This window comes from Gossypium hirsutum, chromosome A02, assembly GCF_007990345.1.
Source record: "Gossypium hirsutum isolate 1008001.06 chromosome A02, Gossypium_hirsutum_v2.1, whole genome shotgun sequence".
Classification (NCBI taxonomy): Eukaryota; Viridiplantae; Streptophyta; class Magnoliopsida; order Malvales; family Malvaceae; genus Gossypium; species Gossypium hirsutum.
Window position 1 is genome coordinate 16549472 of NC_053425.1, and position 72089 is coordinate 16621560.

The 72089-nt window shown below is 31.3% G+C and overlaps 4 protein-coding genes and 1 pseudogene across 8 annotated transcripts; 2 read left to right on the top strand and 3 right to left on the bottom strand.

Moving 5' to 3' along the window:
* Positions 1-13768: 13768 nt before the first annotated feature.
* LOC107910238 (protein PHOSPHATE-INDUCED 1) lies at positions 13769-14917 on the top strand. The gene has a single exon (XM_016838021.2). The coding sequence runs from the start codon at positions 13780-13782 to the stop codon at positions 14830-14832; it is 1053 nt and encodes a 350-aa protein (XP_016693510.2). The 5' UTR covers positions 13769-13779; the 3' UTR covers positions 14833-14917.
* Positions 14918-16964: 2047 nt separating this feature from the next.
* Positions 16965-18399, top strand: LOC121212540 (protein PHOSPHATE-INDUCED 1-like; annotated as a pseudogene).
* An 11-nt stretch (positions 18400-18410) lies between these two features.
* On the bottom strand, positions 18411-20994 carry LOC121203086 (serine/threonine-protein kinase SAPK1). 5 transcript variants are annotated; one of them, XM_041085519.1, is made up of 9 exons: positions 20274-20911; positions 20045-20139; positions 19789-19890; positions 19617-19670; positions 19442-19534; positions 19252-19344; positions 19063-19167; positions 18831-18929; positions 18411-18739 (listed from the first exon to the last, which is right to left on the bottom strand). In XM_041085519.1, exons 1-9 carry the CDS (start codon positions 20383-20385, stop codon positions 18467-18469), a joined length of 1026 nt encoding a protein of 341 aa, XP_040941453.1. In that variant the 5' UTR covers positions 20386-20911; the 3' UTR covers positions 18411-18466. The 5 variants fall into 5 exon arrangements, with proteins under 5 accessions (XP_040941453.1, XP_040941451.1, XP_040941444.1 ...); XM_041085517.1 differs by having other exon boundaries at positions 20045-20099; positions 20266-20906; XM_041085510.1 differs by having other exon boundaries at positions 20045-20453; positions 20556-20905.
* A 6825-nt stretch (positions 20995-27819) lies between these two features.
* Positions 27820-28643, bottom strand: LOC121212543 (uncharacterized). Its single transcript, XM_041085521.1, has one exon. It carries the CDS (start codon positions 28602-28604, stop codon positions 28056-28058), a length of 549 nt encoding a protein of 182 aa, XP_040941455.1. The 5' UTR covers positions 28605-28643; the 3' UTR covers positions 27820-28055.
* Positions 28644-44627: 15984 nt separating this feature from the next.
* LOC107951389 (uncharacterized) lies at positions 44628-47783 on the bottom strand. The gene is made up of 4 exons (XM_016886437.2): positions 47367-47783; positions 47180-47262; positions 46901-47100; positions 44628-44860 (listed from the first exon to the last, which is right to left on the bottom strand). Exons 1-4 carry the CDS (start codon positions 47621-47623, stop codon positions 44747-44749), a joined length of 654 nt encoding a protein of 217 aa, XP_016741926.1. The 5' UTR covers positions 47624-47783; the 3' UTR covers positions 44628-44746.
* Positions 47784-72089: the final 24306 nt, after the last annotated feature.

Consider the following 72089-nt stretch of genomic DNA (forward strand, 5'->3'; position numbering starts at 1 on the left):
TCAAGGGTTCAAAGCTCAATTGCTAACTACCGGAAACTTTGACTAAGAAGGAAAAATATAAAGTCGACGAGGAATAGCTCGGAAGTTCTGGTTTGTATTTCTCTAATTCAAATTTAATTATTAATTTGTTGTATTTTGATCTAAATGCTTATAGTAAGTAATTAAGGTGAGTGTTACCATATTGATATTGAATTGAAATTTATATGAATATGTGATTAATGTGAAAATTGAATATTGGATGTTTGTTGCACTTGAAAAGTGAATTGAAACCCTATTAACTGTATCAGGTTGAGTTGGATATAGATGGCATGTCATAGGCTTGGAAGAGTTCAGAGATTCTTTGACCTCGAGTCAATGAGATACTGGGTGTTAATCTATTACTTTAAATTAATTCGATGAGGCACTGGGTGTCAATTTACTTTGGTTTAGCCGATGAGACACTGAGTGTCAACTTATTACTTCGAATTATCCAATGAGACACTGGGTGCCAAACTGATGTGTTTTGGTTGGATCCGTGTATTTTTCCGAGTCCAAGTCGTGTTAATAGGGGTAATTAAATGAAATGATACTATGATTAGTATTGGGAAACATTGAATGTGAAATGAAAATGAGACACATAGGTTCTGCATCATATTGTGAAAAGTTATTGAGATAGCAAATGATGAGAATTGAATATGTCATGAATGATTCATTTATGAATTGATTAATTGAATGGTTATTGTTATTGTATGATTAAATGAGTATGTTATATTAATTTGTTTTAAAAATATTAGAATTATAGAAATACCATTGAGTTTATACTCGGCGTATGGTTTTGTTTTCCATGTGCAACTTAGGTACTTAAGTGTGATCACTGATTCAGCATCTATCAACAATCTCGATCTCAAACGAGGTGAAGTGTGTCTCTTTTATGTCGACATGTACTTAGGGCGTCTAAATATTAACTATTTTGTGGATTGATTGTAAATAAGATTATAAGTTAATTTTGGTTGGTTTTATTTATATGAGTATGAGTTGTGTTAAGACTAAAATATGGCATGTTTATATTAGTGTTTAAATGAATATGGTATAGGTAAATTTGGATTGAATTGGTATGTTTATAAATTGATTTGAAAAATGTTTAAATTATTAGAGAACATTGGTTAGGTATCTAAGTTGATTATTTTGATATGTTTTAAAGGTATTTGATTGTGTTTTGAATTGGTTGAACGGATGGTTTTTGAGTTACTTTGTGTCTAAGATTGTAGGGTATGGTAAACTTGATGTTTAAGGTTCATTTTGAGTCCACACAGCCAGACACGCGAGCGTGTGTAACCCCTAACCCGTAACCGTCATCGGAATAGGTTAAAAGGCTTTATCGAACTTATAATAACATTCAAAACCATCATTATCAAATAATCATATCATTACAGTAAATGTCATTCATTCACATTCAATAAGAACTTAAATCGGACATACAAAGCCTAATTCATGTATTCGGGACCAATTTGATAACATATAAAAGTTTCGAAAACCTAGAAAATTTTCAACTTTTAAAAGGTCACACGCCCGTGTGAGCAGGCAGTGTGCCTCACACGGCCTTAGACACGCCCGTGTGCCTCACACGGCCCTAAACATGCCCGTGTGTCTAAGCCGTGGCAAAACAAGGCATACATATTGACTTATCCACACGGCCCGCCAGTGTTCCAGGCTGTGTGAAAATTAAGGAGGCTACTGACTTGGCCACACGGTCAACCACACGCCCATGTGCCAACCCGTGTGCCACACACGACCAGTAGACACGCACGTGTGTCTAGGCCGTGTCAAAACTGGAGGGTATACTAACTTTAATTCGTAGGGTACCCCAGGGGACACCGCCCGTGTCTCTGCCTGTGTGGACAAAAATAGGCCATTTGAATAGCCAATTGGCTACCCTAATTTGGGTCAACCTACAAGCACCAAACCAAACATATATGCACAACCATTTCAGCCAACATCTATACCAAACCATACACAATTCATGCTATAACATTACCAATTATTTCAAATCTCAATTCATCAATCAATTCATACCTAAACATATGATTAATACATCATTCAATCAAATGCTCAAAACTTACCAAAACTTCTCAACATTGACCATTTCTTTTGGCCAACCAAAACATACCACAATTTCATTTTAGCATCACATATAATATACCATTACCAAATTATAAGTTCAAATACAAACTAGCCATGTCACGTGACTAAATATATACATCACAAAACATAATCCCACAACTTCTAACCTATACATGCCATACTTTAATATATACATTTTCAAAAGTACCAAAATAAGGTTCAATAGTGTGGTGACGATCCTCGATGATCCCCGAGCTCACAGTAGCTTCGATATCTATAAAACAATGTAACCACACACATAGTAAGCTTTTAAAAGCTTAGTAAGCTATACACAAATAAACATATCATTCAAAGCAAATAAATGTCATCAAATCGTTTATACTTTTTATACCAACGTTAACACAAATCTCATATTCAAATACTTACCTTTCATTCTCAAATAGGCTATATGAAGTAAACATAGCTGAATCTGATATGATTTCACAAAGTTTTTCATTTTCTCAGAATGCCCATTTGAACCGTTCGGAAACATAAGGATACAAGGAAAGCTTGGAAAACATATACAATGCCAACGTCCCAGATGTGGTCTTACATGTAATCAAACATCGATGCCATTGTCCCAGACAGGGTCTTACACGACAACACATATCAGAATCCTATGTCATGACATATGTATCCTAACTATTCCTAAGGTTCAAACGGGGCTTTTCGGACGTCAAAACTTTGTTGATACTTTCTCGGATGTCTTATTTTTCTCAACTCATATATTCATCCATCATAGTTCAATGGAAATAAGCATAAATAAACCATTTCTAATACATTTATTTGTATATAAACTTACCTCGTACGGATTCGGATGAATGAAATCGGTTATTCGACAACTTTCGACTTTCCCTGATCTAACTCCGTATTCTTTAATTCTTGATCTAAATAAATTCAAATTTAACTTATTAAATCACAAATTCATTCAAAAAAATCCATAGATACATATTTAGGGCAATTTGAAAACTAGCCCTCACATTTTCACAATTTGACACTTTAGTCCCTAATTCACAAAATCACAAAATACACATAATTTGCATATACGCATGCTTAGCCGAATTCTCCTAGAACTCATAGAAGTCCATACATTTCATTTATTTCACATTTTAGTCCCTCAAAATTACATTTTTACAATTGAGCTCATTTTACTCAAAATCATAAAAAATCCAAAGACAAAACATATAAACCCAACATCAAACTTTCATATTTCATCATATAACAACATAAAGCTCATGAATTCAGCCATGGTACATTTCAAAATCATCATCAAAATCAGAAATTGAGGCATGGGCTTGATAGTATGTAACACCCCGTACCCGAGACCGTTGCCGGAGTCGGACACGAGGGGTTCACAGACTAAATTCGCTTACTATTGCAGTCCATTTTAAAATTTTTCCAGGCAGTTGGCTAACTGCGTCACTGTCACCTTAAAAATCATATCTTGAGTTTCACAACTCGAAAATCAGTTTTGTGATTTTTCCCTGAAACTAGACTCATATGCCCATCTACATATTTTTTTCTAGAATTTTTGGTCAGGCCAATTAATACAGTTTATTAGTCAAAGTCTCCCATGTTACAGGGATCGACTACACTGACCTTTTCGCATTACGACTTGGATATCTCACTGCACAGAGCTTCAATACTGATGCCGTTTGTTTCTATAGAAACTAGACTCAGAGAGGAATCTATACATATATGGCATGACTCCTAATTATCTCTGGTTAATTTGTAATGAATTTCCAAAGTCGGAACAGGGAGTCCAGAAACCGTTCTGGCCCTATCTCACGAGAACCTGAATATCTCTTAACATACTGTCCATATGATCGTTTCGTTACTTTTCTATGAAAATAGATTCATTAAGGTTCGTTTACATAATTTATTAATTATTTAATTCCAATTCTAATATTTTTAGTGATTTTCCAAATCTACATCACTGCTGCTGCCAGCATCTGCCTTTAAGGTAGACTTTACCTACTTCATAGTTTCCATGATTCAACTAGCCCTTTTAGCATAAATAGCACAAATTATGATAGTGATTAACCATTCCATACCAAATGATTATAACATTATGCTCAAACATATATAAGCCATTTTCGCATGGCTATATACATTAACCAAAATATTCCTCCGCCACTAGTCTATTTTATACGTGCCATAAGATAATCCAAAACATAGCAGTACCAAACAGTGGATAGTGATAGTGTGACTAGTTGCTGACGATCCCCGAGCCTGTAGCTTCGCAATGAGATCTATAAAACAGAGGAAACAGAGTAAACGGAGTAAGCATTACAATGCTTAGTAAGTTTTAAGCAGTGTCAACAGATAACAATCAAATTATAACATAGTTGTTCGTATTTTTATTTCACTCTTCCTTCGGGCATACCATCCCTTTACCGAATACGCACATCTCATCATATACAATAGGCAGATAAACTTTCACATAAAAGTGAGCTCATGTGACATAGATATATCGTATGATTTCACATCACCCCTCACACTGATCCGATGTCACATAATCATAGGAATAGTCTCATAGATTGCTCTCGTATGCATCACATAACTACCTTATGATTTAGTGCAAATCAAGCTCACATATAAACTTGGAGTACATACCTGTTTAACCTTTCGCATTGAATATATTTATAAGCAATTCTTATTACGAAGTCTTACCCGGACATAATCTCCACACGAAGTTATCGGGTCTTACCCGGACAAAATCCCCACACGTAGTCATCGGGTCTTTAGAGCTCGGATATAGTACGAGCACAAAGCTTACGGACATTAATCAGTGATAATATTCTTGCATAAAGCCTGCGGGATTTTAACCCGGATATAGTACTGACACAAATGCCCTTCGGGACTTATCACATTTATACACTTTCACATCCATCACGTTGGCCACTCGGCCCTGTCACATATATACACTTTCACATTCATCACATCGGCCATTAGGCCTTATCACATATATACACTTTCACATTCATCACATCGGCCATTAGGCCCTATCACATATATATACACTTTCACATTCATCACATCGGCCATTAGGCCTTATCTCATATATACACTTTCACATTCATCACATTGGCCATTAGGCCTTATCATGTATATACACTTTCACATTCATCACATCGGCCATTAGGTCTTATCACATATATATATACACTTTCACATTCATCACATCGGCCATTAGGCCTTATCACATATATATACACTTTCACATTCATCACATCGGCCATTAGGCTTTACTATCATTTCATATTCGAATACTCATAAACTTACAATACCACGATTTAGAATTCAAGTATGGGTTTAATCAATAGCTTATGAGCAACTAAAACAAGTTTATCAAGGTTCACAACATAATCTCAAATTCAGCACAAGCTGTTTTTCCTGAGCAATAGTCACTAAATTATTTATAACTGGAGCTACAAAACTCCAAATCACTTTCCGTTAATTTTTCCTGAATATAGACTCATATATCTTCCATCCATAAAATTTCCAGAATTTTAGGTTTGGCCAATCAATACCAGATTTTTCTTAAAGTTTCCCCTGTTTCACTGTTTGACTAATCTGACCACTCTTCACTACGAATCAAATTTCTCATTTTACAGAATTCAAAATGTGTTGTATTTGATTTCATTTGAAACTAGACTCATTAAGGAGTCTAAGCATATAAATTTTATCTTATAACAATTTTTGTACAATTTATAATGATTTTCTAAATACAGAACAGAGGATTACAGTGTCATTCTGCACTGTCTCACACAACTTTAAGTATCTCATTATCGGAAATTCCTTTGCTTACACGGTTTCTTTTATAAGAAACTAGACTCATTAAGCTTTAATTTCATGTCTCATTCAGCCTCTAATTCAAGTCCATGAATTTATGGTGATTTTCTAAAGTCACGTTACTGCTGCTGTCCGAAGCAGACTATTTCAAATTACCCTTAAATTCCCAAGCTCAAACACTTAAGAACTTACCATTTGAGCTTAGAACATATCATGGCCACATCTTATCTTATTAAATCAACTCATCATGTCCTATTATAATTGAATTTACTCAACGTTTAAACACTTAAAACTTACCTCGGATGTTGTCGAACGATTCCGATGGCTATTCGACCACTTTTTCCTTCCCTTTATCGGATTTAGATCCCATTTGCTCTTGAGCTTAATTAAACAAATAAATTGATTTAATCATTTGAGCATCGAAAAGAGGAACACAAGGCACTTAGCCCATATTTATACATTAGACATTAAAGTCACATACATGTGAAATCATGCATCAACTCAACATATTAGCCAATATTCATCTTAGCCGAATTTTCTAAGTCAAGATAAAGCCATCAATATGTTTACCTATGGCCGAACATACACATCAACCTATGTACTCATTCATGTGGTCGAGTATACATATTCCAATATGATTTCATTTCCATTTCGTTTAACACTTAACTTTTACCACATATCAAATAACCCATTTCTTTACTCATGTGGCCAATTATATTCGGTCATGCATACACACATAAAATCAATTTGGAGACTCTATCAATCCAACATACATTCGGCAATAGTCCATAATTCTCTCTCTCGGCCACTCATTTCCCACTTAACAAAGCTTCCATTCGAACTCATTTGTGAGTATCAATTAACTTAAGCTATCTTTTAAACCTTTATTTATCACTTCATGCCAAACCAAAGACCACATTCGGCACTTTCATCCACCATTCTACCAAGCATGTAATATTCAACTACAACCAACTCACAATCGGCCCTAGTTCATAACAAGGTAGCCGAATTCCTTTTATGGTTCAAACACTCATCTATCATCATTCACCTAACTGTAACATGAAACAACAAAACTCACCATTATTAGCTACCATAGTCGAAAACCTTACTCAATCCAAAAATCAAAATTTCATCATGGGTTACAAAAAAAATAACTTGATATCTCACTCAAGATCAATTAAAATTTCAAGAACTAATATGAACACCTTACCTTAATATTGACCTAAGATGACCGATGGCTTCACTCTCTTCTTCCACCTTTCAATTCGGCCAAGAAGAACCAAAGAACACAACTTGTTTTCATCACCAAATGCTCTTGTTCCCTTTTTTTTTTCTTTAGATTCGGCTAGGAAGAAACATGTATGATGATCTTTTTTTTTCTTTCATCATTTTCCTTTTTCCATTTCTTTATTACTAACTTTTTATTTTGTTATTCCTCCCATGATGCACCAACATAACATGTCTATGACATGTTTTGCCCATCACACCTTGTCCACCCTATTTGTCATGGCCGGCCACTACTAAATGGGGGGGGAAATTGACATGCAAGTCCCCCCTTTTTCTTACATGCACTAATAGATCCTTATGCTTTGACCTATCACATTTCAAAACTTTCTCACATAAGTCCTATTTACTAAAATTCACCTACAATTAAACAAAATTCAAATATGAAATTTTCACACATGCATATATACATATAATAAGCATCAAATATGACAGCTAATTATTTTTATGACTCGGTTTAACGGTCCCGAAACCACTTCCCGACTAGGGTCAATTTTGGGCTGTCACATAGTATACGAAGCAACGATTTCAAAAACGTAGAAATTATAAAAAACCGAAGCAAAAACATACCTAAATCAAAGCTTGCAAGTGTCGAAACCTATCGAAGCTTTTCTCTTTTTTTTTTTTTTTGATTTTCGGCAATGAAGAACACCAAATGACTTATTATCATGCTTTTGTTTTATTTTAATTACTATAATAAACATTTTACAATTTTATCCATGAATTATAACATTAACAAATCATGCATATCAAGGTGATATATGTCCATTAACCATGTAAATGGTATAATAACCACATAAGGACCTCTCAAATAATAAGCCAAATCAAATAGGCATTTTTAACAAACAGCAGACAACTTTTATATTTTACGCGATTAGGTCCTTTTTCAAAATTAAGCACACAAACATTCAAATTTTCATACGAGACTTTCACACATGCTCATTCACATATCATAAACATGGAAAATAATATTTAAAATATTTTTTACTCGGATTTATGGTCCCGAAACTACTATTTTGACTAGGGTCAAAATCGGACTATTACAGCGTGATTGAATCGTATAAGACACACAGCTAACACATGGGTGTGTGGTTTGGCCATTTGTCCCTTGTAACTTTAAAATTTAAAATAGAATGCCTAGATATTTTCATACGAGCAAAGAAAAAGGCGTATGTCTCAGCCGTGTGTGATGCACGACCTAGCAAATAGGCGTGTGACTTGGCCGTGTAACCCCTGCACCTTAATATTGCAAGTCAGTATGCTCACACGGCCTAGCACATGAGCGTGTGGCTGGCCGTGTGACCCAAGTTAGTATGCACCTAAGTTTGGACATGGGCTGGGACACGACCGTGTGCCCCTATTTCAGATGCCCACACGGCTTTGGAAAAATTTTCTGAATACTTGGTTTAGTCCTAATTTGTTTCTAACACATGTTTTGGGTCTCAAGGACTCATATAAGGGACTATATGATGTATTTACAATATATTTGTCAAATGATACATAATATTCGTAATTGAATTGAAAAGTTCAGTAATGCTCTATAACCCTATTTTGGTGACGAATAAGGGTTAGGGGTGTTACAGAGACAGTGTATGACCTCTCAATACCCGGATTGGTATTCCATCTACGAAAAAAAATTACATGTTAGAATAGTATCATTAGAAAAAATGTCAATTAATTGCTATAACAAGTTAAATTTTTATCACTTGTTCAGTAGTGGAAATACGTATGCTTGGTGCCTAACTGATGCCAAGAATGACATCCGATAAAGAGTCCATGACTGCAGTAATATAAGGCATCTGGCTATGTCTACAGTATTAGGCTTTGTCGTCCGACAAAGCTCACAATACGACATGGCCAGAACTGTGAAACCCCAACTATACGTGCAAATATTTTGCAAATATGTTAATAGGGGTAAATACATCAAATGAACCCTGTTCTTGTTCACATCCGACATCAGTACACCCCCTATAATATGCATAATGTACGCTCGAGTTGCACACATCACCTCCTGCTCAGTGGCATTAATTGATAAATGTTCAAAATTGGCTTTTAGCCATGAAAATCTCAAACCCATAAATTTGGACTCAGTATCGTTAGGCGAGATTCCTAGTAGGCTATAACAAATGGCAGTCAGCTCAACTATTATACTTATGCCCGTTACGGCACTCCCGTCAATTAGGAGCCCAAGTTGCAATGCAACATCCTCTAGAGTGAAAGTGCATTCCCCGCACGACAAATGAAAAGTGTGGGTCTCCGGGCGCCAACGCTCGACCAATATGGATATTAAATCATAACGCAAATCAAACGTCCGGATCAATGCTGCTGACCCGAATCCGACTAACTCCAAATATGGCATCAGTCATTCATTCGGAGGATATCCTAAACCATTCACCCAACCCCTCAATGTGCAGTATGAGCCTTGACACTATTAAATTACAGAAAATAGTTATAATAACATAATTTATTTCTGTAAATGACGTAAAACTTTTTTTAAGGGAACCCGTGATTAATAAATAACAATATATTATCATATTATTAATTATGTTTGATATGTGATCATCGTTCTTAACCAATGAACCCATTGCTATACCTGCAATTTCAAAACAAATTTCGACAATTAATTTCTAAGTTTGATGCATTTTAAATATTTATCAAAAGACCTAAATTTTATATATTACTTTTAATTACAAAAAAATACCAAACAATTTTGTCCACATCGTATTTTTTGATATACTACATTAATAAAATAAATATATCTTATAAATTCCAACTCAAACTCTAACTCAATGGCCCCATTCACAAATTCCATCTCAATGGTTTAATCTTTTACCTACATAAAAAAAAATTTATATAAAATAATAAAAATAATATGCTAATAAAAAAATATAACAAAAACATAACATAAACTATCTCAACATAATAAATATGAAAATTATTATTATTTTAAAATGATAATAAGTAAAATGCATTAGTTTAAAATATAATATATATAATAACATGCCAACTTAATTATTGTCAAAAAATATATATATATTTTTGCATAGGAGGATTCAAAAGAAATTTCATTTATAATATTTATAAAAAACATAAAATAAAATTTAAAAATATAAGTTATTATTCTTAATTATAAAATCTTAAAAATTTAGAATATGTAAACTATTATTCCTAATTTATCTCATAAATTCCAACTCAATGGCCCTATTCACAAATTCCATATCAATGGTCTCATCTTTTACCTACATAAAAAATAAAAATATATATATTAAAATAATCAAAATAACATACCAAATAAATACATAAAAAATAAATATAATCAACCTAAAATACACATAACAAATAAATTACATGAAAAAATAAAACATTCTTTATACATAACATAAATAAGCTTTTTTGCTTCAATAAACATTAAATATAACTTATGAGTGAATGAAAATATAAAATAAATACAAACATACCTTAATAGCTCTTTTTAACCAAATAATACCTTACAAAAATAAAATTAAAAATAAAATTCGAATTAATCAACAATAACAACAAAAACATTTTAACATTTATTTATAACAAAAAATAAATACTAAATAAAAAAATACCTTTTATAATTTTTTTAAACACCAAATCTTCCCTAAATAACAAATTCTCCTTTCCTTTTCTATTTATTTATTTTCCTTCTCTTTCTCATTTTCTTTTTTTCTTTCTTTTTCCCCTTCCCGCTCTTTTCTTTTTCTTCTTCTCTTCTTCAAAGATTTTTTTCTCTCTTCTGGCAAAAAATGGGACATTGGGACCTTATAATGGTCCCCAAACACACAACTCACGGGCTCAATTCTGACCTGTCCCATCGCTGACAAGCCATAGGCCGGTGCTGCCTATGGAAATGGCTTGATCGGGGTGTGCCGCCTCTGCAGTAGGCGTGACCAGGCAGTGCCGCCTCTCCAGCAGGCATGACCACTGCTGCTTAGTTGTGCTGTCCGATCTATGACAGCGGGCCGGGTTTTGTTCGAATATGGGTCGTATTTGACCCGTATTTCTTTAGGTGCCGCCTATTTAGTTGTCTTTACCATTTTTTTTAATTTTTTCAGTCAAATTTGTCAGAATTTGAGGGTGGTGCAGCCTATGCATCACTCTTCACTTGGTTGGATATACCATTTTGATACATAATCTATTTAACATGCCATTTCAATATATTTTTAAAAAAATTATAATATATAGGTAAAAAAACCCACAATTAAGGCTCCGTTTGTTTCACTGAAAATGACTTCCAAAAAATGATTTCTGGAAAATGATTTACTTTTCTGGAAAAGCTAGTATTTTTTGGTGTTTGGATGAATCTGTGTAAAATATTTTCTGTTGTTTGATAGATTTCTTAAAAATATTTTATAAAAGTTGTTTTCAATTAAACAAACATACATTTGAGATTTTCTTATTTTTTTCATTGTTTAATTGAATTTATTTTTATTTATAATTTTATATTTTACATTGTTTTTGCATATATTAAAAGTATTATGTTAAATTCAAATTCATTGCAACGTCATTTTTTAATTACATGATTACTAGGTGAGTATTTTTTATTTAAAAATGTGACATCAACAAATTTGACAAAAAAAATTAACGATGTCAACAATTGGACTTGATTTTCAAATTTGAAAAGTAAATGTACTAAATTCTTGAAAATAAAAGTATAAAGACTAAATTACAAATTTGTTAAGTGTACATAGACTTATGACATATTTTAACATTTATACTACAAAACATTTATTATTAATATATTTATAATTGTAATAAATATTTATTATAAAATATTAATATTGAATATTTTCAATAATATGTGAATAATATTATTTAAAATTATTATTTTTTAAAATTTATTATTAAAATAAAATTAAAATATTAAATAAATTATTAAAATAATAATTTATATTTATAATTTATTATATGACTAAATATAAATAATTAAATATGTATGTTTAATAATATTGAAAAATATAATATTTTAAATATTTTTAAAAATAAAAATAAAATTTATTATCAATATAATAATATTAAACTTTATTTAAGTTAATTTTTATATAAAAATAAAATTATTTATAAATGAATTCTTTTTTAGAAAATAACTTATGCTTTTAAAAATGATAAGTCATTTTATAGGAAAAATAACTTATTTTACCTTAATCTGTAAGTTATTTTCTGTTGATCAAACTATTTTCTATAAAATAAATATATAAAAATATAAAAAAATATTTTTCGTAAAATCGTTACATGTAAATAAACGAATCAAATCCTAATTCACTTAGTTGTCAACCCAAGGTGATGGATGAGTAATTAAAACCACTCTTAATAAGCTTGGTTTGAAAAAGGAATCTTTATGTCCCCATATAGCTTGCTTGAAATGGCTGGTGGACAGCTAAAAGTGCAATGTTTTGTCCACATCATGGATCCCATTCTTTGTGATTTAGCGAGTGGCTCACCATACAATCATCACACACAACCATGTCCAATGCCATCAATTACATTAAAAAGATAAATCTGAAAGCCACCTCCCCCAAGATGCTGGATTTCCAAAGTCTTGTGCCGCTAAAGTGAGCTCAAAAACACGTGAAAGTGGTTGAGGAACATTTGACATTAATATTTTTGTGTCATCCATAGGGTAATCTTGGGCAAGGTCGTTTATTACAGCTGTAACATATTTGTTGAATGTTGAATTTGTTCAAACTTTTAAACATAAAAGAGCAATATACAGCTAAACAAAACACCAGACAAAGTGATGAGCAAGCCGACATGAAAATTTAGTCAAAGATTTCGTGTAGTTTGATGATGAACAACATGGTTTGTTATATTGGATTATGGATTCTCAAGGATTCATGGTGGATGGAAAAGTTGAATGGCAAGGCAGTAGAAATTTATTACTTTTTACCATTTTAAAATTTGTAATTACAAGAACGATATTAATTAGCAAAATCCCCATCAGACAGTAATTGAGTATTTCGGGAGTCATAGGCAATATTTTTTATATGGCAGTTGGATGGTAAAACCACGTGATCAAAGGAATTTGCTTTAACAAATTTGAAAGATGCCTGCCTCGTGATTATTATTATTTTGGATAATGTTTAAATAAAGCTCGTATATTTAGGATTTTTTTTTTTGAAATAAACTGAATGAACCGTTAAGCAAAATTAATTTCTTAAAATAAGTAATGATCAATCGTTTTTTGTAATTAAAAACCAAAGGCAACGTTCACCTGCAAATTGGGTTTACAGAAACAGAGTTCTGGAAAATAGTGGAGAAAGTCTTGCGTTGGCTGGCTCTAGCTAACCCCCAGCTGTAACTCGGCTCTAGCTTGATCCAGCTAAGCCTAACTAATACTACTACTTCACGAGCCCTTTGTGCCTCCCTTTAAACTTGGTTTTTAAAAGAGCCTCAAGCGCGTATTCTCACGTGCCTATATCCCACTCTCGGAATTCCAGCTGGATCACTGCCAGCCTGTCTTGTCCACCCCTTTTGTTAATACAAATTACTTTATTTGTCTGTTTCTCTGAAGGTTCCTTAATTCACCTAATCCAATAAATGAACACTGTTTTGCTGGTATTTATATATACCCTTTTCCACCCTTCTATTCCCACAACTCAAAGCTCCAACCTTTCTCAGCTTAACAACAACAACAAAATGGCTTCTTTTATCACTCCAACTATCTTAAAAATATTCCTCATCATCTCTTTGTTTCAAATCTGTTTGGGTGTACGAAAGCTGAGTGAAGTGGTTGAGGAGCAGCCTCAGCTCTTGAAATACCACAACGGTCCTCTCCTTTCAGGCCCAATCACCGTCAATCTCATTTGGTACGGCAAGTTCAGGCCTTCCGAGAGGGCTATTATCTCTGATTTTGTCACCTCCCTCTCTTCTAACCCTTCTTCACCCTCCCTAAAAACCCAACCCACGGTGGCTCAGTGGTGGCGGACCACCGAGAAATACTACCATCTCGCCTCTAAGAAATCGTCTCTTTCCTTGTCTTTGGGGAAGCAGATCCTTGATGAACACTATTCGCTTGGCAAGTCTCTCAAGAAGAAACAAATTGTTGAGTTGGCCTCAAAGGGTGACCAAAAGTATGCTATTAATGTTGTTTTAACAGCATCTGATGTTGCTGTTGAAGGGTTTTGTATGAGCCGATGTGGGACTCATGGGTCTGCCTTGAGCTCCACCAAGGGTAAAAGGTCTTCCAAATTTGCTTACATTTGGGTTGGGAATGCTCAAACTCAGTGCCCTGGTCAATGTGCCTGGCCATTCCACCAACCTATCTATGGACCACAGTCCCCACCTTTGATTGCACCAAACAACAATGTGGGTGTGGATGGCATGGTCATCAACTTGGCTAGCCTCTTTGCGGGGACTGTTACCAACCCTTTTGGAAATGGTTACTACCAGGGCCCAGCTGAGGCGCCATTGGAAGCTTCATCAGCATGTCCTGGAATATACGGCAAAGGGGCTTATCCAGGCTATGCTGGAAACCTACTTGTAGACCCTTCAACTGGTGCTAGCTACAATGCTCATGGTGAGAATGGAAGGAAATACTTGCTTCCTGCTTTGTATGATCCTGCTACATCATCTTGCTCAACCTTGGTCTGAGAGTGACAACAACCTTAACCATTCTTTTATTTGTTAATTTATTAATAACATCAGCAAACTCTTTGGTTTGCTTTTTTACTTTTAATATCCATTTCTTATTTACTTTTTATTGAATTATATCTTACAAACATTCTTTATAATAAATGATGAACATGGAAGTGAAAATTGCTGAGAAGGCATGTAACCAGAACCATAGGATGTCAGAGACATTCATTACTGCCCCTTACTCATTATATTCTTTATTTTTTAAAACAACAATTCAAATTTATTTATTAGATCAACATTATATGAATTAATTAAATTTTAATATTTAAAATTGAAGTAATATAAATTTTACTTTTTAAAGATAATAATATTAACTTTTTATTCATTTAACAAAATGTCTTTTACTAAAATTACAATCTTTATTTACTCAAATATTTTATTTTAATAAAATTAAACCTCTTATTTATAAATATGATAAATCCTATAAATAATATTAATAAAAATTTAAAATGAAAAAATCTCTAATATAATGAAAAATAGAAGGTATAAAAGTTAGTTCAATAGATTTTCCAAACTTGTACTTTTATATATACTAATTTCTAATATCACATGTGTTGTATGTGGCATGTGATGTTACACGTTTAATTTTTAATTAATTTTTCGATAATATATTTTAATTATTGTAATAATTTTATATTTCATTAATTGAATTGTTAAATAAAATTAAAATATATTAACTTATTTAACATCTCAAATATAATAAAAATAAATTTTTAAATAATATATTAAAAGATTGATATTTTGTAGATCAATAATTTTTTTAATAATATTAAAAAAAATTCCAATCATAGTTAAAACATTTGTACTATTCTCAACATACAATATAATTTTACTTCGAGTAATTTTTATTTAAAACAATAACTAATAAATGTTATTAAAATATATTAATTTTGATAATTAAAGTATAGTACTAATAAAGAATTCCTATTAGTAAAGCATTTGTACAAACAATGAAAAATTGATATAATGTAAAATAAACTCTTCGCTATTCAATTTTTGCTTCTATTTTTTTCTTAATACTTAATAAATTGACTATAATAATTTGTTAATAATATATAATTATTATGTAGTAAAAAATAATATCAAGTAAAAATCTTTTTTAAATGATTTTAATTGCAAAAACTTTTCTACGTAAACTATAATTAGTTTAACTATACTTTTTGAGTAATATTATGTAAATTAAGTTATAGTTATTTTTAAATGTGTAATTATAAAAAATTTTATTTTGCATTAAATTTTTTAATTAACTTTAAATTAAATATTATAATTATTTTTAAAAGCGAATTTAATAATATGATAGAAAATAAATAGTATTTTCATTGGTATAAAAGTTTTTTTTTCCAAACTCTACTTTTATATATTTTACTAGTTAGAAATGTCACATGTGTTATATATGATTTTATGAGTTTAATATTTAATCAAATTTTTAAATACTAAATTTTTATTGCGGTATTTAATGTAAAATAATACTTCTTATTTGAATTATTGAATATAATTAAAATATATTAATTTTTTAATTCAAATATTATAATAGAAAATTTTCATATCATAATTAAAAGCATAATATATTCAGTGATTAATGCAAAGTAACATTATTTAAAATAACAACTATTTAACATAATTAACTTTAATATCAACAGGGGTGGAGCCAATGGCTGGCAGCGGCCTAAAATGAAAATTTTCAATTTTAGTGTCTTTATATTTATAAAATTTTAAATTAGTATATGGTAAAAATTATATTTCGAGCTCAAAAGTAAAAAAAAAAGAATTAATACTTTAAAAATTATAAAAATATAATATATTAACCAACAAACTGATAGGAAAAATACTCCACAAATGTAAATATATGTTGAAGCAACATAAAGCATAACAAATAAAAAAACTGAAAAGCACCAATGTCAATACATATATTGAAACTAAAATCCATATATTACAATTTTATCTGTACAACTCAAATTTAAATAATAAAAATCCAATACCTCAAATTTAACCAACAAATCAATAGGAAAAATACTAAAAATGTTAAAACATTTGAATTTAATATGTTAAAATTTTGATTCGAAATTTACAACTTAATTCAAGTCTGATCAAATATTTATTTTTAAACTCCAGCTAAATTTGAGTTTGAGCTTGATTTATCCATTTTTATACCACAATGTGGTTTACACCTAATTAATTGAGAGTCAGTTCTCTTGCTTTACACCACCCTTAGCTGGCCTTACATTGTTGTTAAACACATTGGTTGGGTTGAAGTTGAAGTTGAAATTGAGAGCAAGAAACGCGTCATTTTGGCTGGCATCGAATCGAATCTCACTCCTCCACTTCTTTACCTTCTTCTTTATTCTTCGCCTTTTTCCTACCACTTTCTACTTTCAACCCCCAAGAAAAACCCTGCTATATAACTATGTCCCATCATCCCAAATCCCACAAGACACATTCTCTTTTAGAGTTTTCTCATCACTTAATCAAATTCATCCATGGCTTCTTTTGCTACTTCCAATATTGTTGTTCTGTGTTTTGTTGTGTTAGTCTCTTGGATTCATTTCAATGCAGAAGCGAGGAGGCTTGGTGGGTCTGTCCCTGAGTCGGATCAAACCCAGCAGCCATTGCTGTTCTAATACCACAATGGCCCTCTTCTAACTAGCAACATCTCTGTTAATCTCATTTGGTATGGAAATTTCAAGCCTTCTCAACGTGCCATTGTGTCCGATTTCATCAATTCCCTCGCCTCTTCTAAGCTTGTTTCACCTCAACCCTCGGTTGCTACATGGTGGAAAGCCATGGATAAATACTATCACCTCACCAACAAATCTTCTTCCCTTGTCATTTCCTTGGGTTCACAAATCCTCAATGAGAGCTACTTTTTGGGGAAATCACTAACAAATGAACAAATCCTGCAATTAGCATCAAAGGGTTCTCAGAGAAACCCCATCAATGTTGTCTTGACATCAGTTGATGTTGCTGTTGAAGGGTTCTGCTCCAGCAAGTGTGGAACCCATGGTTCTGATTTTGGTTCCAAGTTGGCTTATATTTAGGTAGGTAACTCGGAGACACAGTGCCCAGGTCGATGCGTTTGGCCATTCCACCAACCCATCTACAGACCACAAAACCCATCATTGGTTGCACCCAACAATGATGTGGGTCTGGAAGGGATGGTTATCAACCTAGCTACCCTCTTGGCTGGGACTGTCACCAACCTATTTGGAAATGGATACTATCAAGGTCCAAAAGAAGCACCACTGGAGGCTGCTTCCGCTTGCCCTGGGATTTATGGGAAAGGGGCTTATCCAGGCTATGCTGGGGACCTTCCAGTCGACGTTACAACCGGAGCTAGCTACAATACACATGGTGTCAATGGAAGAAAGTACCTTCTTCCAGCCCTGTTCGACTCTTCAACTTCAACTTGTGCCACTCTAGCTTAAAACAAATATTATTCATCTCAACATGCCAGTCCCTAGTAATTTATTGTACCATTCCATTTATTCTTTTTACGTTACGGTTGAATAGAGATTCAATTATTCATTGACAAAGGATTTCACAGAAACTTCTTTAGTATAACAATGAGAGATCACATTTGTTTAGTTTTAGTTCATAGTGGGCACACAAAATCACCACTTGTATCTACATCAAGATCTGTATCAGCATCCAAATCATCAAGACCCATGCTTCCTCTCATGGAAAATTCCCCAACCTTGGGGACCTCAGTCGTTTTCATGGCCTCCTGTATTATAAACTGTACCTCTTCCATGGTCTGTGAAGGGTTATTTACATCTTGGCTTTGCCAACTTCCACCTTCCATCAGTTCAATTGGCAAGTTCTTTAAGAACCAAGGGTGGCTTCTAATTTCTGGTATAGTTATTCTCTGCACCAACAAGTACGAGCATAAACTATTCAAGAAAACAAATATGAATGATAGGCCAAATTAGCCAGCAATTAGCTTTCTTATGCATTACCATTTCAGGATTAGCCACAAATATCCGAGATAAAAGATGTTTGCACTCCACGGAAACTCTAACATTATTCGGAATCGAGTAGTGAGCACTGAGTATTCGCTGTCATAAACAATATTAACTTAGTTAGAACCTCCGTTGTGAGTTTAGGAAAGCTTCACATAATTGCATTGATTTCAGATAATATCTATTTTCAAAGAGAAAATGGAGCTGAAAACTTGTATAAAACACTGACCCCAATTGTATTTTTGAAGTTTTTGGGATCATTAGGATCTTCAAAGGGATATGCCCCAACTAGCATAACAAACAAGGTGACTCCACAAGACCAAACATCTGCAATCTATAGATAACTGTGGGATGTTATTTGGAGAAAGAATATGTATATGTATATGTATATGTTTATGTATGTATATACTAATATTACCTCGCCATCATATTCTTTCTTAGAGAGAACCTCGGGGGCTATATAAGCCGGTGTTCCTATAGTAGATTTTGGTTGAGAATGTAACACAGATGACTACAAAATTAGGGGGTGGAAATAGTTAAGTAATCGAAGTGTCAAAAGCTCAACTTTGTCTGCAAAAATGTGGATTAGGTGAGTTCAATCGTATCACCTTTGAGTATCCGAAATCACATATTTTGACACGCGGTGCGGTGCTACCATTGAGGAGAGTGTTTTCAAGCTTAAGATCTCTGTGACATATTTGCTAAAACAAAAATTCCCATAAACAAAATCAGCACTGCAACATTTGAAGAACTAGAAAAGTTTAGAATGCCAAAGTTTCATACCATGGAATGACAGTAACTGACTCCTGATATCAATTGCTGAAAGAAAAACCTTGCCTGTTAAAATCTCCCATGGAAGATTTAGATATGAGAAAATTGTATTATGCAATAGAATAGAGTACAATACACTCTTTCACTATGCTTTTTTGGACTATGGGTATTTTAGAATATTTACCTCATCTTCACTAAATCTACCAGCACTGCAGATGCGCTCAAAGAGCTCTCCACCTGCAGCATACTCCATGACTATGGCTAGATGTGTAGGTGTAAGAAGAACCTGCAAGAGCAATGTATCAAAAAGAAAGTTAACCCAAAAATAAGTCAGGATAAAACACAGAGCCCTAACCTATCTTCATTAAACATAATGGAGCAAAGCTAAGCCAAACAAGAACAAGACAAAAAAGGATCATAGATTATAAAAGAGTACCAACCTCTTTGAATCTAACAATATTGGGATGTTTTAATGATCTATGATTCATGATTTCCCTTTGCACATGTTCATCAATCAGCAACAAAAAAAAAACCCCTTTAAGCAACAAACCCATATAAAAAAAAAGGATAATGATAGATAATCGGATTGGAACAAGAAAAGAAAAAGTTGGAAAAAAAGATTTAATAAGATGTAAGAAACAAGGTATAGATAAGACAAGACCTTGTGGCCTCTCTCAATGAACTTAATAGAAAAGAGTTCTTTTGTCCATCTATCTCTAACAAGCTTGGCCACACAAAAATTCCCAGATCCTATATCTTTCACAATCTCATAACGCTCCATAGTTTTTCTTTTTTGTCAAAAGTACTCCCACTGCAAGTCTTTGATGTCTTCTTCTCTTTATTATGTCTCTGGAAAAACAACAGTGTAAAAAAAAAAAAAAGGAAGCACAAGAAGTCCAGCACTTAGGTGTGCTTTTTATTCAAAGTTAGTTGCGACTGAGAAGTGACAACCATCATCGTCTAAAATCTGGAAGCCTCATTTCTTTCACTGCAAAGGGAACACGTGTACAGAATGATGGAGCTTCCATTCATTGGAACATAAATGTTAAAAGAAAAAAGACAAGTGCACTAGGGAATCACAAAGCTTTAGAAACTAAAATGAGGTATGGAATTTACAGTTCTGATAAATAAGGACAATAAAGACCAAGGAAGGTGGTGTGGGTATGGGCTGAAAATCGCTTTGGTGGTTTTACAGCACAAGTATTAGGTCAAATCATGGAAGATATATTCATTCAAGGAGTGGGTATTTCATGACATCAGATGAATGAATAATCAGTCATGTTCTTATTTTCTTTGGGTTTATCTTGTAAGGTATTTTGAAATTATAGAAAAAAAAAGTAGTACTATTATTTTATTTGATATGATTGGAGGGGAATCGGATGAAAAATATAGCCTCAAATTTGTTTATTTGCTCAATGATTGTAGGATGGAGTTGAAATTGCCATCAGATTTGACATGCCTTTTCACCAAACTAAGAATACCATATTGAGGGTTAAAATTCTTTGAAGACCGAAACAGTTTTTTTTTTCATTATTGTTAATTGTTTTAGTAGAAGAATTTTGAAGAAAATACAATATGCACCTGAAAAAATTGATATTAAATGAATTATTAAAATAAAATATATTAGTGAATTGATATTTAGTTAAATTGCTATCCGCATGGTTGTACATGGATTTGGGCACACTTAAATATGTTTTATTTTTTTATTTAAGGGTTAAAAAATGATTATGAGTAATTTTAAATATTGTATTAAAAATATTAGTATTAATCTTGACACACATGTTGCCTTGGGTTAATTAGTTTTTAAGTCAAATTATAAAGTAAATATGTGAAGGTTAAAATATACTTCAAGTCCAAATCCTCTTTGTATATTTGAAATTTAGTCCTTATTTATTCTTTAAAATGTAATCTCTCTACACTTTAGATTAAAAAAAAAAAGACAATCAAGTATAGTTGATAGCACTATTACTTTTTTATTATTAAAATTGTTAATGTAACATTTTGAAATTAATAAAAAAATAATTTGTAAAGACCTAAATGTAAAAAAGAATTTTAACGGCGTTAACAATTAAAAACTCACTTTACAATTTTAATCAGAATAAAGTATTTAGACTAACCAATGATATTGTAAAACTTGAGGTACCAAATTATGTTAAAAATTAGATCTGAAAATTGAGTGTACTATAGGGACCAAAACTAAAATTTGACCAATATTATATAATCTAAAAAACAAAAGATTGGTACACATGCCACATAAGGAATGCCCATGACATTCTTTTTATATATAGTAGTTTAGATTAAAGAAATCCCAAATGTGAGCATAGTAGAGAGATCAAGATAACAATTTAACTGCTTTCTTACAATGATCATGTAGACAAGACTTTAGAGTATATTGGATTTTGTCATGCCCGCTGTGTGGGTGAAAATTTTATATTAAAATATGTTCTTTTAAAATTTGTTCAATAATGTGTAACACCCTGAAAATTTCTATAGTAAGATATTATCCTTAATATAATAAAATAAGGAAAAAAAGTGACAAGAAGAGGAAAATTGAGTTATGTCACTGGGAAGTATATTATGACATATTGATTTAAGAAAGGACTAAATTGTAAAAGTGAAAAAAGTTTTGTGGCCCAAGAGTAAATACTCAAAATTTGAGGGATTAAAGTATAAATATGAAAAGTTGAAGGACTAATAGTGCAAATATTTTAAGGGTGGAATGATCTAGAAACCAAGGAAAATTGATGAATAAGGACCAAATTGAATAGGTGAAGAATTATGAGGGATTAAATTGTAATTTTACCAAATTAAGTGATGACTCAAGAATGAAATTTTAACGGATCACTAAGGGCAAAATGGTCAATTGGAAGAGAGAGAAATCTAGAAAGTAATGATGGTGTTGGTGATATTTTATAGTTATTCAATTAGATAATTATTATTTATTTAATATTTTAATAAGATATTTTATTATTTTATTATTTTATTTAGTCTATATATATATGTGTGTGTGTGGAAAAAACAACAACACACACACCATCCATTATCTTTCCCATGCAAACTAACGTGGGAAGAAGAGAGAAAGAAAGAAAGTTTTACTTTCTTTACAATTTGGTCCTTTCACCAAAAATTTACCATTTTCACTTAGAAATCAAAAGAATTTTCATAGCCATCAAGAGAGAAAGATCACAAGGAGACTATGGAGAGCTAGAATATTAAGTTAGATTCAAGAAATAGAAGCTGGAGGAGAGAGAAAATCAAGTTAAAGATTGAAATTAATGGAACAAGGTAAGAACATCAATATTTCAATACATTTTTAAGATTAATATTATTGAAAAAGCGTGGAATTGATGTTAATGTAGAGTTTTCTTATATATGGTCTTATGTTCTTGATATGTTAGTGAAGAGAAAATAAGAGAAAGTAATGAGAAATAGTGTAGAGAAAGAAAATAAGGGTGTTATAAACATGGTAAATAAACATCTTGAACTAAAACAGTTTTGGACAGCAACAGTAGGTTAATTTTGAAAAATCACCATAAATTGTGAAAATCTAATTAGAGGATGAAAAAAATATGGAATTAAATCTTATTGAGTCTAGTTTTTTTTATAGAATAAACGGTGTAAGCAATGAAATCATGAATTGTGAGATATAATAAATTTAGTGAGACAAGTTCAGAATGATTTCGGGTTCCCTTGTTCTGAATTTGGAAAATCATAAAAAATTAGATAAAAATAATTAGGTTCTTAAATTTATATGTTTAAAATCCTGAATGAGTCTGTTTTCAATATAAGCAAACTAGAATATCATCCGAATTCTTTACAATTAGATAATTAATTTTTAGTAAAGAAGGGTCGAAACTGTCAAACAGCAGAACAAGGGTGAATTTAAAGAATAAACTGTACTTATTGGCTGAACCAAAAATTATGAAAATTTTATGGTAATAATATACGTAAGTATAGTTTTATATAAAATTATCTGATTTTAATTTCGAGTTCTGAAGCTCAAGATATAAATAATTTAGTAATTATGACGCAAATGGACAGTTTTGAATATACATATAAGTAAATAGTGAAATTATTGATAATGTTACTTATAGCATGTTATATAAATAAAGGATGTGGAATGGAGAGGACGAGGAGGAAAATATGTATGAATATTCAGCTAGTATGGTTAATTTGCATGTTTTAGGCTCAGGGACTAAATTGAATAAAAGAAAAATTTTATGGGCAATTTTGTAAAAATGTTAGAAATGACCAATTTGCATGAAATGGATTATTTTATTATTTGAAACTACAAAATTGAATGAAATTATTAATTTAGTTCAAGATCGGGAAAAAAACATATTTTAAGGATTAAATTGAAAAGTGTTGAAATTATGAAAAATTCTGATATTTTATAGAATTCATGAGTTGTTATCAATTTGTATGAGAATAACGGCTGGAAATAAGGATTAAATTGCAAGAATTTTATTTTTTTTGATCCTAAGGATGAAATCGTCATTAATTAAAAGTTTAGGGGTAAAATGGTAATTTTGTTTAGAGCATTAATTGAATGTATTAGAACATGAAATAAATAAAAATGACGATCAAATTTATTTATAAAGATCTGGATGACTTGAATACGAGAATTGAACATGGAAAAGAAAAGATACCGGATTAATGAAATTATAAACATGAACAAACAACGAGGTAAGTTAGTGTAACTCGAATTGTATATTTTAAATGCATGAAATATCAATATAATGAATTACCTGATTTATGTTTATGAAGAAATGACAAGAGAATGATATTTATCATGACATGTAAATATGCGATTATTTTGATAAGTTAATACAAGGAAATTAAGTATATTGAGACGAGTAATAAATTCAAGTAAAACATGTTGAGAAAAAAAATAAGTACGTTTAAGGGACAATATGTTTGATTTTAATTGGTTCCAAATATGAACGTTAAATAAAATAAAATATCTGATAAATAAATCGATAACTTCGGTAATGCTCCTTAACTCTATTTCGGTGACGGATACGGGTTAGGGGCGTTACATAATGAATGTAGGTGGAGTACTAATAATGTTGTACTTTAATGCTATTAGACATATATTCGATCCCTAAATTTATAATTTGTTTTATGTAAAAATAATATAAAAGTATGAAAAGATAGAAGTGTTATTATAATAATATTAATTATAATTTAAAAAAGAGATATATCTATAATTTGTTATTGAATTAGTGACCCGATTAAGGATGACGTCAACACAATAAAATACCTAAACATAAGTATTAAATTAGATATATGGATTTTATATATATTTTTCTATTTAAAATAAATAAAAATTAAAAAAAAAAGAATACCACGTGACAAGTAATGGGAATAAAGAGAAAGAAATTCTGGATAGCTTTCAAAAGATCTATACTATATTTATGGGTCCTTCTTTATAGTAATAAAATTATGTAGTAGGAAAGCAAAAGGGAGGCATGATATTCTTCCATCCCAAAAAGTTGCCCCTCCATCAATGGAGTTGTCGAATTATGAGCAAAAAAGATTTTAAGATTCATTTTTCTTGAGTATTTTTTTTATGTTTATTTTACGATTTATATTTAGGGTTTGTGTTTATCCTTTTTAATAATGTTGTCTCCAATATTTTAATTTTCGTTCTCTCTTTAAGAGTGTAATGTGTCTTACCATTGTATCAAATCACTTATTGATAAATTTTGAGCGTGTACTTTTTATCATATAAAATTTATATACAAGTTAATTAGTTAGTTAAATGGAATAAACTAGTTAATTAATTATTGTGTAAATTTTGATGAAAATTAAAAATTTAAAAAATTATGATATGATAATTAATATTGTTAATTTGTTATATTTTAATCACTAAACTTGCAATTTACCCTTAATTATTTGTAACTTAGTAAAAATATTGGCGGTGGAAGTGCAACCATCGAGTGGGCAACCACGGTTGGCTGACCAATCACTTGACTTGTTCCAAGGTAGGTCGAGTTTGCACTGGTAAAGTTTTATGTGTTGGGTTCAGGTCCAACCCAAATTCAAAATAATCTAATAATTGTTTTTATTTAAATAAAGACTTAATGTATAGTTTAATATTTGAGTTCGACATTTCTTTGAATATGGTATTTATATTATTATTTTTATCTAATGTGATACTTGAATGTGATAAAAGTTACATATTTTGGTACCTTAAAGATAATGATGTTAATTTTTTAGTGTTTAATTATGTTTTAAGGTTGAGTATAATTAGGCTTAAATCCGTCATAATTTTGTTAATAGACATGAATTTGTTTAAATTTGTATTCAAATTTTCAAATACATTCCGATAAATATAATATAAATTAATTTTTAGGGTTGATTTAATGAATGCTAATTACTAATATTATTAGTTAATTATGAAGTTTTATCAAACTAACTTTAAAACACGAATTAAACACTGTTATATTTAGATACTAATTAAAATGTATAATTTTTATCAAATACCATATGAGACAAAAAAAAAAATCACATTAAAGAAAAGTGTTAAACTCAAGTAAATCAATATAAAATATTTTTTTTATTTAATATTGTTTTGAATTGTAAATTGAACCCCTAAACTGAATTTAGGCTGAAATTAAACTAGATAGTCTGGAAAAGAAAATAAAACATAGTTGAAGGATATTTTAAAAAATAATTAAATGTTGTGTAATTTACTTGTATGTAATGTTACGAAAGTTAAAAAAATGTTGTAACTTTTTCATTCATTTTAAGAGTGATTTGATAATTTAAAGAATAAAAATTAAAATAATTTTATTTATAAAGTTGCTAAATCAAATAAAACAATGGAGTGTTGAACAGATATAGTTGATGTTAGTCATGCAGTTTATGCATAAATATTTGTTTGAATTAACAAATTAAAACCCGACTTATACAAGAACAAGTCAAATTTCCTTTTTCAAATTACTATTTGCGTTTGCAATGAAATTGCTAAAATACATCCAGCTGAAATGGCGTCCCTCTTTCTACCCAAAATTTAGATTATCATCTTGGTTTGTTTTTAGGTGCAAATTAAGTTTTTGTTCCACATAATTATTATTATTATAGTAAAGAAAAAAAGAATATGTGTTTAAGTATAATTAATTTTTTTTTAGATTGAATTTTAGTTCAATTAATATTAATGTTGTTGTCAGTGCAAGAAAATATGGGTTTGAGTACGTTATTAAAGCTTATTATCCTTCTATAATTAAAAGTTAGAGAGGGAATATCCTTAATTCTAAGTATTGTGTAAAAAAAATATATGATAAAAAACCCCTAATGAAATTATTGTTCAAAAAATATTTTTTTAAATTTAAAAATTGCATATAAGTAAAAGTAACATTAGAAAACATGCAAACGACTTCCTTCCATGACTTTAATTCCTGCTCTCTTTTTTTTTTTATATAGGTTATGAAAAATATTATTTGATAATTAATTAAAATAAAACTTTAACCACTCTTTTCCTGTTTAATATTACGTTTTATTTATAAAATATTTAGAAAGAAAAACCTAAACAAAAGATGGGATAGAATCAACGATATCATACCAATACTTGGTCCAAACTAATCCATCAAAACATCTGATTGCAGTAATAAATTACTAAGTCAAATAAGATGTGTCAATCGCACCAAATTACGAATAGTATCTCAGAAGTGATATTCTGAAACTTGTAGCTTACCACATATATATATATATATATTAAAGTTGCAATCAGAATTATTCCGTGTTTTGCAATGAAAATCATCCTAGAGGGACGACTTCTGTGCCAAAAATAAAAAATTTAGAGTAAATTGGTGGTGGAGAGCAGGAAGCAAAGTATTTTAAAATACAATGTTGAAGAATCTGAGCATAAGCGATTTTGAAGTTTGAAGTCATGGTCATGGAAATTGCAACCTGTGGAATATATATGAGAAAAGTTTTAGGCGGGTTTAAAGCCTTGAAATGGTAGCAATTCATATAGGAAGTTGCTAAGAACTTGGGGGAGTTAAGACTCCAAACATGGAGTACGTTAGTAGATGTCAAATTAGGCTTTCCTTGTTTTGATTTTGAAAAAGTAATGCCTCCTTCCTTATGAATCATAATTCAAACTACGTATATATACAAGGAAGCATTGAATTTTGGTTAAACCAAGAAACTTCCTGGATATGGGACCAGACATCATCCCACAGATTCATCAGTTTTAAGGTTTTTGCCGTATATCTGGAACTTTTGTCCTTTTTATTACAATATAAAAAACACGATCAACCCACATGACATGTCCATTAAAAGAATAAAATAATTTCGTACAATACAAAGCTTCTCCAAGTACATGTACATATCTGCAACTTTCTCTTCTGTAGTTTTACAAATTAGATCAATCAAAAACTAATCGAATTCTAATCTACGTCAAAATGGAGCATAACAAACACCGCCATTAATGAACCCTAGTTTTTAAAAGCTCTCCTCCTTCCTCTTTGTATTTCTTGGAAGGAGCAACTTTGAGAAAAACCCAGTTCTGTCGCTTCTCAATCTGGAAGAAAAAGCCACTGACCTGCTCTTTGTTAGTATGTTTTTCCCACTGAAAAACAAGGAAAAACTATCCTTTCCTCCCGTAGGAAAAGGGTAACGATGCATGGGAGAGGAGTAAGAAGAAGCTGAAGAAGAAGAAGAATAAGATGACAAGGAAGAAGAACAAGAAGAGGCAATCGTGGTAATTGTGGTGGTAGAACCCGAGCTCGAACTAGCTGATAACTGCAATAGTTTCTCTCGTAAACAAAGTGAACAAACGCCTGGGGATTGCCTGTGCTTTGGGTGTTTTTTGCAGGCTTTATCATTTAGCTTAGATCTTCCACCCGCAACAACAACAGCATCTTTCTTTGATGACATTCTCAAGTTCGCCATTAGGGCTTTGCTTCGTAGCATTTTTGGTTGTTCCCGCCTTTGAGGGCTGTAAGAAGGGTATTTAAAAGCTTTGTGGGGTGCATTTCCAAGAGACTTCATGGGAGGTTTCCTTTTGGCCTTTGTGTATTTTCCTTTTCAATTTCTCGCTTTTTGACTGTTTTTTTTTTCAATTTTGTGATGTGTTATATAAAGTGTTGGAAAAGTTGGATGAACGGATCTGATTGAATGAAAGTTGGATGGGTTCCACTTGATTGTAGAATTGACGGTCGTGATTGTTTGCGTAAAAAACGATGCTTTAATGTGATGGCGGGCGTAGAAAATGAAGACATAGTCTTGAGAAGAAAAGGAAGTGGGCGTGATCAAAACGGTGGGAAATTTTGCGCCGTATTAAGTTGGGAAAAAAAGGGTCTAATTCTACTTTCAGTCCCTGTATCCTTACCTTTTGGAATTTAGTCTTTCTATTTTTATTTCTAAAAATTTATCTAACAATTGAAGCTCAAAAGCTTAAATTGGCTGATGTGGAATTTGAACAAATTGCCCACATGATTAATCCAAATTTGTGTGGAAGCCATATACATACAAAAGAAAAAACCTTCACTCTGTTTATTTGAAACAATATTGAAGAATCTTTCAAACTGAAATTTAAATTTATAAACCTTACAACCTTTTATTTGAAATTTTGTTTTTGCTAATCCACATGAGCCAATATTTATATTTAAAACATAACACATAATTCAATTTAAGAGAAATCTTTTTGAGGTTATCAGTTATTAAATCAAAAGAATAAAGAGGTTCATATCATGAGATTAAAAGTTACAGGGACTACGAGCAAATTGTACCAAACAAAACTTTTTTTGACAATTATATCAAAAAAAAATCTTACGTAGACTCCATAGAATTTTGCCACGTAATATTCCAAGATAAAATTTTTTCTAATGACTTGCTAAAAAGGAGCAATAAAATTATTGGACAGTCTTTTATTCACACGTCAGCAAAGCATTTTTTCTAATTGCCTTGCTGCTTGGGGCTATTTTCATTTACGTTTGACAATTGTTATGTATCACACCCGGTCAAAAGTGGTTATTTATCCGGTCCAAATTGGATCATATACTCTTTTATATATATATATATATATATATTTGTAATTCAAGTTGGATTTGATTTCGATTACTTCTTATTTAATACAAACTATTTTTCTAATTCAATCTATTTATAAAAGTTAACTTTATTATACCATATGATATATGAAATTTACATTTTTAAAAATTTAGTATCTAAGTTTTTTTTATTCAGTTGATAAAGTTTTTTTTTCAATGTAGTATATGAAGTTGAAACTTTTTCTTAATTTGGTACTTAAACTTTATTTTGATCCAATTTGGTATCTAAACTTGTCAAATGTTATACAAATTATCTCAAAACACTAATGGTGTTAGTTTTTATGAAGGGATAAAAATAGCTAATGTATGAACGACATTTGATAGATAACATGAAATTTAATGGCAGGAATTGAGAGGGATGGGTTTTTTTTTATCCCCAGTAATATTAAATAATTAAAATTTTTTAAAGTATAACTTTGGCCATAGTAGCCAAAGTAGAATACATTTTGATATAGTTAGAAAAAAATCGATTTCAGGCTAAAAAAGTAAGAGATTTGTCAGTTTGGACGAAAAAAGTTAAGAAAATAATAATAATATAATGATAACATGCTTTTTTTTACCCAAAAGGGGCATTTGGACGACCAATCAAATCAGCATATGTAACACTTTATACCCGACCCAGTCGTCGGGTCTGGGTACCAAACGTCACAATTAATCCGAGTTACTTAACAATAATTCTAACGAGTAACTTAACAACAATTCTAACATGATATATTTACAACTTAATAACGCCAAAATTAGTCCAAATTTACCACATAACTTTACTCTAATCTCTTTAGTTATCAACTTGTTTCAGAATATTATTAGAAATAAACTTTCTACAATTACTAAGATTCCTACAAACATTTTGCTTTACTGAGCATGTATCTCTATACATTTGTTATGACTTGAAACTTAAATTTGTTATAAATACGTTCATTCAACTCCTGAGGCGTAGCTTCTAAGGGTGCCATTCTATATGCATGATACAGCTGCAACGCTATTCGCGTGGACTTGGTGGTGTCTAGTTTAGTTCCTCCACACAATCCTCGAGTCATTCCTTAACCCTGTAATAAAGGTAAATACTCATAAATTTGTATGAACTTAGTGAGAATCTATACAATAGTATTCATAAGTAACCTTTGAAGTCTCAAGTGATAAAGGACTAATGCATACAAATTGAACTCCCTGAGTTTCATAGGGGATTCTGCAATTGACTGGAGTAGATGATACCCATACATTCTTCTTATATGAACCATTAGGGGACATATCAGGCTGATATAGACGTAATTGTACCTTTTCTAACACCCCTTTTCGAGAATTGATTTTGTCTAGCTTTATCTCAGACTTTTCTTTTACCTTTTTGGTTTGATTCATCAAAAGATAACCAGGTAAGCAAAAATACGGTTTGACAATTACCTTTGGTAGACTTGTAGATATCTCACCACAACGACAGATTCTTACGTTAATCCCTGCATTCCACATTGAATGCGACATCGACTTATTGTATTATCCCGACGTTTACCATATTATAACTTATTTGTCCATATACCCTTCTAGAGGAAATCTCATTTACTTACATCCTTATATGTGGCCTTCAAAATATAAGTTTTGGCGGATAGTTTAAGCTCCACTCTTTTCCCGTGAAATCATATTTGTAAGATAATCCCATTAGACTTTCCCCATATCTGATAGTTTGAATGGGTATTTCCTAAATCAAATAGTCCTAATGGACTTCCCAGCCATCGATAGTGTCACACTTGTTTTCTATAAACCCAAAATTTGGGAGAAATTTGGGGATTAAATTGAATAAGATTGTAAGCTAGTGATCTCTACTGAAAAATCAGGAAAATTTAGAAACGAAATTGAGCATAGTTAAAATCCAAGTCTGATTCAGCTGGATTAAAACTAGCTGATTTGTTAGTGAAAGACAAAATGATTGTCAATTAATAGTCTCTAAACGGTTGAAAACCATGCGTAAAGGGCTATAAATGGCCGAGAAGTAAATCCTCAAGTGGATTCCTCTCAATTCTGTTTACTTCTATCATCTTCTTCATCTTCCTTGGTTGCTCTGAAGAAGAGATAACTATAGAAGCTCAGCATGGAGCAATGGTCACGAGGATTTAATTTGAAAAAGTAGAAAATCTAGTGAACTAGTAAGACTTTAAGTCCATTCGTGCTCATAATTTTAAGAAGTAAAGTTAAGAAATTACAGAGCCTTTGAGGGGTTCTGTATGTTTCTAGAAAACTAAGTTTTTAAGTTGAAGATTCTGAGCTTAACTCATGATTTTGGTTGTCATGCTTAGCTTCTAGGAGGATGAAAGCTATGACGTTCGAAAGAGTTAAGTTGATAAGGCGAAGAGGCATCAGGTGAGTTTCTACACTCTATCCCTGGAATGTTGTGTGGCTGGCATGATCTTGTAATAATGCACGAATTCTGCTAAATTTGAATGCTAATCACGCATAAGATTGTTTGATATGTATAGTATCTACCATATAGTTCCGTATGCATGAAATAGTTAGTATTCTATATTTAAAGGGATAATGTATTCCATGTTAATTTATAATTGAAATGCGTGCATCACATAATCATAATAGTGGGGTACGATGAAAAAATTTGATGGGATAGATGGAGATAGGAATTGGGAATGAAAATTTCTGTTAGATATCGTCATACGGTGTTGTTGTGTACAAACCGTGATGAGTGAAGCTCTGGGCCTTACGGAGGGGACACTGCAGTGTTCGAGCATCAATGTTAGGAATAGTGTAATGGAGGGATGGACGGAGATATAGGGACATTGTAACTCTATTTTGATCTCTCCATCTGAGATTAATGGGAAGAAATCGTGATGTGTGAAGCTCTAGGCTTTGTGAGACGCTTCTGTGTTTGAGAATCAATATAGATATGAGATAAACCAATGTCTACAATTATAAAGTTCCATAGAGCAACACCATGACAGCAGTCAACAGGTAAAATGGGGTGATGCCGTGACGGCGGTATGGTCCTTCGGAGTGATTTCTTAAAGAGGTTTAGGGAGTAAGACCATAGCTCGGCTATGGAAACCAATAGAGTCTGACGAGACAGTAAACATGAGGATTATGAGGTGTAAGACTATAGCTCGACTATGGTAACTAATAGAGTCCGCCAAAACATTAAGCATGAGATTTGACGACTAAGACTATAGTTCGGCTATGGAAACTTGTGAAGTCTACCAGGATATTAGACACAGGGTAGTCCACTTGGGCAATAAATACAGTTGGACAATCAGGACGGTAATCACGAGAAATTTCGCAAACCAAGAAAAATATGTTAGAAGAAAAATGAAAGTATGGACATGAATAGATAACCAGCGGGTTGAAAGAATCCACTAATGAATGGAAAATGTAATGGAAATGGGAAAAAGCTACTGGAACAATTGTTGTGAAAGCCAGTAGGGCATATAAGTGATAAACTAGCAATAAACAGTCACGAGAGATGACGCATAGGTGGTATTTGGTGTACATGCAATCGAAATAAAGTTTAATCGAGGATCACAGATAAGGATCCACCATCAAGAATCTCTAAAGGGTGCTCAAGGAGCCTTGTATGTTAGTGGTTAATCGAAAATACGTCGGTTAGTTCATAAGAAAATGAGGGGTTAGTTAGAACCCAATAATAGAGATAGTTGCTAAAAAGGGAAACATTAAGTGACAAATATGTCTGTCAAGGCTAATTCTCTTTAAGAGAAAATTAGCATGAAATTATCATCCAAATAGCTAGTTTCGTAAGAAACCGACACGTGAAAGGGATCATAAACTTAAGTGGTCACCCAGATAATGGTTTGCTGGGTAATGTAGACCAAAGCAATCCACAACAAACAAATATGTTTCACCTCAAAAGCGAGATACGCGATTAGGGCAGAATACAATGAAGTAATCCAAACAATATTGCAACTTGAGGGTGGGGTGGAAATAGTAAAGATGAACCCAGATAAGAACACCAATGTGCATGGACTTTTCTAGTAGGCCTTATGAGTAGATAGACCACATGGGCAGAATATCAGTGTATACATCGAAACTATGGTGTATTCATAAGCTAGGACGAAATCAGAACGATTAAGCATGAAAAAGTTGAGAGGAGAAAGAATACAGAAGATAAATTGAGAAAAAAAGGGTGGGAATCCGCAAAGATGATAAATTAACTAGAGTCTACCATAGGTAGTCAAAAGGTTTATAAGCTGACTAAGTAAATATTGCCTAGTGACCACTTTGCCAGTCAAGACATAAGGAGGTTGAACTAAAGTTCGACACCCCAGGCAAATCGAGTTCGTCAAAATGAAATAGGGAGTATTGCATTGGTTCTTTTATATTTGAAACCCCTAGCAAAATTGGGTATATTTTAATGTAATGCATTAAAGGACTCACTAAGTTCATTGAACTTACCAAAGTGTTGGCCTGTGTTTTGCAAGATTCGTAGGATAAAGAACTCAATGAGGAATCAAGTTAGACAATGTTAAATTAAAGAGCTTCGTTAAAAAAATGTCATGCATATAGGAAGGGGGTATCTTTAGAGACTTCACCATAGGGGTGAATATATTGTATCTATGTAGTTTCCTTAAAGTCTATAGTTGAGATATTGAAAATTTATTTTAAACTTAATATCTCGATTATAAAGATTTTTAAATAAATAAGTAATACAGTCTGATTTTAAAATAAGGAGGTCAACGCATTTATGAACTCGATTAAGTTATGATAACCTATCCCCAAACTCGATGAATAGGTCGGGTAAGGGGTGTTACAATTTTAGTGGTATCAGAGTACGATTTAGTCGATCTTTTAGACCTAGGGATTAAAAAGAGTACCCCTTATTGCATTACGTTCAATTTGACTAAGTCCCTCGAGTCCTTATTTTATTAAGTTATTATATGCTAGATGCATATATGATTGCCTAAATTGATGGATAGAAATGAGAGTAAAAACAAACGAATGGGAAAAAAGACATAAGGAAAAGATAAACAAATACATTGATTGAAAGTACATGTGCTGGAGAAAAGAAATTTTATTAAAATAAAGATACAACAAAAGTAAAGTATCGTTATCTTTCGAGTGAGTTGCCACTTCAAAGGTGTCTTTGCCTCTTATGAGGGTAACACACTTATGACAATGTTATTGGACAAGCACTAAGTACTTGCTTTCGTAATGGTATGTCGTTAAGGAAAGCTCAGTCATGATACTCTATAATAGAATGATTTTATGACTAAATGAGTTTATAATTAATAGGTGAAAAACCAAAACTTAATTACAAATCATTTGAACCCTAATTATATATGTCAAATAGGTCCCTCCGCTAGCTCATTGAAACTAGAATGAATAGCGTGTTAGAATATAAATGATCGAAATGAATAGGAAATGAGAAATGAGAAACATTCAAAAATGGTTATAGTTTTCTTCGAAATGGAGAAATGAAATCATTTGGAAATGAATGTAGGTTTCAAAAAATAGAAATGATTCATTTGTAATTCTACGTGGATTACTTAAAAATGATCGGAAATATGAGTTTATATTTTTGGACTGTTTTGAAGCCTGGAAATGAAAATAAACCATTCACTCATATTGAAATGTTGAGTTGTGAAATATTGAACATATTTTCTCAAAATTTTACAAAGGCAAAATGTCAAAATGTTACCAAGGGTAAAATTGTCAAAATTTTATTGGGGGTAAAATAGAGATAAGAAAATTGTTTTATATATAAATATTAAAGTTCATTTTAGGAAATAAAAAAATTGAATCAGGTTGGATCACATTACAGAGTACTGGGTCAAAAAGGTCTAGGAAGTACTTATAATTAGACACGATGTGAAAGATATCTAAAAACCCCTCATGGACATGAAGAGGGCGGCAACCCTAGTAGGAATACTTGGGTGTGTCGTACACCCTAGTCCTATTCTAAGTAGAATGTTGTTTTTCTATTTAAAATAACCCACTACAACTCAATAAGGGTTCTACCTTCTCTTCCTATAAATAGATGGCATCAGTAGAGCTATTAACACAATTTTTGAGAGATTGTTATTTTGCTAAAAAAAATAGAGAGAATTTATTCTCTATTATTACATATATTTTTCCAGAATAACAATTTTACCTGTTTCTATTAAGAAGAGGGAATTTTCGTTTTCACCCTAAAAGGAGAGAAAACTTTTTCTAGTTCTGTGTTTTGATTCAATTGGTTCAAGCCTACACTCGAAGCAGTTCGTGATATGAGAATAGCGACGAAGATCGTTTCGTTGAAAGCAGGGAACAACAAACATCTGCTAAACTGAAGACACAAGTACGAATTCGATTAAGGTTTATTGCTATAAATATCATAAACCGGATCTATTTTCAAAATTTTAATTTTCCGCTATGCAATCTTCTTCAAACTAGGATATTTTCAAAAAAATTAACTAAAAAAGAAGGTTTATGTAATTCTTGAGGGTTGAATAAATAAAGGTTCAAGTGGTTTAATAGCGTTTTACTATATTTACAACAAGAGAATATGCAGTGCATAGTTTCATAAAACATAAATTTGAGGGTCAGTTCTAATAAATTACACATAAATTCTAAACAACTTTTGTCTAAAACAATAAATAAAAATGAAATAAATTGTTAGAATGGATGAACGTTGTAAAATGTTTGGGAAAACATACAAGTTTTAACTGATTTAACTAACTTATCTTGCTTGCCATACGAATAAAATTATCTTAAAGATAAATTTTCTAAGAAAATTAAAAAAAAAACTTGAGATTCTACTTAAGTTTTTACCCCAAGCTGCAAATAAAAAAGAAGCAACAGAAGATCAACTTTTTATCCTCAATCTTAAGTTCAATGTTGAATTGAGATTTATCAATATTAATTCTAAAAATGAAAGTACAATAAATGAGCTTATTAGGTTTGAAAACTATTTGAGTAATTAGAATATTTAAATTAGGTTTGTTTGATCTAAAAATTCTGCAAACTTTTTTTTATCTAAAATTAGAATAAATTAGAATATTTAAATTAGAATAAATGAGCAACTGTCTGTAAACTTTTTTTATCTAAAAATTCTGGTGGTTCATCCACAATTTTTATTACTAGCAATTTATCTGTAAGGACTAGTGGTTCATCCACAACGTACTGGCAGCTTGTTTATAAACTTTTTATCTGAAAATTTTGGTGGTTCATCCATAATTTTTATTACTGGAAGTTCATCTGCAGTTACTAGTGGTTTATCCACAACACGGTGTGTAGGGATGGATGAGTTTTGGAGAACTCTTACTATGGTGTGTAGAACCCGGATATAATACCAGCACGAAGCCTGCGGACCTTTAAGCCCGGATACACATCAAATATCATGCATATTTAATCATATATTAACACATCTCATTCAACGTATCACATTAGTAGTCATTTGCTACATTCGGATACAAGCTCCATATGAACATCATCATTTACATTTCGGTTCAAAAGTTATACATAAATATCACATATCCATTTCACCATTCAAGCTTAACCCATAGTGACCATTCGACTATATGTCATATACATAAATTATTTATCACACAACTTAATTCAAGTAGAACCAAAAGGTCACAATTCATCTAATATATACATATCAAGGCATCATCAATTATATACTAAAGGCGACTACTTAAAACTTACCTCAGATATCGTCGAACGATTACAACGGCTATTCGATTACTTTCTCTTTTCCCCTATCCGAGTTTGCCCCTCTATGCTCTTGAGCTAATTCAAACAAATTTAACTTATTAAAATTTCATCATGCTAGCTTATGGCGGAATATGACAAGAGATTTACTAGGTCATATAGCTACCTTTAGCTCAAATACAAAATGGTCATACCCATTTTAATCACTTTAAACAATTTAATACAATTAATTAAACATTTCACCAAGTACACCTTTATGACCGAATACACATATCAAATAAGTAGCTTACTTAATACATAACCTACATAGCCAAAGTACATATAACCCTAATGAGTAACCTACATAGCCAAAGTACATATAACCCTAATGACTGAATATGTATCTCACCAAAATTCCTATGACTTAACCTTTAACCCTCTTAGCCGAATATTCATTAAATACCTAGTTCACATACACAAACACAAAACTCATATGGCTTATCATATTTTCATGTACATATCTTAACCATATAGCCGAATATATATATATAGCTCATCAAACAGATATTTATTCCTATTCTCTTAACACATATTGATCAATTTGACCATGCATTAACCTTTGGCACATTCGGTCATTAAAGCAATAACCTATCTAGAATTCAAGCATTTCATACTAAAAATTCTCCCAAGGCCAAATTCATATACAACTTTTAATACTCATACAAAGTTTGTATTTCAAATAATTTATGCACACACCATTAACCTACTAATTAACTAAACAATTTAACAATTTTCTTTAACTAAACATATATTCGGAAATGACCACAACAATTTAACAAACCTTAAAAACAATCTATAACAATTAAATTCATCTTAAATCCCGCAGGCTTAGTGCTCGTATTATATTCGAGCTTAAAGTCCCGCAGGTTTTGTGCTGGTGACTGGATTCGGGTTTTTAAACCTAGCAGGCTTAACGCCGGTGATTCAAGTAAGAATATGAATTTGAAAGTTCGAGGTAAACTACTATTGATTATGTATGATACATTATGATACTCAGGTACGTATTATGTACTCGCAATTGAATTGATTTTTAAGGTGAACTATTAGTATCAAAGAACGATATATGTGTGTGAATGATTACTACATCTACGAATAAGAGCATGACCTTTTCGGCCGATGTCTGTCATTATATGAAAGTATGTGACTTAAATTAATTGAATGAGCTATAAAGTAAAGTAAAGTATGTGCTAAAATTTCTTTGTACATTCATATATTTATATACATATATATTCGGCCAATAGGCTTTTTAATTGGTGTACTTGTGTATATTCGGCCAAGTGATAACTAATTAGAATATTAGTTTTGTGATACTAAATGCTCGATTTAAATGACAAGTTTTAATTGTTTGTATTGCTTAAAACTTACTAAGTTTTGAAAGCTTACTCTGCTCTTTATTTTTCTGTTTTATAGATTGTTGATTTTGGCCACGACTCGGGGATCGTCAGCAGTTAATCACACTATCGATCTTTTTGGGTACAATTATATTTTGGAATCGATATGGCATGTATAGGTTAGGCTGATGATAACGATGTTTTGAAATTGTAAATATTCTGGCCATACGAAAATGGCGTATAACTTAAATATCAGTATGTATTTCAGCTCGATCTCTGTTTATATTTATTTACAATGTGAATGAGATTATTAAGTGTTTAGTTCGGTAATACCTCTTATCCTTAAATGTGTTATGGATTTAGTCTATGAGATTCTCGGTATATGAAGTTATATGTGCTATTGCTGAATGGACACTATTTTGTTAATCTTGTTCAAGAAATTATTTCGATTAAGTTTCGACATTCGAAAGTTTGTAAGAATTTTTGATGAATGCTGATAATTTTGGATATACGAGTTATGCGCTAGAATAAATCTCATGCCAGTGTATTATATTAGGCTTTATGCCTATTCGACTGTATACGGGTAACGTTAACTATGATTGAATGTGCTAAATGAACTAAATGTTCAGGTACGTGGAAGTTGACTTTTCTTTTGGAAATAAGTTAAGTTGAATATTGAGATGTGATAAAGTTATAAAGGATATTCATTGGGATGTTTGAGAATATGTATACTTTCGGCTAGGTTACAGCTTATACATGAATGAAAATGTGGGTTATGAATATGTGAGTTGATGTTATGTATTATACATGTTAATATGTGATTTATATGTGTTTGAAATGCAAGTATAAATTCAATTAAGTGATTATTGCTTATGAAATCAAGAAAATAAGATGTATGTGTATACTTGTAGAAATGTTTATGTATTTGTTTTAAGATAAGAAAGTGATTTTATAGATCGATGTGAAAGCAGTAATGAATTACAATTGTTATTGATGAGCTAATATTTATATGGACATAATTCAATAAGAGGATTTTATCCTAACCTAGCCCCTACTAAGATTTTCGGGGACGAAAATCCCTAAGGGGGGAGAGTTGTGACAACCCTATTCTGACCCTAGTCGGGAAGTGGTTTCGGGACCACTAAACTGAGTCGCAGAAATAATTGAATATAATATTTTATGTCTAAAATATGTGATCATGCATGTGTGAAATTTGAATGCTTTGATTTTTGTCAATTTGAATGTGTTTCTAAATAAAAAGGACTTATGTGAGAAGCTTTGAATATATGTGTGGCTTATTTTAAGTGATTAATTATTGAATGATACAAATAAGTGGGTTTGCATGTCAATTTGCCACTTTTAATGTTAGTGGCAAGCCATGATGGTTTTAGTGAGCAAAATAAGCATATTTTATATGTATAATAATGAATTGATATTTTTTTAAGTAGTTTATTGATATATTTATTATTATATAGTTTATTGATAAAATAAAATAAGAATTTGGTGAAGAAAACAATAACTCATCTTTGTTTCTTCACCTAGCTGAAATTCATAAAAAGAAGAAGAATGAAGGATGGTTTTGGGACCGTTCGGTCAATTGGAGGCAAATTTGAAGGTAATTTGATGTGGTTTTGTAAATTGTTGATGAATTTGTGTTTCTCTTCTTTTTCTAGCCAAAACCCACTTGGTAAATTTAGTTTATGAGGCATTTTAGATTCGGCCTTAGTGAAAATGAGTGAGGAAATTTGAGTTGAGGATAGAAGATAGTAAACGAATGTTCAATGGACAATTTGATACCAAAATTCATATATTTATGAGCTTGTTTTTGAAAAGTATGTTACATGTGAGTGATTAGTTCATGAAGGGATTCTCGGTTATGTTTGTTTTGTATGAGTAATGGATTGTTGAGTTCATACTATTATGAATAAAATTGATTAAGAGAGGCTTGAGATAATTAAATATGTATGTTGGTGGTAAGATGAGCATTCGGTTTTGATCATGGAAGCATAGGGAGCTTGTTAAAAGTTGAATTTTATAAAAGAGTTTTAGAGAATGATATATGATCTCTGTGTTTCGGTTAAGTAATGGTAAATAGAATGAGTATGAATTTAGTGAGGACTATGTGTGATAGCCAAATGTCTTATGAACTAATATGTGTGAATGATATTTTGAATACATGAGATAAGATGGAATAACCGAAAGCATCATGAGTTAAGACGTGAATAAAATACTATGAATTTCTTGTAAATGCTGAATAGTGATTACATTTGGCTATGAAATTATGCTTTAAATTCTTGAATGTATTTGAAATCAATATAAGGAAAGGGTATTTTAATAAATTATGTGATGAAATTACCGAATGAATTATGATATGAATTGTGGATTAATGTTACAAAGTAAGTGAAACTACTAATGTGATTAGGAAATTGAAGAAGGGAAATTGAGATCTTAGTAAGTTCTTAAGTGTTTGAACTTTTGGAAATTTAAAAGTAAATTGTAATAGATCTGCTTGGGACAGTAGCAATAACGTGATTTTAGAAAATCACCATAAATTGTTGGAGTTGAGTTAGAGGCTGAATAAATTATGTAATTAAAGCTTGATGAGTCTATTTCTAAGGAAAATTAACGACACTTGATTTGGAGTTTCGTAGCTCCTGTTACAAATAATTTAATGACTATTGCTCAGGAAGACAGCTTGTAGTGAATTTGTGATTATGTTGTAAACATTGATAAAACTGTTTGAGTTGCTTATAAGATATTGATTAAAACCATATGTGAATTTTGAATTGTGACGTTAGGAAATGATATATGAGTGTTAGATGGATCTTTGATGTTAAAATTTGTGAACTTATAAGTTTATAAGTATTGAATTATTGGAGAAGAACATGTCATTGCCGAATGTAAATTAAAATGTTAAATAATTGTAATTAAGAACATGTTTGATTAAATATTGGTAATCAAAGCATCGAATCCATATTAAAATGAGGCTATAAGCCATGAATGACTAGTATACCTAGTCGATTTTGATATGATGAAATTGATGTACAAGATATGTATATGTGGTAAGGCCGAAATGGCTAATATTAAATGTGTGCAAGTTATCTGAATGGCCTTTATGAAAATGTGTGCTATCTTTTGTATAGTGAGGCCGAATGGTTACTTAGAAATGTAATATGGCTGAGTGGTTATTTAAATGAAAGCAAAGTATATGATGTATTAGCAAGTAATGATAAAAGCATTATCTTATATATGTGCTTGTGTATGTGGTGTGACCGAATGGGCAAGTGTGAAATGTACATATGTTTATGTGTATATAATGTGGCCGAATGACCAATTGTGAAAAGTGTGTATTATTAGATATTTGATGAGGCCAAAGTTAGTAAAAAGTATATAAAATAAATTGTGCTGAGATTGTATCCGGGTTTAAAGTCCCGTAGGCTTCGTGCTGGTGTTATGTTCGGGTTTTATACCTCGCAGGCCAAGTACTAGTGAATTTGATAAAGTATATGACTACGAGATCCTATGCTAAGATGATAAATTGAACTCGTATTACACATTAAGTGATTCAGGTATGTGATATATATATTATATATGTGAGATTGATCTGACGGGAATTAAGAATGTGTAATGAGAAACATATGAAAAGATGTTGTAAATTCATATGTATATTTGTATATGTGTGCATTCAGTTATTATGCAAAGTTACAAGATAGTTTTTGATATGCCATTTAACTATGAATGTTGAAAGTAAGTGTGGGTAAGAAATGATACACTAGTGAAATTTGAAAGAATTAAGTTAATCTGGAAGCTTATAAATACTATGTTTATATGAGTTTGAGTATAAATGGAGTAAAATGATATGTGTTTGTGCATAATCGGCCAAATAGTATTGTACTCAGAAAGTGTTATGTGATTTCGAACATTTGGTTTGTTTTTAAGTTCAATTGTTTAAATTGCTTAAGACTTACTAAGCTTATGAAAGCTTACTTTGAATGTTATGTTTCTCTGTTTATTTTTGTAGATCGTTGACTCTTACTATTAGCTCGAGGATCGTCAGCACTTCGTCACACTATCTACTATTGCGGTAATCATGTGATTTGGACTTAGCTTATGGCATGTATAGGATAGACTATAAGTAGAATGATATTTTGACTATTGTATATAAGCCATGCGAATATGGCATCTTATGGAAGTTTACTTTTATAAGTTTTAAATTCGATCTTTGTTTGTGTCTATTAGTTATATAAATAAATGATCTTTCATTCAAGAAAAGGTTCAAAATTTTACTGTTCTGATTCGATTCCTAATTTCTGGTAACGTCTCGTCCTATTCCGGCGACGGTTACGGGATAGGGGTGTTACATTTTTATTGGTATCACTAGGTAGGATTTTCTTTGATAAATTGGAATTACATCGCCATTCATAAGCATGTGCATGCATAAATATGAATTCTGAAATATTATATTGATGTGTTGATCTAAAGAACTGATACACGGAATCACTATATGAGTGTGATTGTTCTGAGAATTGTTATTTTGTAAGTTTCATCTATTATTTGCACTGATTTTCTTGTGTATGGACTCACACTAAGCTTCTTAAGCTCACCTATTTTTGATTTTCATCTTTACAGATAAACCACCAGGGTTAGGACGCAAACTCGACATTCCGAAGGTCTTGGCTCGGATTAATATTTTTATTAAAAAATATTTAGATTTATTATTTAAAATTTCTGTTATTTAGAGGCTGTATGGCTTTATTTGAACTATGACATGAGACTTAGGTTTTAGACTTATTTGGTATGCATGACATGTACTTTGGTTTTAAGACTGCTAAAATATGGAATCTGATTTAATTTTGCATGAAATCTGATTTTCATTAAAACTATGTTACATATCAATTTTTCGCTACATGACTATATAAATGAGGTTCGAAATATATATATATATAACTAGAATTCAACTTTTGCAAAACAATCATTAAATCAACCGGTTTTTGAAAAGATATTGTACCTTTTGAAAACGCACCAAGTTTTTCTACTAAAGTAAACAAATGATTTTAAAAGATTATTTTATAAAGTTCGATAGTTTTACTGGGCCATTTCGGTGCCAATGTAATCTTCTGAATTCGATTTTAACGTCTAGATCGGGTTGAGGAGGCTGTAATCATTGTCCATAATATATATTATCAACCTTAAGCTTAATTATCGAGCCGAGGTTGAGCTCAAGTTCAAAATTGAGTACAAAAATTTGTAAATGAGCTTAATTGAGCTCAAGCTCAAGTAACTTGATTATATCTCGAGTCGAGCTTGAGTTTAAAAAAAGATATTTAGTTTGACTGGAGTATCGAGCTCCAAATAATTTCGAGTCGAGTTTGAGCTCAAGCTTAACAATATTTAGGTTCAACTTGACTCAGTTACACCCCTAATCATCATAGAAGAGCGCTTGTTGAATCCTAAAGTATACTTTGTAGGCTAATTATCCTTAAGGGCAATGTTATACAAACCTCATGCTTTAGTACTCGAATTATCGTTAAAAGCAATGTTATACATGAAATAGGTGAACTCATAATGACTTTGTTTTCTTAGTAAATTTAGTTTGGAAAGATTGAAGTGAAGAGAATATGTCTACAAGAGGAGGGAAATAGAGATTTATGAGGTTTGTTGTCTGATAACACATTTAACCTAACCTTGTTGCTTATGTGTGACAATATCAAAATCATTTAATATTAAAAAGAACACATATTTTAACCAACAATTGTTGGGTGCAATGACAAAGCACATTATATTCCTAAAAGAAGATGTAAGTTCAAACCACGAAGACAATATTAATTTATTTAGTGCACATATTAATTCTATTTGTTATTAGCCATTTACTGTTTTAATCTGATGGATTACTTTTTGGTGGTGAGAAAGACGAAAAGGATTGTGAAAATTGGTTGCCAGTAGAAAGATGTACAATAAATCAAAAGATAAGAATTGAATTTGCAAATAAATGAGATTACACGATTTAAATTCGTCTAATAGAAGTTTTATCAACCACCCTTTTTTGCAATTAGAGACAGATGCATGTTAGGCTAAGCTAAGCCTGATCCTTGGTTGCTGCATCTTCTTCTTCTTCCTTTGCTATCTTTGCTTCTTCATCAATGCTATCTTGTCCCATCCAAGATTCCACTTTTCCTTCCACTTCCTCTACCTGCATTTTTAAGTTTTAAGATTACACAGAATTATTAATGGTATAGATACGAAGCTATCGCATCATTCGTTTCAACATAATTAACACATTTAATAATCTGTATTATTTTTTCTACTAATTTAGATGATTAATACCAAAATATAAGATATGTGCAGTTTCTGCCATTTAGCAGATGAAGAACATGAAGGTCCACCTGCATATTTGAAATTACAATAAATTTACTTCTCTTTCACTTTCACTTTGATTTTATTTTTTATTTTTGGATTATTTTTACTTTAAGCATTTAGATTTTAATAAATTTAATTTTCTGGATGAAAAGTGATTCAAACGTCCACGTATATATAAATTTTTAAAAAAATATATAAAATTATTAAAATTTTCATAAATTTCATCTCACTTTTTAGAAAGTTATGTATGTGAATAATGAAGTACACATAGGTTACAACATCAACATTGTTAAAATTTTAATAGTTCAGTCAATTTTTTCGTTTAAAAAATTAGTAATTTGATTGAATTTTGAAGGTAGAGAATTAAAGTGGCCAAAAAAGGAATATGATCAAAGTGACAAAATGGGCAATTAGGGGTTAAATTTGTCATTATGTTTATATTTTTTTATTGAAGTACTTGGAGCTCCCTGTATTATAGAGATTGAACCAAATTAGTCCTTCTATTATTAAGTGGATCAATTTAGTCTCTATACTATCGCAAAGAATCAAATAAGTCCAAATTGTAACAAAATTAACATTTACTGTATAAAAAATGTCTTGAATTTTTTTCTTCAATTGCAATTCAATCCCAAACAAAAGATTTAATTTACAAAACTACAAAAACTTTGAAATTATTAACTTTTTTTAAACAGTAAATATTAATTTTATTCCAATTTGACCTTTGTTAATTCTTTTTAATAGTACATGAATTAAATTAATTCATTTAATAATAAAGAGACTAATTTGATTAGTTCTCTATTAAGAGATTTCTAGATACTTTCACCTTTTTTTTCCTTTGTTACTAGGGTTTGCCCTCAAGTCATTGAAACTAATAATATAATACTTTACCAATTCTTTAACTATCCATAAACCTCACAATCCTCGAGTTGAAAACTGAACTAAAATGTAATCTGCCTCCTATAAATATTATTTTCAACGATAAACTACATAGATAATCATCTAACTTTTAAAAAATTTCATTTTAGACATTCAAAAGAAAAAAAAAATCAAAATGGACACTCACATTACAAAATTTATTTATTTTGATCACTTCGGTTAATATAGTAAATTCTCATTTCAACTAATTTTTTTCCACCTTAGATATTAATATCTGATTTATTATTTTGCATTCAAATTATTTATTTTCATTTTAATCACTAAAAGAATACCCCAAACCGTAACATTTTTGGAACATCTTGAATGTTAAAGCTTCTTTTTATCTGTTGCAACAAATCAAGAAGGGAAAACACAGGGTTAGCTCTATCTTTCTGGCAAGGTAGTAGAGTGGAGTGTTGGAATAATGAGGGCTTCGGCTTGTGGCTTTGGGTTTCGCGGCAGGGGGAGCCACCGCTATGATGGACATGTGAAGACATTGGCATCACTAGGCCCCTGTTTAAGCCTCCCCAGCAATGACTTTTGTGAGATTTTTTACACCATATTTTCAAGATTGGTGAGCTTAGGATGAAATCCCAACTTAATATCTCTATTGAAGGCTTTAGGGGTATTTTACTAGTTTAAATTTGCAACAGAAGACTGCCAAAAGCTGCAATTCGTTTGGTTAAAAAAGGGGCATTTTAATGCCAAATAACGATTTGTAATTTTAATAAAATAAACAAATTTCATAATGTGAGTATCCATTTTCGTGAATATTTTTTTTAAGTGCCTAAAATAAAAGGTATCTCTAGTGATAATTTTTTTCTTTTCTTTTTGGAGGTAATATCTGGAATTTATGCTAGTGATAAAATATTAACTAACTTAATCCAATTGTTAATAATTAATTAAAAATGCTGAAACGAAAAAGGGATTAGGTAAATAGCAATGAAAAAAAAAAAACCTTGTCAATGAGATCTCCAGCTAAGCGTGCACCGTCAGCTGTATTTTGAGCCATATCCTCAACAAATTGAAGGGCATTTTTAAGTCTGCCTTCCGGCAGATGATTTCCGATATCATCCGCCACTTCCTCCACTTGTCCCGCCACTTTTTCGACAATATCCGTCACCTCTTCTGCTTTATCTATTATTGTTTCAACTTCGTCTGTACATATATACTACTTAACCTCAAAAATATGTTGATGATATATGGAAATGCAATTTGAATAACTAATGATCCATACCTTTCAGTTTTAACAATGGCCCCCATTTGCTCCTCCAAAAGGGTAGGATTATACTCATCACAATTCCCACAACCCATAGTTTCCTGCTCAAAAATTCACTCTCAAATACATCATTTCTTTCCTTGTTTATTTGTAAAAAAAAAAAAGAAAGAAAAAAAAGGGCAAAACAGTGGTAGATAAGACTAACCAGGAACCAGGATCTGAAGGTCCTGATCCTATACTGCAACACACGACCAGGTTGTTGTCCCTGTCTGTATTTAGCAACCTAAGACCGATGCCCGGCGGTTGAAGATTGTGGTTCCGTAGAATCTGATGATTTTTTGCCTTGTGTATTGAATTTGATATCACCAAGAAATGGCTAAAACGTATTATGTGAGGCTGGAGTTTGCAGATATATGGCATTTGAAGTTTGCATCGAAAGATGGATGCTGAAGTAGTCGCCATAAATGTGTGGGAATGAAATGAAGTTAAGGTATCTGAAAATGAGAAAAATTCAGAGAGGGTTTTGTAGAATAAATTATCGCGTGTAGGAATGGCAGCTAGAAACGATCCAAAGTATGTTTTAGGTGGGTTAGGAAGAAAGGTAAATATTATAAATTTGATTAAAGTCAATGAACCCTAGTCCTGGTTAAGCCCATATGTTGAATTTTATTATATTCTGCAGATTCCTTACAAGTTTCCTCCTAATTGCTATTTCTAGTTCGTTTGTTTGATTTTCTTCAAGGAATAACGTCGAATTTGTCAAATATCATATCTAAATGCACTACAAGTTATCATCAACCTATCAACTTGTATTGTAGATCCGGTCGGGGATGAATTTTTTATTTTTCTTAAAATCAATATACACAAATAAAACTCAGATAATATTATTAATATCGGTGGTGTAGAACTAAAATTATTTAACAATTTTACATTATTTTTTATACAATCAAATTTTTTTTACATTATGATATTTCATGCTCCATGTAGACCATAATTTGGCATATATTAAAAATTGATCACTATTCATTTTATGTAAAAGATATCAACCATTCAATATATATTAATATAGACAACATTTTAGATCGTTATGATAGAGATATTAGATTGATTTAAAATTTTACATGCTTGAAAAATATAAATATCTCGATGAATTTAACCTTTGAATTGCTAAACTATTAGTCATATAAAAAAGTTACATAAGAGTGTAAAACCAATTTAATTTTACATGGTCTTACACCGATGAAAATGAATCCCTCCTCATTTTTTAATATTTATTTTTTTTAAAAAATTACTACACCTTGAAAGGATTATAGATTTATATATCACTCTTTGAACCTTATTTATAAAGTCAAAACTTTTACTTAAATAATTTTCCAAAATTATATTACACTTTCTCTTGATATCTTTTAGGTCCGTTTTATTGTTCATATTTGAAGTTTTTGGTTGTCTCTTCCAACAATGTCATTTTAAAGGTTTGAATATCACAACACCCAACACTTATTGATCATATTCCACTTTATTTCTTTTTTTTTAAATAAAAAATAACACATGGGTTGATGATGTGATAAGTATCACATTTATTTATATATTTAATTTTTTTCACTACGCCTTATAAGACATTCGTTATACCTTCAACTCGCTTATGAAATATGGGATAATTATAAATTAGTCATTTCCCACCAAATTGACACCATTTTTATATTCTAAGCCCAAATAGTTTCAATAGATGGGTTTTCTTAGGCCTACTTTAACAAAATTCTCGTATCAATTCAATAAAAAACCAAAAGAAAAAAAAGAAGAAGCTTCAACAAGTTTGATCCATGTTTTGGATTTTTTTTTAAATTACGCCCAAATGTTGGACTTTCCTTTTTATTTTAAAATTTGGCCCAACTGATCAAACCCATTAAAGATTAAAATCGTTCAAACCCAATAATGTTGTTTTTTTATTTTGATTTAAAATAATAGTAATAATGTTTGTTGTTTGATGGAGTGTAAAGCATTGTTTGGTCCACCTTTCGCTGATATTCTGATATAATGTTTTATTTGATTCACGTCTTGTAAATTATAATTGGATTTTTTACTTTTTTTTTTGACTTAGAGGAAAAATCTTACATAATTTTTAATTTACAAATACAAAAATGGAGTGTTTTTTTAATTATCATTTGGATTTGAATTATATAAAAAGATTTATTTATTTTTTATTTGGGTACTATTAAATAGCTTTTTGAATTAAAAAATAAACATCTTATTAATTCCACCATCAAAGCATAATTATATATTTATATATTAAAATTTTATTTATAAATTTATATTTTAAATATAAAACATTATTCCTTTATGACAAATTTAAAAATTCTAAATTTATTAAAATAAAATTATCATTAAGATGAAATAACTCTTTTTTTTTTGTTTGAAGACAATTTAAAAAATATGTATTATTTGAAAAATTGAAGTTGATTGCATAGTATATATTGTTAACATTATTAATTTATTCAACTACTATTGCAATTAATATAATAAATTATCAATTTATTCAATACTATTAATAATCTAATATTATAAATTTATTCAATTAGCATTATAATTTTTGTAAGGACTTTGATTATGTATAATCCCAAAAATTGGGTCAGAAGGAATTAAGTTAGTGAAATTAAGAGTGGTCACCTCTTGATTTTGAGTTAAGATTTTAGAAATTTTGTAAAGTGATTTAATTTGGTTTAGTGGTTAAGAGCTCTAGATGTGTGTTTAAGGTTTTGTATTCAAATCCCTTTTTTGGAATTCTTGTTGTTTTTGTCTTGACCTAATACCTGATCATCCGGCATAAATAATATTTCCGATCAAGTAATATCAAGAATGAGCTTATTGGTTTGGTGGTAAGGTGTTTATTAAGTTACCCATTTGTCTTGTGTTTGAATCTTTGTGAAAGTAATAAGGAAACATTTTACATTTTTTTTCTTTTTCTTGAAAATAACTCAGTTTTATTTTTTAAAGCCTTTAGTTAAATTCTTGTTTTTCTCACGTTCTTCTCTTCCTTCTCCATAAAACTGTTTCGGTTCTTTGATTCTCTACATTTTCTGTCCTTTTTATTTCATTTTTTTTTGCTTTCTGGATTCAAGTCTTAATGCGGGTGTGGCAAATTTGTTACTCGTTATCTTTATGGAACACTTTATTTTGGTCGGGTAAAGGTCTAATGCCTTCTATCGTTAGTTAATAACCTCTTTTTCTGTTGGATACCGAATTTGAGTCATAAGGGTTAAACTCTATTTTGGGTAATTGGTTTGATTGTATGATGTGATTTTAGGAAAGGATTGGGTGACAATTGATGCTTCTCCAGCCTCTTAAACGTTAGTTTGCTAACGGTTTCTGCTGTGCAAGTGTTTGTCATTTTGGAAGTCGGATACAGACGTTTGTGTTAGGAAAGTTGATTTGGTTTCTATATAATCGTTTAATTGCACGCGTTTATATCATTTTAGGCTCTAAAATCGTCACTACTGCTTCTTAGTCGAAATCGTGCCAGGTGTGTAACGAAAACCCGATAAATCGGCGAATGGCAGAAGCCAGAATTGGGGCTATGATAAAGGATGAGAAGGATGAACGCGAAAGAAGATCGTAAAGTTTGTCAAAGTCGTGGATTTGACTTAGGGTTCTAGACGTTTAGAAAGAAACTTGGATCTTGACATAACCTGAAACGAAATCGAATCCAAGTGAGATAAAATAATTAAAATAAATAACTAAAATAAAATAATAAATAAAAAATTAGAATAATAAGGAAACAAATAAAGAAAAATAATTGGAAAGATAAAACGTGGCGTGTAGAAGTCCTAAGAAGCCTTGGAAACACGAAGAATCCACAACCCCCTTCAAGAGGCTCTAATTTCCCCTCCAAGATAGAAACCTTGGTAAGAAAAAGTTTGAAGATGATCCCCACAATATAAAAAGATTGTTAAAACTATTCTAAAAGAAACTCAAGAGAAATTCTTGAAAAGAAAAACCTAGAGAGAATTTATTAACTCAAAAGAGAAATAAAATAATAATGAATTGACTCCATTGTGTACAATGCAAAAGCCTATATATAGGCTAGCTAAATAAATCGGAATAAAAATCTTAAGTATACTAGAAATCTAATTTAATCTAAACAATAAAAAAGTTTTAAACTAAATTTTCTTGTTAACATAAAACTCCTAAATAACTTAAAATACTTAATAATTATAAAAATTCAGAATAAAATAATAAAAATAATAAGATCTGATAAATACAATATTGGGCTCATATATAATAAAAATTAAGCCTAAACCCTGAACCCTGTATGATTTAAACTCGAATTAAAAGCCCAAAATTTTTTAATTCTCGTCATAATCCCGTTCAGAAATTCTGCTTGCATAGTCTTCACTAAAACAGTCATAACTTGAGCTCCCGAACTCAAAATCGAGTGATTCAAAATGCATTTCAAAGCTAAGAGATAGATTTTCAAATGTCATGATGACGTCTCAACTAGAAATTCCAAGATCCCATCCAAAAAGTCATAGCAAGTCTGCTAATTTCTCAAGCTTGAAATTTGGCAGCTTTGGTGATTGGAATTTGACTGTGTGCCAGGCTGCGACTTGAGTTACACAGTTGTGTGCTAGGCCGTGTGGGCCACACGAGCCAGACATATAGCCCGTGTGAAGCCACATGGGTGTGTGGGCCAAAATTTCAAAATTTTCCCTAGGGCCATAAACGCTTTTTGGATCGAATGTAGGCCTTCTGTAGGGTTCGTATGATCTGGTTTAAGCTATAAAACTCAATATATGATGACATGCTAGTGTATAAACTATTATATGTACATATTGATGATATGATATAAGCTAAGTAAGTATGATTTGTTAGCGTATAATGTGTTTTGGTGTGGGATGTGTTAAGGTATGTGATTTATTCAGTTATGACCCGTGTTCTATAATTTTGATGGTACGTTTCTATATTATTACGTTGGATGAGAACATGTGTTATCTGAATATGTTGATTTGTTTAATATTGGTTCTGTTTTATAACTATGCATGTGACTTTATGGCAATACTAATATGGTCCTTTGAGGTTTTAAAAATTTGTTCTGCAAAGTGTGGACTCCCATGCCTTCTGTTTCTATTATTGTACTGTAGCATGTCCTACATGCTTAACGCTCTGATTTTGAATATGCATGCCATGACACATTGCATGGGGGTTAGGATAATGTGAAAGGAGGAAGTTCTGACAGTTTAATAATCTACATTATCTAGTGGTTTATTCATAATTCTGTCTGGCAGCTTGTTTGTAATAATAGTGGCTTGACCACATATATATGATCTGGAAGTTTTAATTGCAATTCTAGTGGCAATGTCCACAATTATCTGTTGGTGTGATTTGGTGGATGAGTTCTAGGGAATTCTATTTTGGTGTGTAGCGGAGTTGGGTAGAAGTTTTTGAAAAATCTATATTATGGTTTTCTGAAAAAAACTGCATTGGCATAAACATGCATTCTCCGTTCTATTTATGTGATTGTTAAGAAATCCTCTGTGATACTCTGATTTGCTCCGTTCCGGTTATGTAATTGATATGAAATTCTCTGTGTTACCCTTATTTGTATATTGTGTTTTGTATGATCTCTGTTTGATTTTAGTTGTACATTGAGTTTTTTAGCTCACCCCTTTTATCTTGTCTTTGACTGTTCAGGTAACCCTCTGAATTAGGACCGGACGACGTGTGGGAGCTCGGATTGGTTTCGTCATAATGTAAATACGGTAATTTCTGTAATTATTGAACTATTGGTTCTTTAATTTGTAATTTGTTGTGGACAAGTTTTGGGTTTTTATTAAATCATTGGTAACTGGTATTTTCAAAAGTGCAACTGCTAAATCACTCAAGTCAAAAAAATGGATTTCGGTTTTCAAAATTAAAACTCCGAAAAGATTTTTTTGCTACAAATTAAGTAATTTCTCAAGTGTTTTTTGTCAACGAACAAATAGTTTTAATGACTGTTGTCGTACTCGTATTTTCTAAACACCTATTGAAAACAGTTCTTCCATAGGTTGATGTAACTCCTCCAAATTTGGCTATAACGTCTAAGTCGAGTTTGGGGTGTTATAGATTATATGGTTGAAAATAAATTTTATAATGAGTCACTATTAATATGTTGTAGTTTTTGGATATTTCATCTTCTTAAAACATTTTATCCATTTCATCTTCTTAAAACATTTTATCTTATAAAAATGTCAAATATTAAAATATTTATAGTATTTTTCTATGTAATTTTACTAATTTGTATATTTGTGCGATGCACAAATTAATGGTATGTATAAAAAGAGGCATGTTATTTTAATTTAATGAAGTTAAGTGGTAAATGTAATGTGTATAAAAAGAGGCATGTTATTGTAAACAAAGAAAATTTTGGGCCAACTATAAAGTGCCACATGTTAAGTCAAAATATTGTAGGCCGAAGCTAAATTTACTATTAGTAAAAATGATGACTTCGCATATTGTGTCATAATTATATTTTTTATTTATTTAAATTAGTTAAGAGATAAATAACAAAAAAATATATTATTACTAATTAAAAATAAAATAATTAAATGTTATTTACATAACTAACACTTATAAACATGCATATTAATCCACTATTCAAGCATTGGAAATTTGTCAAATAAGACTATATAAGTCTAAACTATCAAACATACCAAAAGCCATCCAAATAAACACTAAACCATAAGACACAACTTATGTACATGCCATTAACTGTATACATATATGTATAAGGGCATAAATTTTATCTAAGTTGAGCGAGTTACTTTGTATGCTTTATGACTTCGATCTAATCAAAACTTGTTCGAAACTTGTGCACAGAGACAAACATAATCGTACGCTGAGTATTAAATACTTAATAATGTTTACATACTTTGAAATCAATAAATACATTGTGAAACTAAATTAAGTAGCATAGATGAAAATCATTATATCATAAGCTTCACAGTAATATCATAAGATTTCATAATATCTAATTATTAAAACACCCTTAAGTTTTCGTTTTACACTTTCAGTTGTCAAAATATCAACGCACCCTTAGAATATTAGCGTCTCATTTCATATAACTCAATTTAATCTTAGTATCATGCTTATATCATATAATAATTTAACATTTATAATTGACATTTTCTTAATCATTATTACAACCCTTGTTAATCAACTTAGAATCAAGGATGGATCAATCCACCAACAAAGACTGAAGTGCTAATCGGGTATAAATGCAACGATCTTACCAACCACACCGGAATATGCTTGTACCCATTAGATTTGTAAAATAAATCTAAAAATAAAACTGAATAAACCAGGATCTATCATGTCAAATCATCAAGAATAAATCAAGAACAAAACTAGATGCGGAAGCGTACCTGAATCCATGGATTCCTTGAAGTTTTACCAGATCTTGGGGATTTGATCTTCCAAATTAGCACACAAGAAATTTAGAGAATATCTACTCTCTCTTTCCTAATGATGGGATATTAGAAAAGATATCTTGTGTATAATTTGGGGACCATAACCCTAATATTTATAACCTTGACATATTAGTTCTAATCAATTTCTAATTAGCCCATCATTAATTAGAATTTGATTAGAACTCAATTACTAGAGTATCTACTCATATTTGACCCATACTTTATTTAATAATTAAATCCCAATAAAATTCTAACCAAATTAGATCACTTTTAATTTGGGCTAACCTATCATGATAGTAAATTATATATGTGATGTCCATATTTTCTAACAATCTCCCACTTGGACCACATGTATACATACTAATTACTTTATAATTACATGTCATTATATAACTTATGAGCTCAAAATTTTACTATCATATCCAAAAGGTATTCCGAACAATCTCGTCCATTAATTATGTTAACATAGAACCAAGACGACTTTCGTTACATATATTGTAACTAAATTCATTCATGATCACGTATATTAACACAACCAAATGACATAGATCAAGTATGGATGTGTAGCATGGAAATTACATGCAATATGATCTAAACATGTCTATTTCCAATTGGTCCTCTTTAAACTTAAGTGAAGTCAGTTTCAAAACAATAAACAAAGTGAATAAACTGAATACTTCATTTCTGATAAAAAATAACCAAATACATAAATGCCTGAAAATAAACATAAAACAAATAAAATATAAACTCCCACTAAATCATGATATCCTCAAACAATGTAACACCCATGTGAGCAGTGTGCTCATGAAAGACCTTAGGTGGTAAACCTTTTGTGAGCGGATCTGTAACATCTCGAATTAGGGCCTAGTCGGAACAGTGGTTTCGAGACCAAAAATTTGCGATAGAAATAATTATTATATGATTCTTATGAGGTTTACGTTATGAATGCATGCTTGTGTGAAAGCTTCATGAAGAAATTCTAAGCATAAAATGTTCAATTGCATTTTAGGGACCAAATTGAATAAAGTGCAAAACTTGCATTCTAGAAGATTTTAGCATGAAATTGCTTTATATTATGAATTAGGGGGTCCTAATTAGAAATTTGACCAATTTCTATAATTTTGGACAAAAATGGACATGCATAGGAAAAATTAGATAGAGAAACCCTAAGGGCATTTTTGGTCATTAGGTAATTAAAAGAATAAAAAGGGGTGTCCATCTTCCTCCTTGGCTGCCGAAAATCACAAAACACCATATATAGGGTTTTTTTCAACATTTCCAAGCTTAATAGTAAGTGTTCCCTAGGCCCATTTTTAATGTTCTTTATATTTTTGAGTCCCGGTCACATGGTCTACCCATTTCTAGCTATATTTTGAACTAGGGTTCATGTATGAAAATTGACCCATGCATGAAATTCTTGTATTTTGATGATTAATGGAGGAATATGAATGTTTGATGCATGATGAACATCTTTTATTAAGTGATTTTTAATGAAAACACCTAAATGAAGGACTTGTTCGTAAAAATGAAAAAATGAGTAATAATAATGTAAAATAAAAGAAAATATGGGCTGATATGAACATAGAAAAGGTTTAGCCAAGCTTGGGTAATCAAGAAAATGCATGCATTTCATTTTACGAGCCTAGGGGCTAAATCGTAAATATATGAAAGTTTAGGGTTCAAAATGTAAATTTTCAAAGGTATGATTTATGGACCCGTTTGAATAATGTGAATAATAAATAAGTTAAATTTGGCATTATAGATAAGAAAAATGTGAATCGGGACTTGATCGAGGAAAGAATAAAGTATATGACGACTAAGCTCGATTACTATCGTTTTGTACCGAGGTAAGTGCATATGCAAATAATGTGGTATGGTAGTATGTTTTAAATGCTTTAATATAATGTGATAAATGTTTTATTGTAATTATGAGTTATATGCTTATTGATTGTTATGAAAGCATGAATGTTATTATGGTCGTGATTTACGACGTTATGAGCAAGAATGATGGAGATACTATATGCAAGTGAGGAAAAATACCGTTTGAACCTTAGGAATAGTTTAGGATACAAGTGACATGTCACTAGGAACTAAGGAGTCTGAACTCGTTGAGTGGTCCGGGTTCATTATGGATGCAAGCATCCAAGCTCGTTGAGAGGTCCGAGTTCATAATGGATGCGATTCATGTAACATCCGAGCTCGTTGAGAGGTCTGAGTTTATTATGGATGTGTTACATGTTATATGGTAGCTTTGGCTATGCTAGTATATGAGGCACTTATGTGCAAGGTTTCCGTGTATCCAATAGTATTCCGAATGTTCAACGGGTATTGTAAAGAATGTAATGAGAGTCCCTAGAAGGACACATGAAAAAGGTATGGTTATGGATACTTACGATGAGTACAGGTATGTATGCTAAACCTATGAATAATGCCTTAATAAAGATCGGTTTACGATAAGCCAGTATATATATGTATATATGTATATATGATGAGTAAGCAAAGAGGTTTGAATGAAAGAATAATCTTTATGGATATATTATCATGTTTTTACATGTTAATTGTTTACCACTATTGCCTATTATTTGTATGTGGACTTACTAAGCTTTAATGCTTACTCCCCTTTCTTTTTCCATCCTTTGTAGTTCCGCCAAGCTAGCTCGGGGATCAGAAGCTGTCAGAGTACTCAATCACACTATCAAAAGACTATTGGTTATAGTTAAATTATTATTTTGAGTATGGCATGTATAGGAAACTTGGTCATTTTGTGATATGTGTCATGCTATTTGGCCAAATTGTGAATGCCTATGATAATGATGATTCATTTTGTAATTGCCATGTGATATGTCTCATACTTGATCATTAGGTTGTAATCTAATTACCCATGTATGCATGTGCTAGTGTTTTGATGGTAGGAATGTTATTGCTTGGTGAATGCATGATAATGATGTATGTGTGGTTGATCGATGAATGTATGGTAAAGTATAAATCTGGTGCTAAAGGATAAGGGATGACCTAATATCTTAAAATGACTATGTGCATGAATACACAAATTGAAGTTATGGAAACAAGTTTAATAATGCATGAAATTAGTGTAGAATACCTCTAAATGGTGTAGCAAATGAATGTACAATAAAATGACATTATGAAGATGTGAGAGTGCCATGGTGGGGAATGTTGAGTGCACAAATATGTCATGTTGCATGTTATAAAGTGTGTTTGAATGTGTAAGTGATTGAGGGTGACCATTGGCTTGGAAAATAGCCTCCAAAAAGGTCTACACAGGTAGACACACGGACATGTGTCTAGGCCGTGTGCGACACACGGTCTACCTTATGGGCGTATCGAATGGCCGCGTGTTCCCTGCACTGAAAATTTCTAAGTCAGTATGCATGATAGTAAACATACGGGTAGAGACACGGCCGTGTGTCTTAGCCGTGTAGAGGACCCGACCTAGCGCACAGGTGTGTGCCTTGGCCGTGTGCCCATAAATGAATGATGACGTCATAAACAGAATGTCCAGGTTTTTGGACACGAGCGATGACACGGGTGTGTCTAGGTCGTGTAAGGGACATGGGCCAGAGACACGTACGTGTGCTCGGCCGTGTGAAAACTCCTGTAGGTTCGAAATGAAAAATAAATTCTAAAAATTCCATACGGGTAAGGGACACGGGCGTGTCCCAAAGCACACAAGCGTGTGCATTGCCTCCACACGGGTGTGTGAGGCTTAAACCTAGAAACTTTCTTAGAATTTTTTTAAGTTCTCGGTTTAGTCCCGAATTACTTCTAATGTATGTTTTGGACCTCGTAGGTCCATGATAAGGGCAAAATGATTTTTTTTGGTTGATTTTATTTTGAAATGAAATTTTATGACCCGTATTTTCCAGAAATACCCTATTTATGTTCTCTAATACCTCATACCTTGTCTCGGTCTCGGGTACGAGTAAGGGGTGTTACAGGATCCACTATCATGGAGTTTGTCCCAATGTGCTCTATAGATATTTAGCTATTTTTCACTCTTTCTTTTACAACTAGGATCTTTATGTCAATATGCTTTGACTTAGATGAACTCCTGTTTTTATTGGAACACAACACTGCTGAGTTATTGTCACAAAATAATTTGAGTGGTCTTTCTACATTCTCCAAAATGCACAGCCTTGTGACAAAGGTCTGCAACCATATTCCATGGTTTGATGCCTCATAGCATGCTACAAAATCTGCTGCCATAGTAGACGAAGCTACAAGTTTATGTTTGACACTTTTCCAATATATAGCTCCTCCAGCTATTAGGTAAATATAGCCTAATATAGATTTCCTACTATCTTGGCATCCAGCGAAATCAGAATACCATATAACCTCTAAAAGATCTGATCTCTTATAAGTAAGCATGTAATCTTTTGTTCTCTAAAGATATCTCATAACCCTTTTGGCTGCTATCCAATGGTCTATACTAGGGTTGCTTACATATCTGCCTAACATCCCAACAATGTACGCAATGTCCGGACGCGTACATACTTGAGTATACATTAAACTCCCAACAGCTGATGCATAGGGAATATTTTTCATTTCCTGAATTTCAAGGTTATTTTTAGGGCATTGAATAAGACTAAATTTGTCTCCTTTAGTGACAGGGGTGTCACTTGGTCTACAACTCTACATGACAAACATTTTGAGTACTTTATCGATATAGCTCTTTTATGATAATCTAAGAATACCTTGAGATTGATCTCGATGTATCTGAATTCCTAAAACAAAAGAGGTGTCTCCAAGATCTTTCATCTCAAAATGCTTAGATAAAAACCTCTTGATTTCGTGCAATAAACTTATATCATTAGCGGCAAGCAAAATGTTATCAACATATAAAACCAGAAATATGTACTTACTCCCATTGAATTTGTGATACACACAATCATCAACATTATTCATCTGAAAACCGAACGAAATAATTATTTGATGAAACTTGTGGTACCATTGACGAGAAGCTTGTTTGAGTCCATAGATGGATTTTGTCAATATGCAAACCAAATTCTTTAAATCTTCCGACTCAAAATTTTCTGGTTGCACCATATAAACTGTTTCTTCAATGTCGCTATTAAGAAACACAATCTTAACATCCATCTGATGTAACTCAAGATCAAAATGAGCAACAAGCGCCATGATTATCTTGAAGGAGTCTTTCGATGAAACTAGAGAGAAAGTCTCTATAAAATCAATACCTTCTGTCTGAGTATATTCTTTAGCTACACGCCTTTATCTCTCCATATTACCATTTGCATCCCTCTTGGTTTTAAATATCCATTTACAACCAACTGGTTTTCACCTTTAGGTAATGGGACAATTTCCCAAACTTTATTGTCTTGTATAGATTTATACTCATCTTTCATGGTATCAATCCACTTTTGAGAATTAGAACTTTTATAGCTTGATGAAAGTGGATTGGATCATCTTCCATCATTCCATTATCATTCTCATGTTCTTGGAGAAATATAATATAATCATCTGAAATAGCATTTCTCCTTTCTCTTGTGGACCTCCTTAATGGCATTTGTTTTTGAGGTTTTTGAGTTTGTTCTTTTGGAACAATTACCTCATTTTGAATGGGGAGTTGTTCAACATTGTCTTGTACAGGTTCTGGATTCACTTCTTGATCAATGATAGATATAAGAACCTGAATATCATCAAAAGTGATAGTAAGAACTGAGTTAGAATCCAATTCCTCCTCAAAAACAATTTCTCTAACCTTATTTCTCTCCCCAAACTCAACATCCTCAAAAAATTTTGCAGTTTCTGTCTCAAAAATATTCCTTATTATGGGATCATAAAATTTATAGCCCCTAGATCGCTCAGAATAGCCAATAAAGTAGCTGTTTATTGTTTTGGAGTCCAATTTCTTTTCATGTGGCCTATAAGGCCTTGCCTCAGTTGGACATCCCCAAATGTGAAAGTTCTTTAGACTAGGCTTTTAACTTGTACAAAGCTCATAAGGTGTTTTTGCAACTACTTTATTGGGTACTCTATTCAAAATGTAAGCTACTATCTTTAATGCTTCTCCCTAAAGGGACTCAAGTAAGGTATAATGAACAATCATGCTCCTTACCATATCCTTAAGAGTTCTATTTTGTCTTTCAACTACACCATTCATATTAAGTGATCCTGGCATGGTGTACTGTGGGGCAATACCGCATTCCTCTAGGAATTTCGCAAATGGTCCTGGAATTTCGCAAATGGTCCTGGACATTGTTCACCTGAACCATCATATCTACCATAGTACTCACCACCATGATCAGATCTGATGTTTTTAATCTTTTGTTGAGTTGATTCTCAACTTCAGCTTTATAAGCTTTGAACATGTCCAAAGACTGAGATTTCTCATGAATGAGATATAGGTACCCATAACATGAGTAATTGTCTATGAATGTTATGAAATATTGTTGACCATTCCAGGTTTCTGTAGGGAATGACCCACAAATATCTGTATGAATTAATTCTAAGGCGTTTGAAGAACTGTTGGCATCTCTTGGTTTTGTTCTATTTTCCTTTAATGCAACTGACATGGACATCAAAGTCTGTGAAGTCAAGAGACTCTAAAATACTGTCAGACACAACACGTTCAACTCTAAAGGGACTCTAAAATACTGTCAGACACAAGGCGTTCAACTCTAACTTTTGAGATATGACCTAAGCGCTTATGCCATAATGATGCTGAATTTTTCTAATTTAATTTGTGTTTAATACGACGTGATTCTACATAAAAGGTTTCATTATATGATGCAATTGTTTCTAGCAAATAATGGTTTTCATAAGTATTTAAATAACCAGTTCCAATAACATTTGAATTTAAAGACAAATTAAATTGATTGTTTCAGAATGAACAATAATATCCAAATTTGTCCAACGAACAAACATAAACTAAATTCCGTCTAAATGATGGTACAATAAAAGTGTCTTTCAAATCCAAATAAAAACCAGTTCCTAATAACAACCTAAAATGCCCAATCACTTACATTTGTATCGATTTTCCATCACCCACAAAGATGTGTCTGTCACCATCATTTGGCTTTTGGTAACTCAGGCAACCCTGCATAGAAACACTTATGTGAGTAGTAGCACCAGAATCCATCCACCAAGTGTTTCTAGGTATTGAAGCTAAATTAATCTCAAAACAGACCAAATTAAGAATTATATCTTTCTTAACACTCCAAGCATGATATTTGGTACAATCTTTCTTTACGTGTCCAGACTTGTTACAAAAGAAACAACTCTCTATAGCTTGTTGTTGTTTTTTTTGAGCTGGACCTTTAGCAGCTTCATTCAGATATTTTCTTTTCTTACCCTTGTCTTTAAAGGCATTGGCCAAATGAGTATTTTCAGACTTATCATGCTTTAACCTTTCTTCCTCTTGCACACAATGAGAAATGAGCTCATTTAGGGTCCATTTCTCCTTTTGATAGTTATAACTAATTTTAAATTGATTAAATTTTGCAGGAAGTGATACCAAAACCATAAGAACAAGCAATTCCTCAGAAAGTTTGATTTTAAGTGCCTTAAGTCTTGAAGTAGTACGGAACATCTCCATAAGTATTCCTTTACGTTTCTTTGACCCTTATACTTCATAGACATCAAAGAAGTCAAAAGTGATGTCATCTCAACCTTATCGTTTTTAGCAAAATGTTTTTCAATTTCATCAAGGAAACCTTTGGCCTGAGTAATCTTTTCAGATTCTGTGCCCCTAAAGGCTTCTGGAATGCTATGTTTCATGATTATTAGACTTATGCGATTTGAACGATCCTACCTCTCAAAATCCCTCTTAACATCAGGGTTGCTTTCTGCAGTGAGAGGTGCAGGTTGTTCTTCCTTTAGTGCAAGGTCTATGTCCATACAGCCAATCACTATAAGTAAGTGCCTTTTCTATTCCTTAAAATTAGTCTCATTGAGCATGGGTATAGAATTTATATTAGATGATATTATGGCAACAGAAGATGAATTAGCTGAATATAAAACAAAAACAAGCTTAAATCAATATTCATAAGTAAACAATAAATTCAAGATAATGGCTAATCTCATCTCAAGATACCAAACACAACATTAATATCAAGTCTTTGGACAGTAATATTAACAATAAGCGGTACTCTTGTTGTAGCAATCAAACATTGACAATAAATTATGTCAAACAATGAATTAATCTTTGGACTAACTTATTGCTCATATAAAATACCTTATAATTGTCACACATTTATCACCACAGATGTCATTAAAATTCTGCCAAATATTAACTTACCTTTGGGTTAATTAATAAATGTGTGAATCACAAAAACATATAATCATCTTAATATTTCAAATAAGCTAATCTACACAAAAGATGTCACTTTAGTGGTATTTTGCTTCAACTAATTTATTTAAAATATTAGACTTCCTTAATTAAAAGCCAAAATCTGAATTTATTTGTTTCAAAATATTTACCTTAATTTCATCTTTCAATCAAATTAAAAGATAATCATATATATTTATATAATTTTCCAAAACTAACATGCATTAAACCAATCAAAGCATGTATATATTATATATTTTTATATAATAAAATATATATTAAAGAATTAAGCCATGTGTATTTGTTAACCCTTTTTTTTAACATCAAAATAAATTCCTTATACAATTAAAAAAATAAAAAATATATAATGCTTTCAAAGAAAGGCACAGAGTGACAGAAACATGATTTTGCAAATACAGTAGCACAAATCATGAATAAAGAAAACAATTGAATCGCAAGAAAAAGATTAAAACGAAAAAACTTTTATAATTGAATTCATCAATTCGAAAATCATTCAAATTAAAAAATTAAAACAAAACCCTAAAATTTTAAGATGAATTCAAGATAATCAAGATCTTAAAAAAATTTATTTTAATATAAACCTTCAAAGATCAATATATAAACCCATAAAATTTCATGAATCGATTATTCAAAAGAAGAACTTGAATCAACTTTCAATGATTTAATATAACGAGGCTCAGATGCCACTTGTTAGATTTGTAAAAATAAATCTAAAAATAAAACTGAATAAATCAGGATCTATCATGTCAAATCATCAAGAATAAATCAAGAACAAAACTAGATGCGGAAGCGTACCTGAATCTATGGATTCCTTGAAGTTTTACTGGATCTTGGGGATTTGATCTTCCAAATTAGCACACAAGAAATTCAAAGAACATCTACTCTCTCTTTCCTAATGATGAGATATTAGAAAAGATATCTTGTGTATAATTTAGGGACAATAACCCTAATATTTATAACCTTGGCATATTAGTTCTAATCAATTCCTAATTAACCCATCATTAATTAGAATTTGATTAGAACTCAATTACTAGAGTATCTACACATATTTGACCCATACTTTATTTAATAATTAAAGCCTAATAAAATTCTAACCAAATTAGATCATTTTAATTTAGGCTAACCTATCATGATAGTAAATAATAACATGTAATTACCGTTATTATATATGCGATGTTCATATTTTCCAACAGTACTCTCAGAGAATTTTAGCTGGTGATATGTTCTCGACTCCCAAAGAATTAGAGAACTATCATAATATGATACGTGGTCAATGTTAAATCTCTCACCTATCAAAACAAACCCTATGACATGTCCACTATACTCGCAATTCTATCCAACACCATTAATAAAACAAAGTACTTTACCAATTATCATTCAAGCACAATATAACATAGATAGTATTTTAATATCAATTATTACCACAAATACACAATTGAACATATACCAAATCATTTTTACCATATACTTATGTACATATTTTGAACATATCTTAATTGTATCAATAATTAAATATATATGTACCTCGAATCATGTTTGATAATAATATTATAAAATTATATTAACTACATATTAAAACATAAATTAAGGTGATTTTCAATTAACAAATTCAAGCATAAGCAATTTTTATAATTTAAACACAAATAAACTTGTATAATTAATCGTACAGGCACCTTAATTCAAGGAGAACTAATATAGTCATTTAAAATAAATTTGGTACAATCCATTTCAATTATGATATCAATCTAATTAAATTCGTCATAGTATGTATTGTTCTACTTAATGCTTAGCTTCTATTTATTATCTATACATTTCCATCACATTGAATTAGCAAAATATATTTTCATTTCATCTCTTACCATTTAACCCTTATTATTTCATTTTTCATATTTAATCCCGTCGAAAGCATAGCTAACCTTCTTATGTTTTAGCTATTTGGTAATTATATGTAAAGAAAACTAATTATACTAGTATAAATCGATATCGCTATCTGACGCTCAGTTTCATTTTTGATCCTCGATATTCTAATCTCGTATCAATTACGTACTATAATTTATTTACAAATATAATATAATCAACAATTAAATATAATTGCATTTTTTACACTTAAGTCCCTTTTTAATCTTAATATTCAAAATGCGCGTATTTCGATATTTACTTGATCGAACAGGATCTTACATCGTATTTATTCTCTAGGGACTTCAAATTATCAATCCATAGTATTTATATCTAATAAATTTCATTCTTTACAATTTGGTCATTAATATCACATAATTAATCATGTATCAACAACTCCTCCCATGGTTATAACAAGATCTAAACTTATTTTAAACATAGTTGTCATAATTTCTTTCTCTAAGTTACTAACCTTCATCAATGGTTACATTAATGAAACTTAATCATTTCAATTTCTAATGGATGGAGTTTAATAAGCTACTATACTAGGCTAATAATTTAACAAAAAAAAGAAAAGAAAAAGAAAACCCTACTATTATCTTAGTGAATTAGATCACCGCTACCCTAGCCGATCGTTGACCTATTTTCTTACATTAATACTAGTATAGATTCTCACTATCATCAAACTGTTATAAGTCCTAGTTTAATCTCTCATCTAACATCTTTTATATACTATTTGTTAATAATTTTCTCGATTTAATAGCTCGATAAATCACTGTTATAATATCATAATTAATTAAAGAATTTCTATATTTTAATTTACGAATTCCGATTTTAAAATTGCATTTTCATTGTACAGAATTCATAGGATAACTCAAGGGCCCCAAAATCATTCACATAATTTTGTTTTCAGATTCACGGATTTAGCTTAGCACATATAAAACATAATTTTCGTCAACTGCAATCTAAATCTAGCATTTTCCAGTACATATCGGATCTAAGTGAGGACAAGTCTAACATTAGCCAACCAACAGAGAAGGAAACAAAATCCATTGTCAAACCTACAAAATACAACACAAACGACAACTACTCTTCTTGGTCTCTTAATTATTAACGAATCAAATCTGCTCCCCATTCATGGGTTTGTCATTGCCTTTTGACTTCCACCTAGCATACATATTATTATACATATAGTTAGTAACAACCATACGAGCTCTTTAAAAACACACGCACACAAAAATGTCTTTTCCATGATCTCTTAAGACTTTTTGAACTAACCTAATATGCTCCAATAAGCAAGGACACTACTCATCATTTGATTTTTCAAACGCAAAGCGGCAAAGGGTTGGATATTCACGAGAACAAGTCAAGCGGTGCCCTTTGGTTTGACTCCACAGATACAAGTCTAGTTTACTGCCCACTTTCTTTTTTATATAATATTTGCACCATGAAAATATTTGAGGTGGCGGCCACTGGAGATTGGAAAGGGTTAACTCCACGGCAACACCGTCTTAAGGCTCCGTTGGTTAAGACATCCTGTCCAATGATATGCCCTTCTTCTTTTCTACAACTTCGTTACTTGTATTACACATGCATTTGCTTGCTATGGATGGGCGTTGGAAAAAGACTGCAATGCTCTGGCTACTTCTAGGCTAGTTTTGATGTATTTTTCATTTCTTATTTCCATCCAAAAAAATATATGTTAATATTAATTTTTAGAAATTAAGAAATTCAACTGTGTCATCTATTATAATTTGAATGCAAAGTGAAATATTATTGATATCTATTTTAAATACACACCTGAAATATTTTATGTAATAAATTTATGAAAATCAAATATAATATTAGTTAAAATAGTGAAGTTAAAGATTATATATTTTGGGTTTAAATATAATTGTACGTATTTAGATTTTATATAGAAATTTCAAAAAAAAAATTACCTTCAAAATATATTTGTTGCTTTAAAGATTTTGATTGAATTAGTATTACTTATAATTGGGTCATAACTCAGTTGTTAAATTACCCAAAAAAAATATTTTAACAAAGCAATAAAAATTAATTTAAGGGTATTTTTATTATTTTATATAAAATTCAAAAAAAAAAAAAAAAATACATGCTTATAAATAGATGAGATTTAAACCCAAAATATTAAACAAACAGATGAGATTTAAACCCACTTTTCTTAATTTTACCATGTCAACCAAGATAATAATTAATATTTATTACAATTTTAATAATTATATTACATAATTATTTTCACAAATCTAAAAAAATAAAATATTTTTATAATTTTATAGTCCAGTCAAATTCTTTTCAGTATAGATAATATTTGAATTAAAAATTTTAATATATTTAATCATTTATAGTATTTTTTATAAATAAAGTGACAAATCTATTGAATTCCTTCCCTAATTTGACATCCCCTCAAATTCTTCACCTGTCTTTTTATTTATTTATTTATGGATTATAATAACGGGGCAAAGCCCAAACAATTAACACGACTAGCGCAACTCGAACGTAGGCCACACCTAGAGCAGTGAGCAACCTTAACCATCATGTTATCACATGGGGTTCTCTTGAGCTAACTTTTCAATTACTGCGATTTAGCACAAATCTTTTTTTTTCTTTAATTTTGATTTGTTGAATCAGAATTCTAATTATAAAACTGAAATATTTTGGAAAGCGAAGTTGATTAAATTTTTTCAAAGGGAAATTAAAAAAAAATTGTTGTAGGCGGTGAAGTACAAGCTCTGCCAACACAACAAAGACTTCAGTATCAGAATCAATAGAACATTATGGTAGGTTGACAATTGACTCTGTCACAACACAAGAACAACATATTTGGAGTGATTGCAAGCACTTAATACAATAAGGAAATCAAGCCCGGATAGTCCAAAGCGATGGGCATAAATAAAAAAAATAATCGAGCATCCACCAAACTAAAAAGGGCAACAACAAAACAAGCCCTAAAATCACTTGCAAAAGCAAGACTAAAAAGTGTACTACAAGAGTAGACTGTAACAACCAATTTTCAGTGAACTCGGAACAGTAGTTTCGGGACTACAAATTCGAGCCAGAAAGAAAATTTATTTTCATATTATTGCATGGTCCATATTATGATAGGAATGTTATATGAAAATTTTAATAAGAAAATTTTACCAATTATGTGTTTAATTATGGAAAGGACCAAATTGCATAAAATGAAAAAGTTGAATTCTAGTAGCTAGAAGGATCAAATAGCTATGGAATTCAAAATAAGAGGTCCTTATATGGTAATTAGACCATTAAAGAAAAGTTAGTAGATATTTTTGGATGATTCATACATGGAAATTTAGAAAAAGAAAATGACTAAATTGGAAATGAGAAAAATTAAAAGATAATAAATTAATAAGTAATAAATAATATCATTTTATATCATCTTCTTCCAAAAAAATACATGGAAACCCAAGGAGAGAGGAATGAAACTAATCAAGCTTAATTAGATTCGAACAACTTAACTTTGAAGCTAGATCGATGAAAAGAAAAAAGTTTCAGATTAGTAGATTTTTATTTATAAACAAGTGTTGAGGTAAGTTCGTGTAACCAAATTGTCTTTATTTTCATCTTGAATTGAATGAGGTATCTGATTGTATGAAATATTTAAATTTTATAAATAAATGAAATAATCACATATTCAATCAAGTCTTGAAAATGTTAAGTTCCATTTGAATAATGAAATTCGATGGATATATGTGATTTCCCGTATTGAATATGATCCTGCATATGTTGCGGACAGAATATTGCTCGGACGAGCAATCCTGTTATAGCCCTCTCGAACATCCTAATATATAGCTCCTGCAAGCATTTTGATCAGTAATGATTTTACATGTGTTGTATACTACCGCAGCTCTTTGTGAGCATCCTATTACATGATTCGATCGGTTGTGATCCGGCATATAATGCGGACTCAAATGTAGCTTTACGTGAGTGTCTTGATATAAGCTCTTATGAGCTTCCTGACATGGCTCGCTTGAACTCCTTGTTACCTTATCCGGTGCTTCCTGATAATAACTCTTCAGAGTTACTTGATAAGCTCTATTAGCTCTCTGATTAAAACTCTTATGAGTTTCCTGTTTAGCCCGGATACGTGTCTTGTTGTATGGCTCATTTGAGCATCTAATAAATGGCTCGAGAGTGTGCTCCCTAATTAAGTGCCCTAATGGGTACCCTTGATTATGAGTTGACGGTTTATAGTTTTGTACACCTTGTGTGTACTACCTGAGTATCCATTGAAATTTCAATGATTCAATGGATAAATTCCTGAAATAAGAAAATATGAGATTAAATAAATTATATCTAGAATGTTCCAGAAATACTTGAAAGTTTGAAACATGATGAGCTCATCCATGCTTATTTGAATTATCTGACTAACTTGCTTATTTGAATGTATGTCCTTAGGCAAATTGCCAATTTGTTGAAAAACATGTTATTGTATGCTTATTTTAATGAATATGATAGGTAAGTTTACTTCTTGTTATACGAACTTACTAAGCATTAATTGCTTACTAGGTTTTATTTTATCTATTTTATAGTGCTCGAGAAGCTCAAAAAGGTTGGAGATCGGTCGGAGTATCATCACACTATCCACTAGCCTGTTTTGGTATAAAAAGTAATCTTATTTTGGTATAATGGCATGTATAGGTTAACTTGGCCAATGTTGGCAAGTACATGGTTGTTTGTAATTTAGCCATTGGTGTAACACCCCTAACTCGTGTCCAATGTCGAAATAGGGTTTCAGAGCATTACCAGAACTTTCAAAATATTTTGCAAATAATTCTTATAAATTTACTATTTATTTACAGAGATCATTCAAAACATCCCTTAATTGGACCTTCGAGGTCTAATACGAGCATTAGAATCGAGTCAGGACTTAATCGGAAACTCATAAAATTTTTTGCGACATTTCAAAAAATTTCCAAGTTGCAGGCTCACACGCTGGTGTGGTCTAGGGACATGCCTGTGTGGTCAGGCTGTGTACTACACACGCCCGTGTCCCTAACCCGTGTAACTCTTTGACTTTTAAGGCATGAAGAAATTGAAGTCACATGGCCAAGTCACACGCCCGTGTGCTAGGTTGTGTGGTAAATTTAATTTTTGAAATTTAGGTGCAGTTTTCACATGGCCGTATAACACACCCGTGTCCAAGGCCATGTCAACCACACGGCTGAGACACGTCCGTGTCTCTACTCGTGTGCCCAATTTTGAGCATTCTATTTCTCAAAATTAAGGTGCAGGGGACACACGGCCTAACCACATGCCCATGTTACCAGGTCATGTGTCACATATGGTCTACACACACGCTCGTGTGTCTACCATTGTGGACAAAAAGAAGGCATTTCTAGTTTCATTTCTCACCCAAAATTTCACCTAAGACCTGCACTTGAAACACATAACCAATACCAACCATTTCAAGCATTCAATTTAGGCAATTTCCATCATTCAACATAGTATACGATTACATGCATAGGTTGTTATAAACTTACCTTGGATTATCTTAGGCAATAACAACCTTTGATAACATATACTCAACTTAGCACATGTGTTTATATATATCAAAATAACCTACTTAATCATACCAAAATAAGCCATTACTAGCCATTCTAATGGCTAGGTTACAGAACATCATTATCAAGCTACTAATGGTCAAGATGTCTTATACATGCCATTATACCAAAATGATTTTACTAAGTATACCCAAAATGATTGGTTGGTAGTGTGACAATGCTCCAGTGATCTCCAACCTTCACGAGCTTCTGAGCACTATAAAATAGGAGAAAAATAAAATGGAGTAAGCATTACATGCTTAGTAAGTTTGTATAACAAAAACTAAACTTACCAGTCCCGTTTATTAAATCTAAGCATACAATAACAAGTTTTCCATTCATTTGACTAAATTGCCTAAACACATGCATCCAATAAAACATGTTAGTCACAAAGTTTACATATACATCAAGTAAGAATAGACGAGCTCATCATGCAATACACTTTCAAGACATTATCATTTCATCTCATAATTCTTATGCCATGTCTGGAGTTATATGTCTGTTGAATCATTGAAATTCAATGGATGCTCAAGTAGTACACTCGAGGTACGATTTCATAGTACCTATTAGGGTACTTAATCAAGGAACACACTTTTAAGCCACATATCATATAACAGGATTACCAGTCCAAACTAAATCCTTTATATAATGTAAGCTTAAAGAGTTCAATTAGGGTTACCAGTCCAGGCTAAACCCTAATCATAATTTATACTCGAGAGGTATTATATCAGGATTACCCGTTCAGGCTAAATCCTTTCTATAACAAGGTTAATGGGATTACTCGTTTGAGCTAAATCCCGTCCGCAACAAATTCAAGACCTTATTTGTTTTGGGAAAGCGTATATAATCATCGGAATTCAATATTCAATCGGGACTTAACCCCATTTTCATCATTTCAAGCATGTATTCAATTTTTCTTTATAGAAATCAAATAATTCACATCAAATGATAATAACATTTCATACAATCACAACATTCAATTAAACATATTAACATGCTCAATTAGGTTACACGAGCTTACCTCGACACTTGTTCGCGTTAGAAATCTACTAATCTGAAACCTTTTCTTTTCATCTATCTAACCTCGAATTAGTGTTGTCCGGATCTATATAAATGAATTTAACCATCAGTTTCACACATTTCATATTTAAATAGTCTGTATTATGATATGAATGTTATATGAAAATTTTGATAAGAAAATTTTTTCGATTATTTGTTTAATTATGGAAAGGAACAAATTGCATAAAATGCAAAAGTTGAATTCTAGTAGCTAGAAGGATCAAATAGCTATGGAATTCAAAATAAGAGGCCCTTATATGGTAATTAGACCATTAAAGAAAAGTTAATAGATATTTTTGGATGACTCATCCATGGAAATTTAGAAAAAAAAAGATTAAATTGGAAATGAGAAAAATTAAAAGATGATAAATTAATAAGCAATAAATAATATCATTTTATATCATCTTCTTCTCCAAAAATACATGGAAACCTGAGGAGAGAGGAATGAAACTAATCAAGCTTAATTAGATCTGGACAACTCAAATTCGAAGCTAGATCGATGAATAGAAAAAGTTTCAAATTAGTAGATTTTTATATACAAACAAATGTCGAGATAAGTTCGTGTAACCAAATTGTGTTTATTTTTATGCTTGAATTGAATGTGGTATGTGATTGTATGAATT

Bases quoted from the DNA above. Each gene is read 5' to 3' on its own strand.
- LOC121212543 (XM_041085521.1), bottom strand. From the start codon at position 28,604: ATGAAGTCTCTTGGAAATGCACCCCACAAAGCTTTTAAATACCCTTCT.
- LOC107910238 (XM_016838021.2), top strand. From the start codon at position 13,780: ATGAACACTGTTTTGCTGGTATTTATATATACCCTTTTCCACCCTTCT.
- LOC107951389 (XM_016886437.2), bottom strand. From the start codon at position 47,623: ATGGCGACTACTTCAGCATCCATCTTTCGATGCAAACTTCAAATGCCA. The intron at 47,263-47,366 runs GTTAGTCTTATC...ATTTTTGAGCAG, and splicing joins CCTTCAGATCCTGGTTCCTG to GAAACTATGGGTTGTGGGAA. The intron at 44,861-46,900 runs GTTTTTTTTTTT...TTAAAAATGCAG, and splicing joins CTGGAGATCTCATTGACAAG to GTAGAGGAAGTGGAAGGAAA.
- LOC121203086 (XM_041085519.1), bottom strand. From the start codon at position 20,385: ATGGAGCGTTATGAGATTGTGAAAGATATAGGATCTGGGAATTTTTGT. The intron at 20,140-20,273 runs GCCACAAGGTCT...TGTTGCTTAAAG, and splicing joins TATTAAGTTCATTGAGAGAG to GGGTTTTTTTTTTGTTGCTG. The intron at 18,740-18,830 runs GTAATGCATAAG...TTGTTGGTGCAG, and splicing joins TTGTGGCTAATCCTGAAATG to AGAATAACTATACCAGAAAT.